Here is a 69,493-nt window from a genome sequence, read left to right on the forward strand (position 1 = left end):
ATTCATAACATGCTAAATTAATAGAAGGGCTGGTTTAAACCAGCCAACATTAGCGGGGCCCCTGGCAGCCCCATTCATTCTAGCTTTAGCATGTAGCACCAGGAAGTGGTCTCTGCACCACGGGGGAGGTGGAACCACCACCACCACCACCAAACTTTAGGCTTAATACAAAAAAGAAACTACATCACAGGGCGAGCCTAACATAGACGAAAGCTATGCTTTAATCATCCCTCTTTTTACGACCACCCGACACCGCTGCTGCTGCCGTGGTGTGTGTCTCGTCCGCTGCAGACAGGCCCAGACTGTCTCTGTGTGTGCATGTGTGTGTGCGCAAGCGAGAGGCTTTAAGTGGGTGTGTACTGATGATGGGGGCGTGACCATTAGGACCAACAGCTACAGCTGGCTCCGTTCTGATGTTTGAGCTCTTGATTGACATTGCACGCATGTTATAGTTGGCGGAAAAAACCCCGCATGTTTTGAAACTTTGATCGTCCACCCACTAACAATTTAGTCTTGTCTCGTTCTTGTCAGAGGAAAATGTATACAATTTCGTCACATTTTAGTCTTACAGGGCGATGGTGACGTTCGTCTTAGTCTCATTATTGTCATGGAAAAAAGGGGTCTGACGTCGTCATTTTCGTTTTCGTCCGGCGTGACGTGATTTATTGTCACTGTTGCTGTAAGAGTGCATTTGAAATACTGATTGCATGTTTGCACTGTAGCCAATAGGAACACATAGGATGACAGCCTCATACCTTCACACTTTGCACCACATCAATAAGGACAAAGTAGTAAAGGATCTTGGTTGCTTCATTTCACAAGTATTGAATTGTAATCAGTAATTTGCTCTTCCTTTGTATGTTAGGGTTGTCCAAGAAGATCGACAAGATCTCTAAAGACAGAGACTCGGATTTGGTGGTGAAAATATGGCACTGCAGCATCACCAACCACCTCCACTGGACAGCCACATCCTCCAAATACGGATCGGATAAGGTGTCGAAATGGTTGTCCCTGGTCAACCACTTGCAGAACATCCATGTACATCCCAACCCGGCATTCCCCAAATGCCTACATCGTCCAAAGCATGCAAGGGCCCGTGGAAAGTGGTTCAGACCAGATATGTAATTGACTCTGGAGCAGGAAATGATGCTGAACAGTAATGCACTGTAACTGTGCAAATGGCCTATATCTCAGGAATGCACGTGCTGAAGCCAACTTTGGTACATGGAGTCACGTATTAATTCTGTGGACAGTCATTATCCAAATTAACACAACCTCATTACCTTTCTCAAGGCTCGCCAGCATTCAACCGTGTGCACCGGGTCATCACAAACAAGCGACTGCTCAGCGACGTGGAGAAACTGAGCCCACAGTACCAGACCTCCACTGTGGAGTCATTTCACAGTCTCATCCTGAGATTTGCACCAAAGAATGTGGTCCGTCCCTACATGGGAATGCTGTGCAGGTATCTTCTCTTTGATACATTTACATTTAATTCATCGTAATTTGGACTGAAAGGAGCTCCTGTAGGACTTCACTGAGTCAAAGAAGCACTGGTTTTGTTGTGAATGGTCGATGGTGTCACTTCCTGTATAATGTCAAATTCATACCTGGAGTGCTGCTCTGAGCTTCATGTAGCTTTTGTCGCATTCGGTGTGTTCGCAGCATAACCTGACCTCTTTAGTAACACATGCCTCAAACATGTCTGTGTTAGATTGTACCGAGCTGCCCTGCACTTCAATGAGAACAGTGACCGTCCTCAGAAGACCTCCGCAAGAGGAAAGCCGATTTTCAAGATGTCCTTTCCCACGGCAAAAAAGGGAGGCCATGTTGTCAAGCCAGTCAAAACAGATGCAACATTTGGTGAGTGATTCACACATGTATGAAGGAAAACACAACGTATACATTTACAGTGTAAATGATGGTGTGCAACAAATTACAAATAATACAATAAAATACATGAACTGCAATCAAAAAGTTTTACATCTACAAGTTATGCCAACAATCTGATAGTGCTGGTGTTTGACTCAATTGTCCAGGATCCTCACCCATACATCAAGGAGCTACAGGGAAAACCAGTCCCACCAAATATCTGCAGCACACTTGACTGACCGACAATGGAGGATGCAGTTGCTCAGCACTTGTCGCGTTTCAGTCAAGGGGAGGTCTGAATCCGACATACTCGCCAGTGGTGTCAGGGAACTCCGTCCTTATTCGCTGCACAACACAGGATGGTATAATGACTCGTGCACTCCGGCCAAGAAATCCCCAGCACCAGGACACAAACCAGCGATAGGCCAAGAATCTGCACTGCCTGCGAGCCATAATGCACATTCATTCTTATACAGTTTGGAGTGTGGTTTATGCTGTTTGATTCTGTAAATCAGTGTTTCTCAAACTTTTCCAGACCCTGGACCCCTTTGTCCCAACATGTTTTGTTTTTTTATGGGACCACCTGCTGGGCTCACTCAAGTTTTAGGCGCCACAATCTTAGTTGTTATTTATATACATATAGAATTATATTTTTATGTGAAATTACAGTACTGCCTTATTGTAGTAGTATTGTGGTATTGTTATTGTTCTCTGACAAGTGTCTCACAGACCACTAGTGGTTCCTGGACCACATTTTGAGAACTACTGTTCTAAATAAATAAACGGCTTGTACTTCTGTTTCCCTTTTTCTTTGCATGTAGCAACCGATTGTAGATAACAGTGGTGGTGGTGGTAGAAATAGTAATAGTAGTGTAATTACATTATCAGGGGGTGATCATCTGCCATACCTTCCCCTTCCTTGGAGTGTCAAACGGCCGTGGTCGGCTCTGTAGACATTCAAGGCGTTTTGGAGCGCACATATATTGAGACAAACTGGTTCTAGGCCAGGATGGTAAGTCATGCATGTTATGTGGTTGGGTACCTGGCTCACTCGTCGTGTAACCTGCGTCGCCAAACAAGGTAATGCATTCATAACGTTATACGAGTCATTCACATGAAAAATGTGTCCTGGCTGTGTGCAGGTGGATGGAGTTCATTTGTTAGCACCTGTTCGATCTCTCTGCAGCACATGTTTTCTCTCTCCGTGGGCGTACGAACGCAGTTTCCACATAAGAACCTGGTTATTGACAAATAGGCAGTGATTGATCAGATGTCACACTTTGCTTTCACTGATGGGGTTTGCCTAAAGTGGCTGCATTGAAGGGCATACAGTTGCAATAATAGTCACCATTTCTTATGTAGTACTCTTGTTCCTGTCATTCCCCAGTCTATTTGTTAAATATTTATGATAAATATTGATCGATAAATTGTTATTAATGATAAATATTTGTTATTAAAATGATACATATTTATGATTAACATTATTATTTATGAATGCTTGATCAATACCACTTTTATGTTCCAAGACTAGTACAGCAATTCTGAACTCACACCGGACTTTTGGCTCCAAACCACAAGCAGGGAATAGCCCCAAGCCTTCATTATTGTTGACCCACCCAGCACCTTTATTTCATGAATGTTTAGCCTGATGAGTTAGACCCCAAACAAAAAGGAGGCGTGATGAACCACAAAGCCTTTAAAAATATTCTTTTATTTATTTATTTTGGCTTGAGTGTAATTTAAGCATCATAACTAGTACAATAATATAGCAACATGCTACTGCAAAAACAAACGAAGAACCTACCATTGAGAAACGTGTACTTGAAGCCTGTCTGGTTGTTGTTGTTGTTCTTCCTCCTCCTCCTCCTCCTCCTCCTCCGATTCTGGCTCGAACATAACGGCTGGATCCGCGAATGGACCGTGGCTACTTGGTATCTTATCTTACGAATGTTGTTGTATGATATGGAATGTTGTCAATTGACAGTAGCACTCACAGTTAGCACCGGCGACAGTTAGCCGAGAGAGTGGGAGTCCTTTCTTTTCAATGACAGTGAGGGCAGCCAATCACCAGGTAGTGGTTAAATGAGGTTGCCACATAAACCACGGCAACCGATCGCAGTAAACTCATGCACTTGCGAAAATAATAAGGTTGCCAGATGAGGTCAGAAACGACCACAATAGGGACAAACGACGCAGTCTAAACCCAACATGGTAACATAGCGCTTTCAGAGAGCCTTTTAGGAAGCTTCTGAGCCATTACAGACCCAACCATTTTTTGTGGGGTGACATATCACACCACAGAACAAGAATTAATACCCCGTCCAACCTCTCTATGGCACCTTTAATAGTCCACATCTAATTTTCATATTCTTTTGAGTTAATTTAGTGGTTGTGTTCATTTTGATTCAGTTTTTCTGAGTGACTCCTCTACAAGTAGAATTGGAGTGAATAAACTGACGTGGTCGGGGGACAGACACAGTCTCTATGGGGTTGTGGGTGGGTAAGTGCCCTAACGGACGCGCAGAGACGCGTGTAAGACGGCAGCTCTGCTTTCTGGTCTGAACTCTGGGTTGTGGGGATTTTGGTTCCGTTATAAACTGGGTCATATTTCTGGAAATGAGAGCAGCTCCGTCCAACGTGGGATGGATGCCGTCTCTCCGAATCAGACCAGGTCGCCCCCAGAAAGTTTTCCAATTATCTATGAAGCCCACTTGGTTTGCTGGACGCCACCTCAACTGCCAGCGGTTGAACGACGACAAACGGCTAAACATGTCGTCGCTGGTCCCCTCAGACAGGGGTCCAGAGGCACGACAGAGTCTGACATCGTCTTCGCAAATGAACACAGAACCTATTCGAGACATGAATTGGTGGTTGGTCACTGACAGCAGGCTTCTGTTCAGGACAATGCTTCCTTCGGACAGTCACCCAGCCGCCCTGGTTTCCCGGCCGCTCGGGGCTAAGCTAAAGCAGTCCACACCAGCTAACAGCTGCAGCAGCTGTAACGGCCAATTGTTTGGATCTAATTGTTAAGCTAACTGTTAAGCCTCTACTCCAACGCGACAAACAAACTACATTTAACGCACTTATCTGTACCACCAAAGGAGGCAGAGGAGTGACTGAACATGTGGCACACTGAGCAGGAGAGAGGAGAGCGAGAAGGAGAAGCCATCACCAGCTTAGAGTTGAGCTGCTCGTGGCGTTCTAGTTCTCCTTTTTTTCTTGTATTAATTTGAGTCTTTTCCTACCACAAGTCTACGAGGCTGAGAGCAAAGAACCAAGTGGAACCACGTCCATGTCAAGGACAGATATCACTAAATGTAGGTGTCACACATCCCTTCATGACCATTGAAACAGAGAGCAAAGAGTGGAAGTGACATCACCTTTCAGGAAATGGCCAATCAATCAGCAAGACACCGCAGGGAATCGAACCCCGTCCCAGTAAACCAGGAGTACCATTACCAGTGCCTTTTTGCTTTTTGATGCTACATGAAAGGGAAAGCAAAACCTGCATGAGCAACAGCATATGAGAGCCAGCATTGCATTTTGTGGCATCCTGACTACAATGAGCTTTGAAAGCCCGATTCACACTGGACCAGTAGAACCAGGAGACCTCAGGTGTTGGAGAAACCTCGGTGTCTTGATGGGCGCAGAAAAGAAACGTCTGTGTTACACCGCCTGACTTTACCCCCCCCCAAAAAAACGCAGTAGAGACCAAAGTGACAAATACTGATCTATTTCTCCTCCAAAACAGGAGAGGAAGAAATGGATCAGTAAAGTGGAATGTTGGTCTGAGCACAAAGTACAGCAGGACCTCTCCTGTACAGAGTGAGACTGGCAGCATAATTTACATTCAAACCACTAAAATACCGACGGCTACCAGACTACAATTATTATACGACGTCGACGAGTGGCAAAATATGGTGGGATTAAAATTCCAAATGATTAAAAGTATCATAAACCGATAAAACTGGTAATAATGATCACACTGGTTATACTGGTTCCATGGAATAGAGCTGAATCCTGCAAAGACTGCAGGTCACGTTCTGTAACTGAGCCAATTCATGTTCTACTTCTAAATGCTGTTGTGATGCAGGAAACGAAACCACATGAGAGAAAATGATTCCCTCCCTCTTACCTTCCCTCTCCCTGAGCTGGTAGGAGAGGATGATGCAGGAAAAGTGCGTCCATGCTTCACTCAACACAAAGGGTTTTTCACTCTGAAATGATAAGAACAGATGCTAATGCTAGGCTAATTAGCATGACCTATTTAGCCTACAATCAAACATGACAACAGCTTTACGGTCAATAGTGTCATTTAAATTTAACCACTGACAAAAGTCAAAAACAGGGAAGTTAAAATGATGTGTTTTCTTTGCCTCACATTCATTCTCAAAACATAAAACCATTGATAGACTAATCCAGTTTGCTGATTCTGCCCTGAATGGACTTGAAAATTTGACACAAAGGTATTTTAACAATATAATGCCGTAAAATAACTCTTCTTCATCCAACAAAAGCATCTTTCAAACTAAAATGTTAAGTCAAGATGGACAAAAGTTTTTATTCTATTGCTAGCAAAAGACATTTCTTTTAAATCAAGTTCTAAGCTGCATGCTAATGCTAGGCTAAACATCTTAGCCAGTTGACCCCAGGATGAAAGGTGAAAGCAGCTGAACTCACCTGGATAGACCAGGAGTCCTCCTCACCGTTGCCTGAGTGGAAGCCATTTGGTCCAAGCAGGATTCAAGCCTGAAAGACAACAGTCCAACACCTTCACATCAGCACTGATGAACACAAACCAATCAAAGTGGTGCGCTGGGCTGCTGGTGATGGGGCCTACTTGGTGGCTTCCTGTTAGAAATGGATGCTGGAGGATTTGGTCCGGCGTGATGCGGCGTTCAGGATCCACCTCCAGCATCTGACTTAGCAGGTCCAGGAAGTCTGCCAGGTCATCCAGGTCCTGGCCCTCCAAGAACATCTGTGTGGCATCAGAATCAAACATAAAGGTTAGGAACTCAGAGACGGTTGTGTTGTATGTTCTCGTGCTCTGGTGCAGCCCACCATAACCAGATCCATCAGGGTCCTCATGGGGTCAGGAACCTCCACGTGTGGCTACAGAAAAGACATTTTTCAGTTAGCACATGAGAGCTAAATGCAGGCTGACGGACTGAAGGACCTCATGGAGGGATGAAGTCCTTCTCAGTTGCTGGAATTACCTTTGCTGTCCACTGCTTGAAGACTCCTTCCTCACCCTGGGCATAAAAATAGTAGAGGGTGTAGAGGCCGAGGTGGAGGACGCTGTCGGGTGGCTGCCCCGCTGTCCTCAGGATGTACTCCATCTGAAGGAAGGACACAATGAGAGCACCAGGTTTTACCTCCATTTGTTGCTTTACACAAAAGAATACTTGAAATGAGTGACACATCTCTCGCTCACTACTCCTCTTTACATCACCATTGCTTGTTGTGAATTTCCAAGTGTAGCACTGCACCATACTGACCATTTCAGCCTCACTGTGCCCAGGGAAGAGTGGGATCCCAGTCAGCAGCTCTGCAGCAATGCACCCCAGAGACCACACATCGATGGCCTCGTTAAACGGGGCTCCAAGGAGGATCTCAGGAGCTCTGACGAGAGGAAGAGAACCACAACATGACTCCTGTTCTCACCACTGACAGAAGAAAATGGAGGTTCCAGTGTCTCTGTTACTAACCTGTACCACAGCGTCTGCAGCTCCGCTCCGATGTGGCTCGCTGAGACCTGAAACGCCAACCCAAAGTCAATGAGCTTGACTTTGAGCGGCTGCCTGACATGGTCCACCATCATGATGTTCTCTGGTTTCATGTCGGCATGGACGATTCTCTGGCTCCGCAGAAAAAGGAGCGCCATTGCGAGCTGAAACCATGAAAAATAGAAACCTTGAAGTCAGCTTCACTGCAGTGGAACGTCATCAACATGTGATGGAGGATCGTTTTTACACAGTGGAAAATGTAACATTGTGTATTTAAAACATATTTTGGCAGTTGACAACGAAGCCTGGCGTGATTGTAGTTTTTAATGAGAGAATACAAATGAAGTGATGCAGGACAACCCAACACCTGCAGTTTCACACTGCAAATAATGACTGAGTCAACTTTAGCATCTACTTCCATTGATTAGAATCCACCAATTTATTCTCTCCCTGATGGAACCACTTGGCTTCATACTCAGCAAAATACACATGAACATTTAGTTCTTAAAATGAAAACTTTTAGTCTTCTATTTTCCCACTTTCGTTGGTAAGTTAAGCTAAAAACTGTGGAAACACACCTGATGGAGGATGGGGCTGATCTCTCTGAGTGAGAGAGCCCGGCGCCGCCCCAGGAATTCAAAGAGGCTGATGTCCAGTCTCTCAAACTCCATGCAGAACGCTCCCTCGTGGATGAACGACCCGTTCCATCCAACAATGTTGAAATTATTGCCGTTGTTGCTCATCAATAATCTCAGCATCTTCTCCTGTTAAAGGTATGAGAGAGAGAGAAAACAACCTGTATTGGAATGTGGTGGATTTTCAGAGCCATGGAAGTTAAATACTGTTCAAAGAAACTTGTGTTCACCTCCTCTTTTGCCGCCAGGATGTTCTGTTTGTCCCGGATCCGTTTTATTGCGACCATTTTGTCTGTGTCGCTCCTCCAACATTCGGCGACTTCCCCAAAAGCGCCAGCCCCCAAGATTTTCTCCACAGTGTACACAGAGGATTCAGTAAAAATGATATCCCCCAGTCTGAAACCAGGGTTCAGTTCTCCCATGATGGAATATTCTGTTGAGAAAACAGAGAAAATATAACATTCGAGTCTTTATAAATCCCTGAAATGTTCATTTCTGGTTCGTCTCTCTGACTTTTCACTTTGAAGCAGCAGACGTACAACAAAGTCTTGACCGTCAGAAAGCCATGTCACTGAAAGTCCTGTGTCAGGGTCAGTCAATCAACACTTGCTTCAACCTTAAAAACCTCCAATGGAGGAACAACATGGTGGTTGTGTCAGCAAGTGGGACTGTCAATGACCTTGACTTTTGACGTCAAACATAAACAGACCTCCAGACAGAGTGACTGAAGTATTCACGTGTTTTTACACCAACAAAACCTCAAAGCAGGACAATGTTCCTTTGAAAATGGTCTGTCAGATAATTGTTGATGAAATTAAAGTGAATTATTCAGAGAAAAACCGAGAAAAAAAGCATCAGTCGGTTGCTAGCCGAGCGGCATGCTAATGCTAACAAAGCGCGCTAACGAGGAGTGCTAGCTAAATTAACAAACACACAAATAAAAATAATACACTCATATGAAGATAAAAACTGTGTTGGTACTATTCATACACCCAGATTCATGTCAGAAATGATACCACAGTATGTTTCTTTACATGCAGTTTTCCCATTTCTTGAATTTTAAAATGCAGATACATTTGATAATGACACAAACCCACAGCAGGAATAAAACACAGATCTGCGACAATTTTTTTTCAAAAGTTCACAATTCAAGTTCTCAACTTCAAAGCTACAGTTTTTAATGAAATTAAAGTAAATTATTCACAGCCAACGTGGTAAGAGAGACCGGTAGCTTGCTAGCAGTGAGGCTTGCTAACGCTAGCGGACATGCTAGTGGGCTAAACCAACAATCTATTTCCCCCCCTGAAGAAAACCCATCAGACAGTTTACTACTAGATGTTGAAGATTTACTGAACTCACCAAATGACAGCTGCTGGTAGAAGGTGTTGTGTTGATGTCTCAAGTGTTTAATGAAGCTGATTCTTGACCAAGAGACAGCAGGTTGCTGTCTGGAGTCCAGGAACCAACTAACTGATCAAGTGACTGGACGGCTTTATGCTGTCAATCACAATGACGTCACCCCTTAATATCTTTGATGTTGTGCAGCAATGGAAATTCAAATAATAGCTTCCTGTAATTTGAAAAAAGCCTCATCACCAACACACCAATTAGTTATTTTTCAATTCAAATTGAACAAATATTATAATAAAAGAAGATAAACTTTCTTCATCCTGGACTCTGGAAATTCTGTTGTTACAGCAGCATTGGGGAGAAAAACGACAGACAAAAGTGCAACATAAATCAATCTTTAATGAGATAAATCGAAAAGTTAAAACATCTGTATTTCAAAATGTATAAAAATAAAAAATAAGCAGCATAAGTATGTACACAACTGTTTTTTCAGATGTTACATATAAATATAATACAATCTAATTCTTGTATGTAACAAAAGTATTCCCACACTCTGTCCAACCTCAACAGTATCTTGACGCTTCAGTCCTAGACCTTCTTCAGGCTACCAGTTCTTGTGAATGGAAATCTGCCTGAGAGCAACGACTACAAGCCAGCAACCAATCACATCACTCTCATGTAGATGAGCCCAACAAGCTACTGGAGACATTCAGAGACAATAAAAAACAAAACATACAACAGAGTCCTATTAGTTCAAATCTAACTTTCCCAGTTCAAATCTAACTTTCCCAGTTCAAATCTAAAAGAAGGAAAAGTCAAAAAATTTTAACATCTTGGACGTTTCAACCCAGGCCTAAAAAGATTTGATGGAGTGCAGTTCTTCCTGTATGAATGGACACAAATCAGTCGGTCGCATTAATAAATGAACCTAACATGCAGACATTCATACGTATCCAGGACTGACAGGGGCCGGATAAAGACTCACTCAGAGAAGAGGAACAATCCAAAAAATTCATTTACACACTGGGAAAAATACAAATACACACATAGACGTATATACAAAGAGGTTATTTCGAGGGCAGCACGGTGGAGCAGTGGTCAGCACTGTGGCCCCCCCAGCAAGAAGGTTCTGGGTTGGAGCCCCGGCTGGAGCACAGGATCTTTATGGGTGGAGTCTGCATGTTCTCCCTGTTCCTGCGTGAGTTGTCTCTGGTACTCCAGCTTCCTCCACAGTCCAAAGACATCAAGAGGGGACCAGGTTAATCCAGACTCTAAACTGACCATAGGCGTGGCTTACAGTAAACCAGGAGTACCATTACCAGTGCCTTGTTGCTTTTTGATGCATCGGTGAAGATGCTATTACAACATCAGTCGCGATATTTGATGACATTATCCATCAACTTATGAAGTTATTGGGTTTTATGTGTGCAGGGTTGTGAGATGTAAAGTCCAGTTTGGTCACCCTGACTTCATCCCCTTTGTGTGCTTGTGTGCTTTACTGGATGACACGGCTCAACGGGACTCATTGAGGAGGGCTACATTTTGAGGAAGATGGTCAGTCATATACTCTATATAAAAACTAGCTAACTGTGTATACAGTAGTGTAAACTAGCTCGACCTCCATGTGCTCCTCCGTGGCTGCTTTAGTAATCATAAACTATTGATGTCATACGTGATTACATATCAGAGGGATCAAACCACTACTTATACAGCAGTGACAAAAGGACACTGTCCTCCAGAATGAAAGGCGTCAGTTAATATATATATATATACACATACATACACGCATATATATGTTTGTATTTCAGTTGATTGTTTGTATTAATATACATATATATACAGTATATTGTTCTCAAGTGCATTTTGCGATGGTCTGAGAAGACGCTCGGTTTCTTTTCTGGTGACGCACTGGAGACGGGACAAGGATGATGAGTGGACCATCGGACCGTCTGACAATTTACTAGTTTTGTTCCTTGAGAAGACCTCCTGCAGGTTGGAGCCCAGCCCAGGGAGAATCAGGACTGTTAAAACTTACAGATAGAACTGAATTACAGGCCTCATTAGCTTCACATAGAAGGGGGAAAAGGGGAATATTACTAGAATATTTACAAAAAATTGTTAAATTCAGAGGCGGAGCAGCCTGGAGGGACACTTAATTTGAAGCATCAGACTGCACCAATACTTCAGAGCAGATGTGTGTCTCTGGTATTGTGGTTTAACTGTCGAATTCCTCACCGACTGATTGAAAGGTCTAAACGAATATCTTTAGGCTCAAGAACATCCCATCATTAATTATAAAGACAGAACGATTAGATGGAATGAAGGCATCAGGTAACTGGTTTGTCTACATTTCTGTGACTGTGTTTTGTGTTGTCATTGGTTACTGAGAAACTGTGATTGACAGACAATGACAAACGATGATTTATTGATGCGCAAGGGTCAGGAACAGGAAGGTTTTCTTCTCCCTGCTTCTTTCCATCATTGGCTATTTAAACTCCTTGAAGCTGTACACGTTTCCTGAATTGTGTTCATTGCTTCATTAAAAAAATAAAAAGGAAAAAAAATGGGACAGGCAAAAAAGGTGTGAACAACAAACAACAATAACATTTGAGGTTTGTGTGTGTGTGTGTGTGTGTGTGTGTGTGTGTGTGTGTGTGTGTGTGTGTGTGTGTGTGTGATGCAGTCAAAATTCTGAGCTCTCAGAATTTTGTCTGGTGCTCTCAGTGTTCAAGTCAGAATGATGAATTAAACCCTCTTTGTCTCTGACAGTATAAATAAATCTGCCAGCTTGGTCACATAAAGATATTTTCAGAACAACAGTCGTGAACACATTTATCTGATAACTGATGATGGAGTACCAGCAGACAGAACTTGTCATTGATCCCCACGCCATCTACCTCACTGGATTTCCCGAGCACGTGGTGGAAAATGAAATTTGGGACTACTTTGAGACATTTGGACGCGTGAATGCCATTCGACACAAACGAGGCTACAGAGGATACGCAATTGTGCACTTCGATAAGGATGTCCCCATTCAGCCAATCCTTGAAACACGTATCTTTTACGGGGACTACAAGCTGAAACTGGCCCGTGCCAGGAAAGTTAGACGCTGTGGAGGCCAATTCTTTCAGAGGGGCAAGGCCCGTGCCTTTACCAGATACTTCCCTCTGATGAGACGCATCCCCCAGCGTCACATGGATAGATGGTGGAGGAAGAATGACGACTTTCCCGAGCATGAGGGGAGACAGGACATCTACGGACGCATCCCTGGTTATGATGGGGACATGTTGACAGATGAGCGTAGCTCCCACCACCATGCTGATGAGGCAGCCAATGAAGTTCCCCACCACAACCAAGCTAATGAGGCAGCCGATGAAGGTCCCCACCACCACCAGGCTGAAGAGGCAGTCGATGAAGGTCCCCACCACCACCAAGTTGATGAGGCAGCTGATGAAGGTCCCCACCACCACCAGGTTGACGAGGCAGTCGATGAAGGTGCCTCAAACCAGCAAGTTGATGAGGCAACCGTTGAAGGTGGCTCTCACCAGCAGGTTAACGAGGCAGCCTACGAGGGCGCCCCCCAGATCCAGGGGGGGCAGGCAACGTATGATAGTTCCCTCAACCACCAGGTGAGTGAGCCAAAAAACGAAAGGCTCATCCACCACCAGGTTGACAAGTCAACCTATGAAGGTGCCCCCCACCACCTGGTTGATGAAGCAACCACTGAGGGCATCCCATACTTCCAGGGGGCCCATGCAACTTATGAAGGGGCCCCCCACCACCTGGTTGATGAAGCAACCATTGAAGGCATCCCATACTTCCAGGGGGCCCAAGCAACTTATGAAGGGGCCCCCCATCACCTGGTTGACAAGGCAACCATTAAAGGCATCCCATACTTCCAGGGGGCCCCTGCAACTTATGAAGGGGCCCCCCACCACCTGGTTGACGAGGCAACCTTTGACGCTGTCCCCCACGATCAAGTTCAAGAGGCAACTGATGAAGGCCCCCTCCACCACCAGGTCGACAAGGAAACCATTGAAGGCACACCACACTTCCAGGGGGCCCATGCAACTCATGAAGGTGTCCCCCATCACCTGGTTGATGAAGCAACCTTTGATGGTGCCCCTCACTTCCAGGGGGCCCATGCAACTCATGAACGTGTCCCCCATCACCTGGTTGATGGAGCAACCATTGAAGGCATCCCATACTTCCAGGGGGCCTATGCAACCCATGAAATGGACCCCCATTACCAGTGGGGCAAGGGAACCTTCAACAATGCTCCCCACCACCAGGGGGGCCAGGCATACTACCAAGGCAACCTGCATCACCAGGGAGGACAACCGTCTCACCTCCCATATGATCAGCAGTACCCCCACTACAGAGGAGTCATGATGCCTCCCATCCTGCCTCCTTACCCACTACCCTACCTCTACTGCGGCGGACTCATGCTACCACAGATGCCAGTCCTCTTTGCTCCTGTTCTGTGGACCTACCAGCTTTGGTCAGGTCCCAAATGGCCACCAGGGACCAGATATTCAGATGAAGGCTTAAACTCCAGCCTGCGGCAGGGACCAGACCCCAACATGTTCCCTCTATGACTGTCAGAGCAGCAAGAGTCAGCTTTGAAACATTTTGAGCATATTTTATCATATTTATTCTATAAATGAAGTTTATATAAATATGTTTTTATGTATATACATATCAATATATGCATTTACATATAATTATGTATATATACATGTATATACCTATATCTCTACATATAGAGATATAGGTATATAACTCTATATGTAGATGATATCAGTGTATTTTGACATTAAAAAAGATACAGATAACCTTGATATGACGTGTGTGGTCACAGACAAACCACGAAGTTGTGAAACATCAATCAGAACTTCTGTGCAGGACAAAAAACAGGGATAAAATGAACATGGGTGCAAAGAATCCTGGGAAATTATTTCCTTCCAAAAGACCAAAGAGACGTGTCAGGTGGGACACCACAGATGCACCACAGAGGCTGTTTGCAAATCTCATTTTTTACTGTGACACTGACCAGGAGTGAAAGGATACGGATACGATCGCATTCATATTGATTTAAGGTTTCAGACTTTCCATCACATCCACATCAAAACACAGCAAGATGAAGAAAGGTAGGTTTGCTGTGTTCATCTCAGGGTCCATCTTCTGTTTTCTAATTCAAATGAATGCCTTCAGCACTCATTTTCAGTTTCCTGTTGTTCGTTGCCAGCAGCAAAGACCCGGCAGGAGGAGGAGGTTCAAGAGGACGAGTCTTTGAGTGAAAGTCTCGAGTTCTCTCTCCATGAAGGACTGGGATGAGCAAACCATCTCAGATTTAGAAGGTTTTATTGAAATTTGAGAAAACTCTTCTGATGGAAAAAAAAATGAATTCTTTTTATGTCATCATTTCACAATTCCTCTAAAATCAATCATTAGCAGTTCAGTTTGTGGCGGTGCTTCCAAGTTCCCACCCTGCAGCAGGTTTTTGCCCCCCCCCCCCCCCCCAGTCATAGCAAGAGAGCGAGAAGACGCCAAACTTTCACAAATGTTTGAGATAGCTACAGCAGCTTACGTCACCAGCAATCAAGAAGCAAAATAACAGCTTATGGTTTCACGACATGAATCTCAATCCATCTGTTTTGATCAAAATGTGATTTTGATTTTAATTATTGCTGTTTTTACTCTGCTTCCTTTGCATTTCCATCATTTTTTTCTGAGATTTTTGAAGCTTTTTGAGTTGCTGTGCACATGGACAGGCTTAAATAAATCTAATTGCCATGCCTCATCTTAAATCATATATTTTCAGATGAATATCTTCATATTACGTCAGTGATTTCCAAGTGGGCTACAGAGAGAAAGCAAACACTAATTAGTGATGCACCAAAACATCGTCCCATGTCCTCCTTGTTACCACCTCTCACAGATGGCAGCTGCCAATGTTGATCTGTCCATGTGAAAGCTTTTATTAAATATTGTTTCAGAAATTGTCTAATAAAGGGCTAGGTAACTTATGGATGGTTGAATTATTTTTTGAAGACTAATTTTTTTTGTGTCGCTGGGACAAAACAAATGTTTTAAAAAAACCTTTGGGGTAATTAACAGCAAAATTTAACTTTTTTTTCATCGTCCAAAAACGTCCCAATTGGCCTCAAAAATATTCACGTTGCAGTGATTTGATCGTGTTGTGATATCACTCATAATTAATGGTCTCATGATTTTTTTTTTTTAACCAATGAATACGACATGTAACTCTGCAATGCTTCCTTCATCGTATTATGTTGTTAAATATCTGACGCTTGTTTGTTCAGTCCTGCTTCACCATCTTCTGGAGCTTTAATGTCATTAGAATTCAAGACAGAACAGCTGCTGGAGTGAAATTAGATCTTTATTGTGGGAAAAAAATGAATGAAAGCAGGCCGACCTCAGGAAGCTAAGGACACAAACTAGCGATAGGCCAAGAATCTGCACTGCCTGCAAGCCATAATGCACATTCATTCTTATACAGTTTGGAGTGTGGTTTATGCTGTTTGATTCTGTAAATCAGTGTTTCTCAAACTTTTCCAGACCCTGGACCCCTTTGTCCCAACATGTTTTGTTTTTTTATGGGACCACCTGCTGGGCTCGCTCAAGTTTTAGGCGCCACAATCTTAGTTGTTATTTATATACATATAGAATTATATTTTTACGTGAAATTACAGTACTGCCTTATTGTAGTAGTATTGTGGTATTGTTATTGTTCTCTGACAAGTGTCTCGCAGACCACTAGTGGTTCCTGGACCACATTTTGAGAACTACTGTTCTAAATAAATAAACGGCTTGTACTTCTGTTTCCCTTTTTCTTTGTATGTAGCAACCGATTGTAGTTAACAGTGGTGGTGGTGGTAGAAATAGTAGTAGTAGTGTAATTACATTATCAGGGGGTGATCATCTGCCATACCTTCCCCTTCCTTGGAGTGTCAAACGGCCGTGGTCGGCTCTGTAGACATTCAAGGCGTTTTGGAGCGCACATATATTGAGACAAACTGGTTCTAGGCCAGGATGGTAAGTCATGCATGTTATGTGGTTGGGTACCTGGCTCACTCGTCGTGTAACCTGCGTCGCCAAACAAGGTAATGCATTCATAACGTTATACGAGTCATTCACATGAAAAATGTGTCCTGGCTGTGTGCAGGTGGATGGAGTTCATTTGTTAGCACCTGTTCGATCTCTCTGCAGCACATGTTTTCTCTCTCCGTGGGCGTACGAACGCAGTTTCCACATAAGAACCTGGTTATTGACAAATAGGCAGTGATTGATCAGATGTCACACTTTGCTTTCACTGATGGGGTTTGCCTAAAGTGGCTGCATTGAAGGGCATACAGTTGCAATAATATAGTAACCATTTCTTATGTAGTACTCTTGTTCCTGTCATTCCCCAGTCTATTTGTTAAATATTTATGATAAATATTGATCGATAAATTGTTATTAATGATAAATATTTGTTATTAAAATGATACATATTTATGATTAATATTATTATTTATGAATGCTTGATCAATACCACTTTTATGTTCCAAGACTAGTACAGCAATTCTGAACTCACACCGGACTTTTGGCTCCAAACCACAAGCAGGGAATAGCCCCAAGCCTTCGTTATTGTTGACCCACCCAGCACCTTTATTTCATGAATGTTTAGCCTGATGAGTTAGACCCCAAACAAAAAGGAAGCGTGATGAACCACAAAGCCTTTAAAAATATGTTTTTATTTATTTATTTTGGCTTGAGTGTAATTTAAGCATCATAACTAGTACAATAATATAGCAACATGCTACTGCAAAAACAATCAAAGAACCTACCATTGAGAAACGTGTACTTGAAGCCTGTCTGGTTGTTGTTGTTGTTCTTCCTCCTCCTCCTCCTCCTCCTCCTCCTCCTCCTCCGATTCTGGCTCGAACATATACGGCTGGATCCGCGAATGGACCGTGGCTACTTGGTATCTTATCTTACGAATGTTGTTGTATGATATGGAATGTTGTCAATTGACAGTAGCACTCACAGTTAGCACCGGCGACAGTTAGCCGAGAGAGTGGGAGTCCTTTCTTTTCAATGACAGTGAGGGCAGCCAATCACCAGGTAGTGGTTAAATGAGGTTGCCACATAAACCACGGCAACCGATCGCAGTAAACTCATGCACTTGCGAAAATAATAAGGTTGCCAGATGAGGTCAGAAACGACCACAATAGGGACAAACGACGCAGTCTAAACCCAACATGGTAACATAGCGCTTTCAGAGAGCCTTTTAGGAAGCTTCTGAGCCATTATAGACCCAACCATTTTTTGTGGGGTGACATATCACACCACAGAACAAGAATTAATACCCCGTCCAACCTCTCTATGGCACCTTTAATAGTCCACATCTAATTTTCATATTCTTTTGAGTTAATTTAGTGGTTGTGTTCATTTTGATTCAGTTTTTCTGAGTGACTCCTCTACAAGTAGAATTGGAGTGAATAAACTGACGTGGTCGGGGGACAGACACAGTCTCTATGGGGTTGTGGGTGGGTAAGTGCCCTAACGGACGCGCAGAGACGCGTGTAAGACGGCAGCTCTGCTTTCTGGTCTGAACTCTGGGTTGTGGGGGTTTTGGTTCCGTTATAAACTGGGTCATATTTCTGGAAATGAGAGCAGCTCCGTCCAACGTGGGATGGATGCCGTCTCTCCGAATCAGACCAGGTCGCCCCCAGAAAGTTTTCCAATTATCTATGAAGCCCACTTGGTTTGCTGGACGCCACCTCAACAGCCAGCGGTTGAACGACGACAAACGGCTAAACATGTCGTCGCTGGTCCCCTCAGACAGGGGTCCAGAGGCACGACAGAGTCCGACATCGTCTTCGCAAATGAACACAGAACCTATTCGAGACATGAATTGGTGGTTGGTCACTGACAGCAGGCTTCTGTTCAGGACAATGCTTCCTTCGGACAGTCACCCAGCCGCCCTGGTTTCCCGGCCGCTCGGGGCTAAGCTAAAGCAGTCCACACCAGCTAACAGCTGCAGCAGCTGTAGCGGCCAATTGTTTGGATCTAATTGTTAAGCTAACTGTTAAGCCTCTACTCCAACGCGACAAACAAACTACATTTAACGCACTTATCTGTTCCACCAAAGGAGGCAGAGGAGTGACTGAACATGTGGCACACTGAGCAGGAGAGAGGAGAGCGAGAAGGAGAAGCCATCACATGCTTAGAGTTGAGCTGCTCGTGGCATTCTAGTTCTCCTTTTTTTCTTGTATTAATTTGAGTCTTTTCCTACCACAAGTCTACGAAGCTGAGAGCAAAGAACCAAGTGGAACCACGTCCATGTCAAGGACAGATATCACTAAATGTAGGTGTCACACATCCCTTCATGACCATTGAAACAGAGAGTAAAGAGTGGAAGTGACATCACCTTTCAGGAAATGGCCAATCAATCAGCAAGACACCGCAGGGAATCGAACCCCGTCCCAGTAAACCAGGAGTACCATTACCAGTGCCTTTTTGCTTTTTGATGCTACATGAAAGGGAAAGCAAAACCTGCATGAGCAACAGCATATGAGAGCCAGCATTGCATTTTGTGGCATCCTGACTACAATGAGCTTTGAAAGCCCGATTCACACTGGACCAGTAGAACCAGGAGACCTCAGGTGTTGGAGAAACCTCGGTGTCTTGATGGGCGCAGAAAAGAAACGTCTGTGTTACACCGCCTGACTTTACCCCCCCCAAAAAAACGCAGTAGAGACCAAAGTGACAAATACTGATCTATTTCTCCTCCAAAACAGGAGAGGAAGAAATGGATCAGTAAAGTGGAATGTTGGTCTGAGCACAAAGTACAGCAGGACCTCTCCTGTACAGAGTGAGACTGGCAGCATAATTTAAATTCAAACCACTAAAATACCGACGGCTACCAGACTACAATTATTATACGACGTCGACGAGTGGCAAAATATGGTGGGATTAAAATTCCAAATGATTAAAAGTATCATAAACCGATAAAACTGGTAATAATGATCACACTGGTTATACTGGTTCCATGGAATAGAGCTGAATCCTGCAAAGACTGCAGGTCACGTTCTGTAACTGAGCCAATTCATGTTCTACTTCTAAATGCTGTTGTGATGCAGGAAACGAAACCACATGAGAGAAAATGATTCCCTCCCTCTTACCTTCCCTCTCCCTGAGCTGGTAGGAGAGGATGATGCAGGAAAAATGCGTCCATGCTTCACTAAGCACAAAGGGTTTTTCACTCTGAAATGATAAGAACAGATGCTAATGCTAAGCTAATTAGCATGACCTATTTAGCCTACAATCAAACATGACAACAGCTTTACGGTCAATAGTGTCATTTAAATTTAACCACTGACAAAAGTCAAAAACAGGGAAGTTAAAATGATGTGTTTTCTTTGCCTCACATTCATTCTCAAAACATAAAACCATAGATAGACTAATCCAGTTTGCTGATTCTGCCCTGAATGGACTTGAAAATTTGACACAAAAGTATTTTAACAATATAATGCCGTAAAATAACTCTTCTTCATCCAACAAAAGCATCTTTCAAACTAAAATGTTAAGTCAAGATGGACAAAAGTTTTTATTCTATTGCTAGCAAAAGACATTTCTTTTAAATCAAGTGCTAAGCTGCATGCTAATGCTAGGCTAAACATCTTAGCCAGTTGACCCCAGGATGAAAGGTGAAAGCGGCTGAACTCACCTGGATAGACCAGGAGTCCTCCTCACCGTTGCCTGAGTGGAAGCCATTTGGTCCAAGCAGGATTCAAGCCTGAAAGACAACAGTCCAACACCTTCACATCAGCACTGATGAACACGAACCAATCAAAGTGGTGCGCTGGGCTGCTGGTGATGGGGCCTACTTGGTGGCTTCCTGTTAGAAATGGATGCTGGAGGATTTGGTCCGGCGTGATGCGGCGTTCAGGATCCACCTCCAGCATCTGACTGAGCAGGTCCAGGAAGTCTGCCAGGTCATCCAGGTCCTGGCCCTCCAAGAACATCTGTGTGGCAACAGAATAAAACTTAAAGGTTAGGAACTCAGAGACGGTTGTGTTGTATGTTCTCGTGCTCTGGTGCAGCCCACCATAACCAGATCCATCAGGGTCCTCATGGGGTCAGGAACCTCCACGTGTGGCTACAGAAAAGACATTTTTCAGTTAGCACATGAGAGCTAAATGCAGGCTGACGGACTGAAGGACCTCATGGAGGGATGAAGTCCTTCTCAGTTGCTGGAATTACCTTTGCTGTCCACTGCTTGAAGACTCCTTCCTCACCCTGGGCATAAAAATAGTAGAGGGTGTAGAGGCCGAGGTGGAGGACGCTGTCGGGTGGCTGCCCCGCTGTCCTCAGGATGTACTCCATCTGAAGGAAGGACACAATGAGAGCACCAGGTTTACCTCCATTTGTTGCTTTACACAAAAGAATACTTGAAATAAGTGACCCATCTCTCGCTCACTACTCCTCTTTACATCACCATTGCTTGTTGTGAATTTCCAAGTGTAGCACTGCACCATACTGACCATTTCAGCCTCACTGTGCCCAGGGAAGAGTGGGATCCCAGTCAGCAGCTCTGCAGCAATGCACCACAGAGACCACACATCGATGGCCTCGTTAAACGGGGCTCCAAGGAGGATCTCAGGAGCTCTGACGAGAGGAAGAGAACCACAACATGACTCCTGTTCTCACCACTGACAGAAGAAAATGGAGGTTCCAGTGTCTCTGTTACTAACCTGTACCACAACGTCTGCAGCTCCGCTCCGATGTGGCTCGCTGAGACCTGAAACGCCAACCCAAAGTCAATGAGCTTGACTTTGAGCGGCTGCCTGACATGGTCCACCATCATGATGTTCTCTGGTTTCATGTCGGCATGGACGATTCTCTGGCTCCGCAGAAAAAGGAGCGCCGTTGCGAGCTGAAACCATAAAAAATAGAAACCTTTAAGTCAGCTTCACTGCAGTGGAACGTCATCAACATGTGATGGAGGATCGTTTTTACACAGTGGAAAATGTAACATTGTGTATTTAAAACATATTTTGGCAGTTGACAACGAAGCCTGGCGTGATTGTAGTTTTTAATGAGAGAATACAAATGAAGTGATGCAGGACCACCCAACACCTGCAGTTTCACACTGCAAATAATGACTGAGTCAACTTTAGCATCTACTTCCATTGATTAGAATCCACCAATTTATCCTCTCCCTGATGGAACCACTTGGCTTCATACTCAGCAAAATACACCTGAACATTTAGTTCTTAAAATGAAAACTTTTAGTCTTCTATTTTCCCACTTTAGTTGGTAAGTTCAGCTAAAAACTGTGGAAACACACCTGATGGAGGATGGGGCTGATCTCTCTGAGTGAGAGAGCCCGGCGCCGCCCCAGGAATTCAAAGAGGCTGATGTCCAGTATCTCAAACTCCATGCAGAACGCTCCCTCGTGGATGAACGACCCGTTCCATCCAACAATGTTGAAATTATTGCCGTTGTTGCTCATCAATAATCTCAGCATCTTCTCCTGTTAAAGGTATGAGAGAGAGAGAGGGAAAACAACCTGTATTGGAATGTGGTGGATTTTCAGAGCCATGGAAGTTAAATACTGTTCAAAGAAACTTGTGTTCACCTCCTCTTTTGCCGCCAGGATGTTCTGTTTGTCCCGGATCCGTTTTATCGCGACCATTTTGTCTGTGTCGCTCCTCCAACATTCGGCGACTTCCCCAAAAGCGCCAGCCCCCAAGATTTTCTCCACAGTGTACACAGAGGATTCAGTAAAAATGATATCCCCCAGTCTGAAACCAGGGTTCAGTTCTCCCATGATGGAATATTCTGTTGAGAAAAAAGAGAAAATATAACATTCGAGTCTTTATAAATCCCTGAAATGTTCATTTCTGGTTCGTCTCTCTGACTTTTCACTTTGAAGCAGCAGACGTACAACAAAGTCTTGACCGTCAGAAAGCCATGTCACTGAAAGTCCTGTGTCAGGGTCAGTCAATCAACACTTGCTTCAACCTTAAAAACCTCCAATGCAGGAACAACATGGTGGTTGTGTCAGCAAGTGGGACTGTCAGTGACCTTGACTTTTGACGTCAAACATAAACAGACCTCCAGACAGACTGACTGAAGTATTCACGTGTTTTTACACCAACAAAACCTCAAAGCAGGACAATGTTACATTGAAAATGGTCTGTCAGATAATTGTTGATGAAATTAAAGTGAATTATTCAGAGAAAAACCGAGAAAAAAAGCATCAGTCGGTTGCTAGCCGAGCGGCATGCTAATGCTAACAAAGCGCGCTAAGGAGGAGTGCTACCTAAATTAACAAACACACAAATAAAAATAATACACTCATATGAAGATAAAAACTGTGTTGGTACTATTGATACACCCAGATTCATGTCAGAAATGATACCACAGTATGTTTCTTTACATGCAGTTTTCCCATTTCTTGAATTTTAAAATGCAGATACATTTGATAATGACACAAACACACAGCAGGAATAAAACACAGATCTGCGACAATTTTTTTTCAAAAGTTCACAATTCAAGTTCTCAACTTCAAAGCTACAGTTTTTAATGAAATTAAAGTAAATTATTCACAGCCAACGTGGTAAGAGAGACCGGTAGCTTGCTAGCAGTGAGGCTTGCTAACGCTAGCGGACATGCTAGTGGGCTAAACCAACAATCTATTTCCCCCCCCTGAAGAAAACCCATCAGACAGTTTACTACTAGATGTTGAAGATTTACTGAACTCACCAAATGACAGCTGCTGGTAGAAGGTGTTGTGTTGATGTCTCAAGTGTTTAATGAAGCTGATTCTTGACCAAGAGACAGCAGGTTGCTGTCTGGAGTCCAGGAACCAACTAACTGATCAAGTGACTGGACGGCTTTATGCTGTCAATCACAATGACGTCACCCCTTAATATCTTTGATGTTGTGCAGCAATGGAAATTCAAATAATAGCTTCCTGTAATTTGAAAAAAGCCTCATCACCAACACACCAATTAGTTATTTTTCAATTCAAATTGAACAAATATTATAATAAAAGAAGATAAACTTTATTCATCCTGGACACTGGAAATTCTGTCCTTACAGCAGCATTGGGGGGAAAAAAGACAGAAAAAAGTGCAACACAAATCAATCTTTAATGAGATAAATCGAAAAGTTAAAACATCTGCATTTCAAAATGTATAGAAATAAAATAAGCAGCATAAGTATGTACACAACTGTTTTTTCAGATGTTACATATAAATATAATACAAAATAATTCTTGTATGTAACAAAAGTATTCCCACACTCTGTCCAACCTCAACAGTATCTTGACGCTTCAGTCCCAGACCTTCTTCAGGCTACCAGTTCTTGTGAATGGAAATCTGCCTGAGAGCAACGACTACAAGCCAGCAACCAATCACATCACTCTCATGTAGATGAGCCCAACAAGCTACTGGAGACATTCAGAGACAATAAAAAACAAACCATGCAACAGAGTCCTATTAGTTCAAATCTAACTTTCCCAGTTCAAATCTAACTTTCCCAGTTCAAATCTAACTTTCCCAGTTCAAATCTAACAGAAGGAAAAGTCAATAAATTTTAACATCTTGGACGTTTCAACCCAGGCTTAAAAAGATTTGATGGAGTGCAGTTCTTCCTGTATGAATGGACACAAATCAGTCGGTCGCATTAATAAATGAACCTAACATGCAGACATTCATACGTATCCAGGACTGACAGGGGCCGGATAAAGACTCACTCAGAGAAGAGGAACAATCCAAAAAATTCATTTACACACTGGGAAAAATACAAATACACACATAGACGTATATACAAAGAGGTTATTTCGAGGGCAGCACGGTGGAGCAGTGGTCAGCACTGTGGCCCCCCCAGCAAGAAGGTTCTGGGTTGGAGCCCCGGCTGGAGCACAGGATCTTTATGGGTGGAGTCTGCATGTTCTCCCTGTTCCTGCATGAGTTCTCTCTGGTACTCCAGCTTCCTCCACAGTCCAAAGACATCAAGAGGGGACCAGGTTAATCCAGACTCTAAACTGACCATAGGCGTGGCTTACAGTAAACCAGGAGTACCATTACCAGTGCCTTGTTGCTTTTTGATGCATCGGTGAAGATGCTATTACAACATCAGTCGCGATATTTGATGACATTATCCATCAACTTATGAAGTTATTGGGTTTTATGTGTGCAGGGTTGTGAGATGTAAAGTCCAGTTTGCTCACCCTGACTTCATCCCCTTTGTGTGCTTGTGTGCTTTACTGGATGACACGGCTCAACGGGACTCATTGAGGAGGGCTACATTTTGAGGAAGATGATCAGTCATATATTCTATATAAAAACTAGCTAACTGTGTATACAGTCGTGTAAACTAGCTCGACCTCCATGTGCTCCTCCGTGGCTGCTTTAGTAATCATAAACTATTGATGTCATACGTGATTACATATCAGAGGGATCAAACCACTACTTATACAGCAGTGACAAAAGGACACTGTCCTCCAGAATGAAAGGCGTCAGTTAATATATATATATATATATACACATACATACACGCATATATATGTTTGTATTTCAGTTGATTGTTTGTATTAATATACATATATATACAGTATATTGTTCTCAAGTGCATTTTGCGATGGTCTGAGAAGACGCTCGGTTTCTTTTCTGGTGACGCACTGGAGACGGGACAAGGATGATGAGTGGACCATCGGACCGTCTGACAATTTACTAGTTTTGTTCCTTGAGAAGACCTCCTGCAGGTTGGAGCCCAGCCCAGGGAGAATCAGGACTGTTAAAACTTACAGATAGAACTGAATTACAGGCCTCATTAGCTTCACATAGAAGGGGGAAAAGGGGAATATTACTAGAATATTTACAAAAAATTGTTAAATTCAGAGGCGGAGCAGCCTGGAGGGACACTTAATTTGAAGCATCAGACTGCACCAATACTTCAGAGCAGATGTGTGTCTCTGGTATTGTGGTTTAACTGTCGAATTCCTCACCGACTGATTGAAAGGTCTAAACGAATATCTTTAGGCTCAAGAACATCCCATCATTAATTATAAAGACAGAACGATTAGATGGAATGACGGCATCAGGTAATTGGTTTGTCTACATTTCTGTGACTGTGTTTTGTGTTGTCATTGGTTACTGAGAAACTGTGATTGACAGACAATGACAAACTATGATTTATTGATGCCCAAGGGTCAGGAACAGGAAGGTTTTCTTCTCCCTGCTTCTTTCCATCATTGGCTATTTAAACTCCTTGAAGCTGTACACGTTTCCTGAATTATGTTCATTGCTTCATTAAAAAAATAAAAAGGAAAAAAAAATGGGACAGGCAAAAAAGGTGTGAACAACAAACAACAATAACATTTGAGGTTTGTGTGTGTGTGTGTGTGTGTGTGTGTGTGTGTGTGTGTGTGTGTGTGTGTGTGTGTGTGTGTGATGCAGACAAAATTCTGAGCTCTCAGAATTTTGACAAAATTCTGAGCTCTCAGAATTTTGTCTGGTGCTCTCAGTGTTCAAGTCAGAATGATGAATTAAACCCTCTTTGTCTCTGACAGTATAAATAAATCTGCCAGCTTGGTCACATAAAGATATTTTCAGAACAACAGTCGTGAACACATTTATCTGATAACTGATGATGGAGTACCAGCAGACAGAACTTGTCATTGATCCCCACGCCATCTACCTGACTGGATTTCCCGAGCACGTGGTGGAAAATGAAATTTGGGACTACTTTGAGACATTTGGACGCGTGAATGCCATTCGACACAAACGAGGCTACAGAGGATACGCAATTGTGCACTTCGATAAGGATGTCCCCATTCAGCCAATCCTTGAAACACGTATCTTTTACGGGGACTACAAGCTGAAACTGGCCCGTGCCAGGAAAGTTAGACGCTGTGGAGGCCAATTCTTTCAGAGGGGCAAGGCCCGTGCCTTTACCAGATACTTCCCTCTGATGAGACGCATCCCCCAGCGTCACATGGATAGATGGTGGAGGAAGAATGACGACTTTCCCGAGCATGAGGGGAGACAGGACATCTACGGATGCATCCCTGGTTATGATGGGGACATGCTGACAGATGAGCGTAGCTCCCACCACCATGCTGATGAGGCAGCCAATGAAGTTCCCCACCACAACCAAGCTAATGAGGCAGCCGATGAAAGTCCCCACCACCACCAGGCTGAAGAGGCAGTCGATGAAGGTCCCCACCACCACCAAGTTGATGAGGCAGCCGATGAAGGTCCCCACCACCACCAGGTTGACGAGGCAGTCGATGAAGGTGCCTCCAACCAGCAAGTTGATGAGGCAACCGTTGAAGGTGGCTCTCACCAGCAGGTTAACGAGGCAGCCTACGAGGGCGCCCCCCAGATCCAGGGGGGGCAGGCAACGTATGATAGTTCCCTCAACCACCAGGTGAGTGAGCCAAAAAACGAAAGGCTCATCCACCACCAGGTTGACAAGTCAACCTATGAAGGTGCCCCCCACCACCTGGTTGATGAAGCAACCACTGAGGGCATCCCATACTTCCAGGGGGCCCATGCAACTTATGAAGGTGCCCCCCACCACCTGGTTGATGAAGCAACCATTGAAGGCATCCCATACTTCCAGGGGGCCCAAGCAACTTATGAAGGGGCCCCCCATCACCTGGTTGACAAGGCAACCATTAAAGGCATCCCATACTTCCAGGGGGCCCATGCAACTTATGAAGGGGCCCCCCACCACCTGGTTGACGAGGCAACCTTTGACGCTGTCCCCCACGATCAAGTTCAAGAGGCAACTGATGAAGGCCCCCTCCACCACCAGGTCGACAAGGAAACCATTGAAGGCACACCACACTTCCAGGGGGCCCATGCAACTCATGAAGGTGTCCCCCATCACCTGGTTGATGAAGCAACCTTTGATGGTGCCCCTCACTTCCAGGGGGCCCATGCAACTCATGAACGTGTCCCCCATCACCTGGTTGATGGAGCAACCATTGAAGGCATCCCATACTTCCAGGGGGCCTATGCAACCCATGAAATGGACCCCCATTACCAGTGGGGCAAGGGAACCTTCAACAATGCTCCCCACCACCAGGGGGGCCAGGCATACTACCAAGGCAACCCGCATCACCAGGGAGGACAACCGTCTCACCTCCCATATGATCAGCAGTACCCCCACTACAGAGGAGTCATGATGCCTCCCATCCTGCCTCCTTACCCACTACCCTACCTCTACTGCGGCGGACTCATGCTACCACAGATGCCAGTCCTCTTTGCTCCTGTTCTGTGGACCTACCAGCTTTGGTCAGGTCCCAAATGGCCACCAGGGACCAGATATTCAGATGAAGGCTTAAACTCCAGCCTGCGGCAGGGACCAGACCCCAACATGTTCCCTCTATGACTGTCAGAGCAGCAAGAGTCAGCTTTGAAACATTTTGAGCATATTTTATCATATTTATTCTATAAATGAAGTTTATATAAATATGTTTTTATGTATATACATATCAATATATGCATTTACATATAATTATGTATATATACATGTACATACCTATATCTCTACATATAGAGATATAGGTATATAACTCTATATGTAGATGATATCAGTGTATTTTGACATTAAAAAAGATACAGATAACCTTGATATGACGTGTGTGGTCACAGACAAACCACGAAGTTGTGAAACATCAATCAGAACTTCTGTGCAGGACAAAAAACAGGGATAAAATGAACATGGGTGCAAAGAATCCTGGGAAATTATTTCCTTCCAAAAGACCAAAGAGACGTGTCAGGTGGGACACCACAGATGCACCACAGAGGCTGTTTGCAAATCTCATTTTTTACTGTGACACTGACCAGGAGTGAAAGGATACGGATACGATCGCATTCATATTGATTTAAGGTTTCAGACTTTCCATCACATCCACATCAAAACACAGCAAGATGAAGAAAGGTAGGTTTGCTGTGTTCATCTCAGGGTCCATCTTCTGTTTTCTAATTCAAATGAATGCCTTCAGCACTCATTTTCAGTTTCCTGTTGTTCGTTGCCAGCAGCAAAGACCCGGCAGGAGGAGGAGGTTCAAGAGGACGAGTCTTTGAGTGAAAGTCTCGAGTTCTCTCTCCATGAAGGACTGGGATGAGCAAACCATCTCAGATTTAGAAGGTTTTATTGAAATTTGAGAAAACTCTTCTGATGGAAAAAAAAATGAATTCTTTTTATGTCATCATTTCACAATTCCTCTAAAATCAATCGTTAGCAGTTCAGTTTGTGGCGGTGCTTCCAAGTTCCCACCCTGCAGCAGGTTTTTGCCCCCCCCCCCCCAGTCATAGCAAGAGAGCGAGAAGACGCCAAACTTTCACAAATGTTTGAGATAGCTACAGCAGCTTACGTCACCAGCAATCAAGAAGCAAAATAACAGCTTATGGTTTCACGACATGAATCTCAATCCATCTGTTTTGATCAAAATGTGATTTTGATTTTAATTATTGCTGTTTTTACTCTGCTTCCTTTGCATTTCCATCATTTTTTTCTGAGATTTTTGCAGCTTTTTGAGTTGCTGTGCACATGGACAGGCTTAAATAAATCTAATTGCCATGCCTCATCTTAAATCATATATTTTCAGATGAATATCTTCATATTACGTCAGTGATTTCCAAGTGGGCTACAGAGAGAAAGCAAACACTAATTAGTGATGCACCAAAACATCGTCCCATGTCCTCCTTGTTACCACCTCTCACAGATGGCAGCTGCCAATGTTGATCTGTCCATGTGAAAGCTTTTATTAAATATTGTTTCAGAAATTGTCTAATAAAGGGCTAGGTAACTTATGGATGGTTGAATTATTTTTTGAAGACTAATTTTTTTTGTCTCGCTGGGACAAAAAAAATGTTTTAAAAAACCTTTGGGGTAATTAACAGCAAAATTTAACTTTTTTTTTCATCTTCCAAAAACGTCCCAATTGGCCCCAAAAATATTCACGTTGCAGTGATTTGATCGTGTTGTGATATCACTCATAATTAATGGTCTCATGATTTTTTTTTTTTAACCAATGAATACGACATGTAACTCTGCAATGCTTCCTTCATCGTATTATGTTGTTAAATATCTGACGCTTGTTTGTTCAGTCCTGCTTCACCATCTTCTGGAGCTTTAATGTCATTAGAATTCAAGACAGAACAGCTGCTGGAGTGAAATTAGATCTTTATTGTGGGAAAAAAATGAATGAAAGCAGGCAGACCTCAGGAAGCTAAGGACACAAACCAGCGATAGGCCAAGAATCTGCACTGCCTGCAAGCCATAATGCACATTCATTCTTATACAGTTTGGAGTGTGGTTTATGCTGTTTGATTCTGTAAATCAGTGTTTCTCAAACTTTTCCAGACCCTGGACCCCTTTATCCCAACATGTTTTGTTTTTTTATGGGACCACCTGCTGGGCTCGCTCAAGTTTTAGGCGCCACAATCTTAGTTGTTATTTATATACATATAGAATTATATTTTTATGTGAAATTACAGTACTGCCTTATTGTAGTAGTATTGTGGTATTGTTATTGTTCTCTGACAAGTGTCTCGCAGACCACTCGTGGTTCCTGGACCACATTTTGAGAACTACTGTTCTAAATAAATAAACGGCTTGTACTTCTGTTTCCCTTTTTCTTTGTATGTAGCAACCGATTGTAGTTAACAGTGGTGGTGGTGGTAGAAATAGTAATAGTAGTGTAATTACATTATCAGGGGGTGATCATCTGCCATACCTTCCCCTTCCTTGGAGTGTCAAACGGCCGTGGTCGGCTCTGTAGACATTCAAGGCGTTTTGGAGCGCACATATATTGAGACAAACTGGTTCTAGGCCAGGATGGTAAGTCATGCATGTTATGTGGTTGGGTACCTGGCTCACTCGTCGTGTAACCTGCGTCGCCAAACAAGGTAATGCATTCATAACGTTAGACGAGTCATTCACATGAAAAATGTGTCCTGGCTGTGTGCAGGTGGATGGAGTTCATTTGTTAGCACCTGTTCGATCTCTCTGCAGCACATGTTTTCTCTCTCCGTGGGCGTACGAACGCAGTTTCCACATAAGAACCTGGTTATTGACAAATAGGCAGTGATTGATCAGATGTCACACTTTGCTTTCACTGATGGGGTTTGCCTAAAGTGGCTGCATTGAAGGGCATACAGTTGCAATAATATAGTCACCATTTCTTATGTAGTACTCTTGTTCCTGTCATTCCCCAGTCTATTTGTGAAATATTTATGATAAATATTGATTGATAAAGTGTTATTAATGATAAATATTTGTTATTAAAATGATACATATTTATGATTAATATTATTATTTATGAATGCTTGATCAATACCACTTTTATGTTCCAAGACTAGTACAGCAATTCTGAACTCACACCGGACTTTTGGCTCCAAACCACAAGCAGGGAATAGCCCCAACCTTAAGCATCATAACTAGTACAATAATATAGCAACATGCTACTGCAAAAACAAACGAAGAACCTACCATTGAGAAACGTGTACTTGAAGCCTGTCTGGTTGTTGTTGTTGTTCTTCCTCCTCCTCCTCCTCCTCCTCCTCCTCCTCCTCCGATTCTGGCTCGAACATATACGGCTGGATCCGCGAATGGACCGTGGCTACTTGGTATCTTATCTTACGAATGTTGTTGTATGATATGGAATATTGTCAATTGACAGTAGCAGTCACAGTTAGCACCGGCGACAGTTAGCCGAGAGAGTGGGAGTCCTTTCTTTTCAATGACAGTGAGGGCAGCCAATCACCAGGTAGTGGTTAAATGAGGTTGCCACATAAACCACGGCAACCGATCGCAGTAAACTCATGCACTTGCGAAAATAATAAGGTTGCCAGATGAGGTCAGAAACGACCACAATAGGGACAAACGACGCAGTCTAAACCCAACATGGTAACATAGCGCTTTCAGAGAGCCTTTTAGGAAGCTTCTGAGCCATTACAGACCCAACCATTTTTTGTGGGGTGACATATCACACCACAGAACAAGAATTAATACCCCGTCCAACCTCTCTATGGCACCTTTAATAGTCCACATCTAATTTTCATATTCTTTTGAGTTAATTTAGTGGTTGTGTTCATTTTGATTCAGTTTTTCTGAGTGACTCCTCTACAAGTAGAATTGGAGTGAATAAACTGACGTGGTCGGGGGACAGACACAGTCTCTATGGGGTTGTGGGTGGGTAAGTGCCCTAACGGACGCGCAGAGACGCGTGTAAGACGGCAGCTCTGCTTTCTGGTCTGAACTCTGGGTTGTGGGGGTTTTGGTTCCGTTATAAACTGGGTCATATTTCTGGAAATGAGAGCAGCTCCGTCCAACGTGGGATGGATGCCGTCTCTCCGAATCAGACCAGGTCGCCCCCAGAAAGTTTTCCAATTATCTATGAAGCCCACTTGGTTTGCTGGACGCCACCTCAACAGCCAGCGGTTGAACGACGACAAACGGCTAAACATGTCGTCGCTGGTCCCCTCAGACAGGGGTCCAGAGGCACGACAGAGTCCGACATCGTCTTCGTAAATGAACACAGAACCTATTCGAGACATGAATTGGTGGTTGGTCACTGACAGCAGGCTTCTGTTCAGGACAATGCTTCCTTCGGACAGTCACCCAGCCGCCCTGGTTTCCCGGACGCTCGGGGCTAAGCTAAAGCAGTCCACACCAGCTAACAGCTGCAGCAGCTGTAGCGGCCAATTGTTTGGATCTAATTGTTAAGCTAACTGTTAAGCCTCTACTCCAACGCGACAAACAAACTACATTTAACGCACTTATCTGTACCACCAAAGGAGGCAGAGGAGTGACTGAACATGTGGCACACTGAGCAGGAGAGAGGAGAGCGAGAAGGAGAAGCCATCACCAGCTTAGAGTTGAGCTGCTCGTGGCGTTCTAGTTCTCCTTTTTTTCTTGTATTAATTTGAGTCTTTTCCTACCACAAGTCTACGAAGCTGAGAGCAAAGAACCAAGTGGAACCACGTCCATGTCAAGGACAGATATCACTAAATGTAGGTGTCACACATCCCTTCATGACCATTGAAACAGAGAGCAAAGAGTGGAAGTGACATCACCTTTCAGGAAATGGCCAATCAATCAGCAAGACACCGCAGGGAATCGAACCCCGTCCCAGTAAACCAGGAGTACCATTACCAGTGCCTTTTTGCTTTTTGATGCTACATGAAAGGGAAAGCAAAACCTGCATGAGCAACAGCATATGAGAGCCAGCATTGCATTTTGTGGCATCCTGACTACAATGAGCTTTGAAAGCCCGATTCACACTGGACCAGTAGAACCAGGAGACCTCAGGTGTTGGAGAAACCTCAGTGTCTTGATGGGCGCAGAAAAGAAACGTCTGTGTTACACCGCCTGACTTTACCCCCCCCAAAAAAACGCAGTAGAGACCAAAGTGACAAATACTGATCTATTTCTCCTCCAAAACAGGAGAGGAAGAAATGGATCAGTAAAGTGGAATGTTGGTCTGAGCACAAAGTACAGCAGGACCTCTCCTGTACAGAGTGAGACTGGCAGCATAATTTACATTCACACCACTACAATACCGACGGCTACCAGACTACAATTATTATACGACGTCGAAGGGTGGCAAAATATGGTGGGATTAAAATTCCAAATGATTAAAAGTATCATAAACCGATAAAACTGGTAATAATGATCACACTGGTTATACTGGTTCCATGGAATAGAGCTGAATCCTGCAAAGACTGCAGGTCACGTTCTGTAACTGAGCCAATTCATGTTCTACTTCTAAATGCTGTTGTGATGCAGGAAACGAAACCACATGAGAGAAAATGATTCCCTCCCTCTTACCTTCCCTCTCCCTGAGCTGGTAGGAGAGGATGATGCAGGAAAAGTGCGTCCATGCTTCACTTAACACAAAGGGTTTTTCACTCTGAAATGATAAGAAAAGATGCTAATGCTAGGCTAATTAGCATGACCTATTTAGCCTACAATCAAACATGACAACAGCTTTACGGTCAATAGTGTCATTTAAATTTAACCACTGACAAAAGTCAAAAACAGGGAAGTTAAAATGATGTGTTTTCTTTGCCTCACATTCATTCTCAAAACATAAAACCATAGATAGACTAATCCAGTTTGCTGATTCTGCCCTGAATGGACTTGAAAATTTGACACAAAGGTATTTTAACAATATAATGCCGTAAAATAACTCTTCTTCATCCAACAAAAGCATCTTTCAAACTAAAATGTTAAGTCAAGATGGACAAAAGTTTTTATTCTATTGCTAGCAAAAGACATTTCTTTTAAATCAAGTGCTAAGCTGCATGCTAATGCTAGGCTAAACATCTTAGCCAGTTGACCCCAGGATGAAAGGTGAAAGCAGCTGAACTCACCTGGATAGACCAGGAGTCCTCCTCACCGTTGCCTGAGTGGAAGCCATTTGGTCCAAGCAGGATTCAAGCCTGAAAGACAACAGTCCAACACCTTCACATCAGCACTGATGAACACGAACCAATCAAAGTGGTGCGCTGGGCTGCTGGTGATGGGGCCTACTTGGTGGCTTCCTGTTAGAAATGGATGCTGGAGGATTTGGTCCGGCGTGATGCGGCGTTCAGGATCCACCTCCAGCATCTGACTTAGCAGGTCCAGGAAGTCTGCCAGGTCATCTAGGTCCTGGCCCTCCAAGAACATCTGTGTGGCATCAGAATAAAACATAAAGGTTAGGAACTCAGAGACGGTTGTGTTGTATGTTCTCGTGCTGTGGTGCAGCCCACCATAACCAGATCCATCAGGGTCCTCATGGGGTCAGGAACCTCCACGTGTGGCTACAGAAAAGACATTTTTCAGTTAGCACATGAGAGCTAAATGCAGGCTGACGGACTGAAGGACCTCATGGAGGGATGAAGTCCTTCTCAGTTGCTGGAATTACCTTTGCTGTCCACTGCTTGAAGACTCCTTCCTCACCCTGGGCATAAAAATAGTAGAGGGTGTAGAGGCCGAGGTGGAGGACGCTGTCGGGTGGCTGCCCCGCTGTCCTCAGGATGTACTCCATCTGAAGGAAGGACACAATGAGAGCACCAGGTTTTACCTCCATTTGTTGCTTTACACAAAAGAATACTTGAAATGAGTGACACATCTCTCGCTCACTACTCCTCTTTACATCACCATTGCTTGTTGTGAATTTCCAAGTGTAGCACTGCACCATACTGACCATTTCAGCCTCACTGTGCCCAGGGAAGAGTGGGATCCCAGTCAGCAGCTCTGCAGCAATGCACCCCAGAGACCACACATCGATGGCCTCGTTAAACGGGGCTCCAAGGAGGATCTCAGGAGCTCTGACGAGAGGAAGAGAACCACAACATGACTCCTGTTCTCACCACTGACAGAAGAAAATGGAGGTTCCAGTGTCTCTGTTACTAACCTGTACCACAGCGTCTGCAGCTCCGCTCCGATGTGGCTCGCTGAGACCTGAAACGCCAACCCAAAGTCAATGAGCTTGACTTTGAGCGGCTGCCTGACATGGTCCACCATCATGATGTTCTCTGGTTTCATGTCGGCATGGACGATTCTCTGGCTCCGCAGAAAAAGGAGCGCCGTTGCGAGCTGAAACCATGAAAAATAGAAACCTTGAAGTCAGCTTCACTGCAGTGGAACGTCATCAACATGTGATGGAGGATCGTTTTTACACAGTGGAAAATGTAACATTGTGTATTTAAAACATATTTTGGCAGTTGACAACGAAGCCTGGCGTGATTGTAGTTTTTAATGAGAGAATACAAATGAAGTGATGCAGGACAACCCAACACCTGCAGTCTCACACTGCAAATAATGACTGAGTCAACTTTAGCATCTACTTCCATTGATTAGAATCCACCAATTTATCCTCTCCCTGATGGAACCACTTGGCTTCATACTCAGCAAAATACACGAGAACATTTAGTTCTTAAAATGAAAACTTTTAGTCTTCTATTTTCCCACCTTAGTTGGTAAGTTCAGCTAAAAACTGTGGAAACACACCTGATGGAGGATGGGGCTGATCTCTCTGAGTGAGAGAGCCCGGCGCCGCCCCAGGAATTCAAAGAGGCTGATGTCCAGTCTCTCAAACTCCATGCAGAACGCTCCCTCGTGGATGAACGACCCGTTCCATCCAACAATGTTGAAATTATTGCCGTTGTTGCTCATCAATAATCTCAGCATCTTCTCCTGTTAAAGGTATGAGAGAGAGAGAGAGAAAACAACCTGTATTGGAATGTGGTGGATTTTCAGAGCCATGGAAGTTAAATACTGTTCAAAGAAACTTGTGTTCACCTCCTCTTTTGCCGCCAGGATGTTCTGTTTGTCCCGGATCCGTTTTATTGCGACCATTTTGTCTGTGTCGCTCCTCCAACATTCGGCGACTTCCCCAAAAGCGCCAGCCCCCAAGATTTTCTCCACAGTGTACACAGAGGATTCAGTAAAAATGATATCCCCCAGTCTGAAACCAGGGTTCAGTTCTCCCATGATGGAATATTCTGTTGAGAAAACAGAGAAAATATAACATTCGAGTCTTTATAAATCCCTGAAATGTTCATTTCTGGTTCGTCTCTCTGACTTTTCACTTTGAAGCAGCAGACGTACAACAAAGTCTTGACCGTCAGAAAGCCATGTCACTGAAAGTCCTGTGTCAGGGTCAGTCAATCAACACTTGCTTCAACCTTAAAAACCTCCAATGGAGGAACAACATGGTGGTTGTGTCAGCAAGTGGGACTGTCAGTGACCTTGACTTTTGACGTCAAACATAAACAGACCTCCAGACAGACTGACTGAAGTATTCACGTGTTTTTACACCAACAAAACCTCAAAGCAGGACAATGTTCCTTTGAAAATGGTCTGTCAGATAATTGTTGATGAAATTAAAGTGAATTATTCAGAGAAAAACCGAGAAAAAAGCATGAGTCGGTTGCTAGCCGAGCGGCATGCTAATGCTAACAAAGCGCGCTAACGAGGAGTGCTAGCTAAATTAACAAACACACAAATAAAAATAATACACTCATATGAAGATAAAAACTGTGTTGGTACTATTCATACACCCAGATTCATGTCAGAAATGATACCACAGTATGTTTTTTTACATGCAGTTTTCCCATTTCTTGAATTTTAAAATGCAGATACATTTGATAATGACACAAACCCACAGCAGGAATAAAACACAGATCTGCGACAATTTTTTTTCAAAAGTTCACAATTCAAGTTCTCAACTTCAAAGCTACAGTTTTTAATGAAATTAAAGTAAATTATTCACAGCCAACGTGGTAAGAGAGACCGGTAGCTTGCTAGCAGTGAGGCTTGCTAACGCTAGCGGACATGCTAGTGGGCTAAACCAACAATCTATTTCCCCCCCCTGAAGAAAACCCATCAGACAGTTTACTACTAGATGTTGAAGATTTACTGAACTCACCAAATGACAGCTGCTGGTAGAAGGTGTTGTGTTGATGTCTCAAGTGTTTAATGAAGCTGATTCTTGACCAAGAGACAGCAGGTTGCTGTCTGGAGTCCAGGAACCAACTAACTGATCAAGTGACTGGACGGCTTTATGCTGTCAATCACAATGACGTCACCCCTTAATATCTTTGATGTTGTGCAGCAATGGAAATTCAAATAATAGCTTCCTGTAATTTGAAAAAAGCCTCATCACCAACACACCAATTAGTTATTTTTCAATTCAAATTGAACAAATATTATAATAAAAGAAGATTCCTTCATCCTGGACTCTGGAAATTCTGTTGTTACAGCAGCATTGGGGAGAAAAAAGACAGACAAAAGTGCAACATAAATCAATCTTTAATGAGATAAATCGAAAAGTTAAAACATCTGTATTTCAAAATGTATAAAAATAAAAAATAAGCAGCATAAGTATGTACACAACTGTTTTTTCAGATGTTACATATAAATATAATACAATCTAATTCTTGTATGTAACAAAAGTATTCCCACACTCTGTCCAACCTCAACAGTATCTTGACGCTTCAGTCCTAGACCTTCTTCAGGCTACCAGTTCTTGTGAATGGAAATCTGCCTGAGAGCAACGACTACAAGCCAGCAACCAATCACATCACTCTCATGTAGATGAGCCCAACAAGCTACTGGAGACATTCAGAGACAATAAAAAACAAAACATACAACAGAGTCCTATTAGTTCAAATCTAACTTTCCCAGTTCAAATCTAACTTTCCCAGTTCAAATCTAAAAGAAGGAAAAGTCAATAAATTTTAACATCTTGGACGTTTCAACCCAGGCCTAAAAAGATTTGATGGAGTGCAGTTCTTCCTGTATGAATGGACACAAATCAGTCGGTCGCATTAATAAATGAACCTAACATGCAGACATTCATACGTATCCAGGACTGACAGGGGCCGGATAAAGACTCACTCAGAGAAGAGGAACAATCCAAAAAATTCATTTACACACTGGGAAAAATACAAATACACACATAGACGTATATACAAAGAGGTTATTTCGAGGGCAGCACGGTGGAGCAGTGGTCAGCACTGTGGCCCCCCCAGCAAGAAGGTTCTGGGTTGGAGCCCCGGCTGGAGCACAGGATCTTTATGGGTGGAGTCTGCATGTTCTCCCTGTTCCTGCGTGAGTTCTCTCTGGTACTCCAGCTTCCTCCACAGTCCAAAGACATCAAGAGGGGACCAGGTTAATCCAGACTCTAAACTGACCATAGGCGTGGCTTACAGTAAACCAGGAGTACCATTACCAGTGCCTTGTTGCTTTTTGATGCATCGGTGAAGATGCTATTACAACATCAGTCGCGATATTTGATGACATTATCCATCAACTTATGAAGTTATTGGGTTTTATGTGTGCAGGGTTGTGAGATGTAAAGTCCAGTTTGCTCACCCTGACTTCATCCCCTTTGTGTGCTTGTGTGCTTTACTGGATGACACGGCTCAACGGGACTCATTGAGGAGGGCTACATTTTGAGGAAGATGGTCAGTCATATATTCTATATAAAAACTAGCTAACTGTGTATACAGTAGTGTAAACTAGCTCGACCTCCATGTGCTCCTCCGTGGCTGCTTTAGTAATCATAAACTATTGATGTCATACGTGATTACATATCAGAGGGATCAAACCACTACTTATACAGCAGTGACAAAAGGACACTGTCCTCCAGAATGAAAGGCGTCAGTTAATATATATATATATACACATACATACACGCATATATATGTTTGTATTTCAGTTGATTGTTTGTATTAATATACATATATATACAGTATATTGTTCTCAAGTGCATTTTGCGATGGTCTGAGAAGACGCTCGGTTTCTTTTCTGGTGACGCACTGGAGACAGGACAAGGATGATGAGTGGACCATCGGACCGTCTGACAATTTACTAGTTTTGTTCCTTGCGAAGACCTCCTGCAGGTTGGAGCCCAGCCCAGGGAGAATCAGGACTGTTAAAACTTACAGATAGAACTGAATTACAGGCCTCATTAGCTTCACATAGAAGGGGGAAAAGGGGAATATTACTAGAATATTTACAAAAAATTGTTAAATTCAGAGGCGGAGCAGCCTGGAGGGACACTTAATTTGAAGCATCAGACTGCACCAATACTTCAGAGCAGATATGTGTGTCTGGTATTGTGGTTTAACTGTCGAATTCCTCACCGACTGATTGAAAGGTCTAAACGAATATCTTTAGGCTCAAGAACATCCCATCATTAATTATAAAGACAGAACGATTAGATGGAATGAAGGCATCAGGTAACTGGTTTGTCTACATTTCTGTGACTGTGTTTTGTGTTGTCATTGGTTACTGAGAAACTGTGATTGACAGACAATGACAAACAATATTTATTGATGCCCAAGGGTCAGGAACAGGAAGGTTTTCTTCTCCCTGCTTCTTTCCATCATTGGCTATTTAAACTCCTTGAAGCTGTACACGTTTCCTGAATTGTGTTCATTGCTTCATTAAAAAAATAAAAAGGAAAAAAAAATGGGACAGGCAAAAAAGGTGTGAACAACAAACAACAATAACATTTGAGGTGTGTGTGTGTGTGTGTGTGTGTGTGTGTGTGTGTGTGTGTGTGTGTGTGTGTGTGTGTGTGTGTGTGTGTGTGTGTGTGATGCAGTCAAAATTCTTAGCTCTCAGAATTTTGTCTGGTGCTCTCAGTGTTCAAGTCAGAATGATGAATTAAACCCTCTTTGTCTCTGACAGTATAAATAAATCTGCCAGCTTGGTCACATAAAGATATTTTCAGAACAACAGTCGTGAACACATTTATCTGATAACTGATGATGGAGTACCAGCAGACAGAACTTGTCATTGATCCCCACGCCATCTACCTGACTGGATTTCCCGAGCACGTGGTGGAAAATGAAATTTGGGACTACTTTGAGACATTTGGACGCGTGAATGCCATTCGACACAAACGAGGCTACAGAGGATACGCAATTGTGCACTTCGATAAGGATGTCCCCATTCAGCCAATCCTTGAAACACTTATCTTTTACGGGGACTACAAGCTGAAACTGGCCCGTGCCAGGAAAGTTAGACGCTGTGGAGGCCAATTCTTTCAGAGGGGCAAGGCCCGTGCCTTTACCAGATACTTCCCTCTGATGAGACGCATCCCCCAGCGTCACATGGATAGATGGTGGAGGAAGAATGACGACTTTCCCGAGCATGAGGGGAGACAGGACATCTACGGACGCATCCCTGGTTATGATGGGGACATGCTGACAGATGAGCGTAGCTCCCACCACCATGCTGATGAGGCAGCCAATGAAGTTCCCCACCACAACCAAGCTAATGAGGCAGCCGATGAAGGTCCCCACCACCACCAGGCTGAAGAGGCAGTCGATGAAGGTCCCCACCACCACCAAGTTGATGAGGCAGCCGATGAAGGTCCCCACCACCACCAGGCTGAAGAGGCAGCCGATGAAGGTCCCCACCACCACCAGGTTGACGAGGCAGCCGATGAAGGTCCCCACCACCACCAGGTTGACGAGGCAGTAAATGAAGGTGCCTCCAACCAGCAAGTTGATGAGGCAACCGTTGAAGGTGGCTCTCACCAGCAGGTTAACGAGGCAGCCTACGAGGGCGCCCCCCAGATCCAGGGGGGGCAGGCAACGTATGATAGTTCCCCCAACCACCAGGTGAGTGAGCCAAAAAAAGAAAGGCTCATCAACCACCAGGTTGACAAGTCAACCTATGAAGGTGCCCCCCACCACCTGGTTGATGAAGCAACCATTGAAGGCATCCCATACTTCCAGGGGGCCCAAGCAACTTATGAAGGGGCCCCCCACCACCTGGTTGATGAAGCAACCATTGAAGGCATCCCATACTTCCAGGGGGCCCAAGCAACTTATGAAGGGGCCCCCCATCACCTGGTTGACAAGGCAACCATTAAAGGCATCCCATACTTCCAGGGGGCCCAAGCAACTTATGAAGGGGCCCCCCATCACCTGGTTGAAAAGGCAACCATTAAAGGCATCCCATACTTCCAGGGGGCCCATGCAACTTATGAAGGGGCCCCCCACCACCTGGTTGACAAGGCAACCATTAAAGGCATCCCATACTTCCAGGGGGCCCATGCAACTTATGAAGGGGCCCCCCACCACCTGGTTGACAAGGCAACCATTAAAGGCATCCCATACTTCCAGGGGGCCCATGCAACTTATGAAGGGGCCCCCCACCACCTGGTTGACGAGGCAACCTTTGACGCTGTCCCCCACGATCAAGTTCAAGAGGCAACTGATGAAGGCCCCCTCCACCACCAGGTCGACAAGGAAACCATTGAAGGCACACCACACTTCCAGGGGGCCCATGCAACTCATGAAGGTGTCCCCCATCACCTGGTTGATGAAGCAACCTTTGATGGTGCCCCTCACTTCCAGGGGGCCCATGCAACTCATGAACGTGTCCCCCATCACCTGGTTGATGGAGCAACCATTGAAGGCATCCCATACTTCCAGGGGGCCTATGCAACCCATGGAATGGACCCCCATTACCAGTGGGGCAAGGGAACCTTCAACAATGCTCCCCACCACCAGGGGGGCCAGGCATACTACCAAGGCAACCTGCATCACCAGGGAGGACAACCGTCTCACCTCCCATATGATCAGCAGTACCCCCACTACAGAGGAGTCATGATGCCTCCCATCCTGCCTCCTTACCCACTACCCTACCTCTACTGCGGCGGACTCATGCTACCACAGATGCCAGTCCTCTTTGCTCCTGTTCTGTGGACCTACCAACTTTGGTCAGGTCCCAAATGGCCACCAGGGACCAGATATTCAGATGAAGGCTTAAACTCCAGCCTGCGGCAGGGACCAGACCCCAACATGTTCCCTCTATGACTGTCAGAGCAGCAAGAGTCAGCTTTGAAACATTTTGAGCATATTTTATCATATTTATTCTATAAATGAAGTTTATATAAATATGTTTTTATGTATATACATATCAATATATGCATTTACATATAATTATGTATATATACATGTATATACCTATATCTCTACATATAGAGATATAGGTATATAACTCTATATGTAGATGATATCAGTGTATTTTGACATTAAAAAAGATACAGATAACCTTGATATGACGTGTGTGGTCACAGACAAACCACAAAGTTGTGAAACATCAATCAGAACTTCTGTGCAGGACAAAAAACAGGGATAAAATGAACATGGGTGCAAAGAATCCTGGGAAATTATTTCCTTCCAAAAGACCAAAGAGACGTGTCAGGTGGGACACCACAGATGCACCACAGAGGCTGTTTGCAAATCTCATTTTTTACTGTGACACTGACCAGGAGTGAAAGGATACGGATACGATCGCATTCATATTGATTTAAGGTTTCAGACTTTCCATCACATCCACATCAAAACACAGCAAGATGAAGAAAGGTAGGTTTGCTGTGTTCATCTCAGGGTCCATCTTCTGTTTTCTAATTCAAATGAATGCCTTCAGCACTCATTTTCAGTTTCCTGTTGTTCGTTGCCAGCAGCAAAGACCCGGCAGGAGGAGGAGGTTCAAGAGGACGAGTCTTTGAGTGAAAGTCTCGAGTTCTCTCTCCATGAAGGACTGGGATGAGCAAACCATCTCAGATTTAGAAGGTTTTATTGAAATTTGAGAAAACTCTTCTGATGGAAAAAAAAATGAATTCTTTTTATGTCATCATTTCACAATTCCTCTAAAATGAATCGTTAGCAGTTCAGTTTGTGGCGGTGCTTCCAAGTTCCCACCCTGCAGCAGGTTTTTGCCCCCCCCCCCACCCCCCAGTCATAGCAAGAGAGCGAGAAGACGCCAAACTTTCACAAATGTTTGAGATAGCTACAGCAGCTTACGTCACCAGCAATCAAGAAGCAAAATAACAGCTTATGGTTTCACGACATGAATCTCAATCCATCTGTTTTGATCAAAATGTGATTTTGATTTTAATTATTGCTGTTTTTACTCTGCTTCCTTTGCATTTCCATCATTTTTTTCTGAGATTTTTGCAGCTTTTTGAGTTGCTGTGCACATGGACAGGCTTAAATAAATCTAATTGCCATGCCTCATCTTAAATCATATATTTTCAGATGAATATCTTCATATTACGTCAGTGATTTCCAAGTGGGCTACAGAGAGAAAGCAAACACTAATTAGTGATGCACCAAAACATCGTCCCATGTCCTCCTTGTTACCACCTCTCACAGATGGCAGCTGCCAATGTTGATCTGTCCATGTGAAAGCTTTTATTAAATATTGTTTCAGAAATTGTCTAATAAAGGGCTAGGTAACTTATGGATGGTTGAATTATTTTTTGAAGACTAATTTTTTTTGTCTCGCTGGGACAAAAAAAATGTTTTAAAAAAACCTTTGGGGTAATTAACAGCAACATTTAACTTTTTTTTCATCTTCCAAAAACGTCCCAATTGGCCTCAAAAATATTCACGTTGCAGTGATTTGATCGTGTTGTGATATCACTCATAATTAATGGTCTCATGATTTTTTTTTTTTAACCAATGAATACGACATGTAACTCTGCAATGCTTCCTTCATCGTATTATGTTGTTAAATATCTGACGCTTGTTTGTTCAGTCCTGCTTCACCATCTTCTGGAGCTTTAATGTCATTAGAATTCAAGACAGAACGGCTGCTGGAGTGAAATTAGATCTTTATTGTGGGAAAAAAATGAATGAAAGCAGGCAGACCTCAGGAAGCTAAGGACACAAACCAGCGATAGGCCAAGAATCTGCACTGCCTGCGAGCCATAATGCACATTCATTCTTATACAGTTTGGAGTGTGGTTTATGCTGTTTGATTCTGTAAATCAGTGTTTCTCAAACTTTTCCAGACCCTGGACCCCTTTGTCCCAACATGTTTTGTTTTTTTATGGGACCACCTGCTGGGCTCGCTCAAGTTTAAGGCGCCACAATCTTAGTTGTTATTTATATACATATAGAATTATATTTTTATGTGAAATTACAGTACTGCCTTATTGTAGTAGTATTGTGGTATTGTTATTGTTCTCTGACAAGTGTCTCACAGACCACTAGTGGTTCCTGGACCACATTTTGAGAACTACTGTTCTAAATAAATAAACGGCTTGTACTTCTGTTTCCCTTTTTCTTTGCATGTAGCAACCGATTGTAGATAACAGTGGTGGTGGTGGTAGAAATAGTAGTAGTAGTGTAATTACATTATCAGGGGGTGATCATCTGCCATACCTTCCCCTTCCTTGGAGTGTCAAACGGCCGTGGTCGGCTCTGTAGACATTCAAGGCGTTTTGGAGCGCACATATATTGAGACAAACTGGTTCTAGGCCAGGATGGTAAGTCATGCATGTTATGTGGTTGGGTACCTGGCTCACTCGTCGTGTAACCTGCGTCGCCAAACAAGGTAATGCATTCATAACGTTATACGAGTCATTCACATGAAAAATGTGTCCTGGCTGTGTGCAGGTGGATGGAGTTCATTTGTTAGCACCTGTTCGATCTCTCTGCAGCACATGTTTTCTCTCTCCGTGGGCGTACGAACGCAGTTTCCACATAAGAACCTGGTTATTGACAAATAGGCAGTGATTGATCAGATGTCACACTTTGCTTTCACTGATGGGGTTTGCCTAAAGTGGCTGCATTGAAGGGCATACAGTTGCAATAATATAGTCACCATTTCTTATGTAGTACTCTTGTTCCTGTCATTCCCCAGTCTATTTGTGAAATATTTATGATAAATATTGATTGATAAAGTGTTATTAATGATAAATATTTGTTATTAAAATGATACATATTTATGATTAATATTATTATTTATGAATGCTTGATCAATACCACTTTTATGTTCCAAGACTAGTACAGCAATTCTGAACTCACACCGGACTTTTGGCTCCAAACCACAAGCAGGGAATAGCCCCAAGCCTTCATTATTGTTGACCCACCCAGCACCTTTATTTCATGAATGTTTAGCCTGATGAGTTAGACCCCAAACAAAAAGGAAGCGTGATGAACCACAAAGCCTTTAAAAATATTTTTTTATTTATTTATTTTGGCTTGAGTGTAATTTAAGCATCATAACTAGTACAATAATATAGCAACATGCTACTGCAAAAACAAACGAAGAACCTACCATTGAGAAACGTGTACTTGAAGCCTGTCTGGTTGTTGTTGTTGTTCTTCCTCCTCCTCCTCCTCCTCCTCCTCCTCCTCCTCTTCCTCCTCCTCCTCCTCCTCCTCCTCCTCCGATTCTGGCTCGAACATATACGGCTGGATCCGCGAATGGACCGTGGCTACTTGGTATCTTATCTTACGAATGTTGTTGTATGATATGGAATGTTGTCAATTGACAGTAGCAGTCACAGTTAGCACCGGCGACAGTTAGCCGAGAGAGTGGGAGTCCTTTCTTTTCAATGACAGTGAGGGCAGCCAATCACCAGGTAGTGGTTAAATGAGGTTGCCACATAAACCACGGCAACCGATCGCAGTAAACTCATGCACTTGCGAAAATAATAAGGTTGCCAGATGAGGTCAGAAACGACCACAATAGGGACAAACGACGCAGTCTAAACCCAACATGGTAACATAGCGCTTTCAGAGAGCCTTTTAGGAAGCTTCTGAGCCATTACAGACCCAACCATTTTTTGTGGGGTGACATATCACACCACAGAACAAGAATTAATACCCCGTCCAACCTCTCTATGGCACCTTTAATAGTCCACATCTAATTTTCATATTCTTTTGAGTTAATTTAGTGGTTGTGTTCATTTTGATTCAGTTTTTCTGAGTGACTCCTCTACAAGTAGAATTGGAGTGAATAAACTGACGTGGTCGGGGGACAGACACAGTCTCTATGGGGTTGTGGGTGGGTAAGTGCCCTAACGGACGCGCAGAGGCGCGTGTAAGACGGCAGCTCTGCTTTCTGGTCTGAACTCTGGGTTGTGGGGGTTTTGGTTCCGTTATAAACTGGGTCATATTTCTGGAAATGAGAGCAGCTCCGTCCAACGTGGGATGGATGCCGTCTCTCCGAATCAGACCACCACCTCAACAGCCAGCGGTTGAACGACGACAAACGGCTAAACATGTTGTCGCTGGTCCCCTCAGACAGGGGTCCAGAGGCACGACAGAGTCCGACATCGTCTTCGTAAATGAACACAGAACCTATTCGAGACATGAATTGGTGGTTGGTCACTGACAGCAGGCTTCTGTTCAGGACAATGCTTCCTTCGGACAGTCACCCAGCCGCCCTGGTTTCCCGGCCGCTCGGGGTTAAGCTAAAGCAGTCCACACCAGCTAACAGCTGCAGCAGCTGTAGCGGCCAATTGTTTGGATCTAATTGTTAAGCTAACTGTTAAGCCTCTACTCCAACGCGACAAACAAACTACATTTAACGCACTTATCTGTACCACCAAAGGAGGCAGAGGAGTGACTGAACATGTGGCACACTGAGCAGGAGAGAGGAGAGCGAGAAGGAGAAGCCATCACCAGCTTAGAGTTGAGCTGCTCGTGGCGTTCTAGTTCTCCTTTTTTTCTTGTATTAATTTGAGTCTTTTCCTACCACAAGTCTACGAAGCTGAGAGCAAAGAACCAAGTGGAACCACGTCCATGTCAAGGACAGATATCACTAAATGTAGGTGTCACACATCCCTTCATGACCATTGAAACAGAGAGCAAAGAGTGGAAGTGACATCACCTTTCAGGAAATGGCCAATCAATCAGCAAGACACCGCAGGGAATCGAACCCCGTCCCAGTAAACCAGGAGTACCATTACCAGTGCCTTTTTGCTTTTTGATGCTACATGAAAGGGAAAGCAAAACCTGCATGAGCAACAGCATATGAGAGCCAGCATTGCATTTTGTGGCATCCTGACTACAATGAGCTTTGAAAGCCCGATTCACACTGGACCAGTAGAACCAGGAGACCTCAGGTGTTGGAGAAACCTCAGTGTCTTGATGGGCGCAGAAAAGAAACGTCTGTGTTACACCGCCTGACTTTACCCCCCCAAAAAACGCAGTAGAGACCAAAGTGACAAATACTGATCTATTTCTCCTCCAAAACAGGAGAGGAAGAAATGGATCAGTAAAGTGGAATGTTGGTCTGAGCACAAAGTACAGCAGGACCTCTCCTGTACAGAGTGAGACTGGCAGCATAATTTACATTCAAACCACTAAAATACCGACGGCTACCAGACTACAATTATTATACGACGTCGACGAGTGGCAAAATATGGTGGGATTAAAATTCCAAATGATTAAAAGTATCATAAACCGATAAAACTGGTAATAATGATCACACTGGTTATACTGGTTCCATGGAATAGAGCTGAATCCTGCAAAGACTGCAGGTCACGTTCTGTAACTGAGCCAATTCATGTTCTACTTCTAAATGCTGTTGTGATGCAGGAAACGAAACCACATGAGAGAAAATGATTCCCTCCCTCTTACCTTCCCTCTCCCTGAGCTGGTAGGAGAGGATGATGCAGGAAAAGTGCGTCCATGCTTCACTTAACACAAAGGGTTTTTCACTCTGAAATGATAAGAACAGATGCTAATGCTAAGCTAATTAGCATGACCTATTTAGCCTACAATCAAACATGACAACAGCTTTACGGTCAATAGTGTCATTTAAATTTAACCACTGACAAAAGTCAAAAACAGGGAAGTTAAAATGATGTGTTTTCTTTGCCTCACATTCATTCTCAAAACATAAAACCATAGATAGACTAATCCAGTTTGCTGATTCTGCCCTGAATGGACTTGAAAATTTGACACAAAAGTATTTTAACAATATAATGCCGTAAAATAACTCTTCTTCATCCAACAAAAGCATCTTTCAAACTAAAATGTTAAGTCAAGATGGACAAAAGTTTTTATTCTATTGCTAGCAAAAGACATTTCTTTTAAATCAAGTGCTAAGCTGCATGCTAATGCTAGGCTAAACATCTTAGCCAGTTGACCCCAGGATGAAAGGTGAAAGCAGCTGAACTCACCTGGATAGACCAGGAGTCCTCCTCACCGTTGCCTGAGTGGAAGCCATTTGGTCCAAGCAGGATTCAAGCCTGAAAGACAACAGTCCAACACCTTCACATCAGCACTGATGAACACGAACCAATCAAAGTGGTGCGCTGGGCTGCTGGTGATGGGGCCTACTTGGTGGCTTCCTGTTAGAAATGGATGCTGGAGGATTTGGTCCGGCGTGATGCGGCGTTCAGGATCCACCTCCAGCATCTGACTGAGCAGGTCCAGGAAGTCTGCCAGGTCATCCAGGTCCTGGCCCTCCAAGAACATCTGTGTGGCAACAGAATAAAACTTAAAGGTTAGGAACTCAGAGACGGTTGTGTTGTATGTTCTCGTGCTCTGGTGCAGCCCACCATAACCAGATCCATCAGGGTCCTCATGGGGTCAGGAACCTCCACGTGTGGCTACAGAAAAGACATTTTTCAGTTAGCACATGAGAGCTAAATGCAGGCTGACGGACTGAAGGACCTCATGGAGGGATGAAGTCCTTCTCAGTTGCTAGAATTACCTTTGCTGTCCACTGCTTGAAGACTCCTTCCTCACCCTGGGCATAAAAATAGTAGAGGGTGTAGAGGCCAAGGTGGAGGACGCTGTCGGGTGGCTGCCCCGCTGTCCTCAGGATGTTCTCCATCTGAAGGAAGGACACAATGAGAGCACCAGGTTTTACCTCCATTTGTTGCTTTACACAAAAGAATACTTGAAATGAGTGACACATCTCTCGCTCACTACTCCTCTTTACATCACCATTGCTTGTTGTGAATTTCCAAGTGAAGCACTGCACCATACTGACCATTTCAGCCTCACTGTGCCCAGGGAAGAGTGGGATCCCAGTCAGCAGCTCTGCAGCAATGCACCCCAGAGACCACACATCGATGGCCTCGTTAAACGGGGCTCCAAGGAGGATCTCAGGAGCTCTGACGAGAGGAAGAGAACCACAACATGACTCCTGTTCTCACCACTGACAGAAGAAAATGGAGGTTCCAGTGTCTCTGTTACTAACCTGTACCACAGCGTCTGCAGCTCCGCTCCGATGTGGCTCGCTGAGACCTGAAACGCCAACCCAAAGTCAATGAGCTTGACTTTGAGCGGCTGCCTGACATGGTCCACCATCATGATGTTCTCTGGTTTCATGTCGGCATGGACGATTCTCTGGCTCCGCAGAAAAAGGAGCGCCGTTGCGAGCTGAAACCATGAAAAATAGAAACCTTTAAGTCAGCTTCACTGCAGTGGAACGTCATCAACATGTGATGGAGGATCGTTTTTACACAGTGGAAAATGTAACATTGTGTATTTAAAACATATTTTGGCAGTTGACAACGAAGCCTGGCGTGATTGTAGTTTTTAATGAGAGAATACAAATGAAGTGATGCAGGACAACCCAACACCTGCAGTTTCACACTGCAAATAATGACTGAGTCACCTTTAGCATCTACTTCCATTGATTAGAATCCACCAATTTATCCTCTCCCTGATGGAACCACTTGGCTTCATACTCAGCAAAATACACGTGAACATTTAGTTCTTAAAATGAAAACTTTTAGTCTTCTATTTTCCCACTTTAGTTGGTAAATTAAGCTAAAAACTGTGGAAACACACCTGATGGAGGATGGGGCTGATCTCTCTGAGTGAGAGAGCCCGGCGCCGCCCCAGGAATTCAAAGAGGCTGATGTCCAGTCTCTCAAACTCCATGCAGAACGCTCCCTCGTGGATGAACGACCCGTTCCATCCAACAATGTTGAAATTATTGCCGTTGTTGCTCATCAATAATCTCAGCATCTTCTCCTGTTAAAGGTATGAGAGAGAGAGAAAACAACCTGTATTGGAATGTGGTGGATTTTCAGAGCCCTGGAAGTTAAATACTGTTCAAAGGAACTTGTGTTCACCTCCTCTTTTGCCGCCAGGATGTTCTGTTTGTCCCGGATCCGTTTTATTGCGACCATTTTGTCTGTGTCGCTCCTCCAACATTCGGCGACTTCCCCAAAAGCGCCAGCCCCCAAGATTTTCTCCACAGTGTACACAGAGGATTCAGTAAAAATGATATCCCCCAGTCTGAAACCAGGGTTCAGTTCTCCCATGATGGAATATTCTGTTGAGAGAACAGAGAAAATATAACATTCGAGTCTTTATAAATCCCTGAAATGTTCATTTCTGGATCGTCTCTCTGACTTTTCACTTTAAGCAGCAGACGTACAACAAAGTCTTGACCGTCAGAAAGCCATGTTACTGAAAGTCCTGTGTCAGGGTCAGTCAATCAACACTTGCTTCAACCTTAAAAACCTCCAATGCAGGAACAACATGGTGGTTGTGTCAGCAAGTGGGACTGTCAGTGACCTTGACTTTTGAAGTCAAACATAAACAGACCTCCAGACAGACTGACTGTAGCATTCACGTGTTTTTACACCAACAAAACCTCAAAGCAGGACAATGTTACATTGAAAATGGTCTGTCAGATAATTGTTGATGAAATTAAAGTGAATTATTCAGAGAAAAACCGAGAAAAAAAGCATCAGTCGGTTGCTAGCCGAGCGGCATGCTAATGCTAACAAAGCGCGCTAACGAGGAGTGCTAGCTAAATTAACAAACACACAAATAAAAATAATACACTCATATGAAGATAAAAACTGTGTTGGTACTATTGATACACCCAGATTCATGTCAGAAATGATACCACAGTATGTTTTTTACATGCAGTTTTCCCATTTCTTGAATTTTAAAATGCAGATACATTTGATAATGACACAAACCCACAGCAGGAATAAAACACAGATCTGCGACAATTTTTTTTCAAAAGTTCACAATTCAAGTTCTCAACTTCAAAGCTACAGTTTTTAATGAAATTAAAGTAAATTATTCACAGCCAACGTGGTAAGAGAGACCGGTAGCTTGCTAGCAGTGAGGCTTGCTAACGCTAGCGGACATGCTAGTGGGGGTGCTGCTAAACCAACAATCTATTTCCCCCCCCTGAAGAAAACCCATCAGACAGTTTACTACTAGATGTTGAAGATTTACTGAACTCACCAAATGACAGCTGCTGGTAGAAGGTGTTGTGTTGATGTCTCAAGTGTTTAATGAAGCTGATTCTTGACCAAGAGACAGCAGGTTGCTGTCTGGAGTCCAGGAACCAACTAACTGATCAAGTGACTGGACGGCTTTATGCTGTCAATCACAATGACGTCACCCCTTAATATCTTTGATGTTGTGCAGCAATGGAAATTCAAATAATAGCTTCCTGTAATTTGAAAAAAGCCTCATCACCAACACACCAATTAGTTATTTTTCAATTCAAATTGAACAAATATTATAATAAAAGAAGATAAACTTTCTTCATCCTGGACTCTGGAAATTCTGTTGTTACAGCAGCATTGGGGAGAAAAAAGACAGACAAAAGTGCAACATCAATCAATCTTTAATGAGATAAATCGAAAAGTTAAAACATCTGTATTTCAAAATGTATAAAAATAAAAAATAAGCAGCATAAGTATGTACACAACTGTTTTTTCCGATGTTACATATAAATATAATACAATCTAATTCTTGTATGTAACAAAAGTATTCCCACACTCTGTCCAACCTCAACAGTATCTTGACGCTTCAGTCCTAGACCTTCTTCAGGCTACCAGTTCTTGTGAATGGAAATCTGCCTGAGAGCAACGACTACAAGCCAGCAACCAATCACATCACTCTCATGTAGATGAGCCCAACAAGCTACTGGAGACATTCAGAGACAATAAAAAACAAACCATACAACAGAGTCCTATTAGTTCAAATCTAACTTTCCCAGTTCAAATCTAAAAGAAGGAAAAGTCAATAAATTTTAACATCTTGGACGTTTCAACCCAGGCCTAAAAAGATTTGATGGAGTGCAGTTCTTCCTGTATGAATGGACACAAATCAGTCGGTCGCATTAATAAATGAACCTAACATGCAGACATTCATACGTATCCAGGACTGACAGGGGCCGGATAAAGACTCACTCAGAGAAGAGGAACAATCCAAAAAATTCATTTACACACTGGGAAAAATACAAATACACACATAGACGTATATACAAAGAGGTTATTTCGAGGGCAGCACGGTGGAGCAGTGGTCAGCACTGTGGCCCCCCCAGCAAGAAGGTTCTAGGTTGGAGCCCCGGCTGGAGCACAGGATCTTTATGGGTGGAGTCTGCATGTTCTCCCTGTTCCTGCGTGAGTTGTCTCTGGTACTCCAGCTTCCTCCACAGTCCAAAGACATCAAGAGGGGACCAGGTTAATCCAGACTCTAAACTGACCATAGGCGTGGCTTACAGTAAACCAGGAGTACCATTACCAGTTCCTTTGTTGCTTTTTGATGCATCGGTGAAGATGCTATTACAACATCAGTCGCGATATTTGATGACATTATCCATCAACTTATGAAGTTATTGGGTTTTATGTGTGCAGGGTTGTGAGATGTAAAGTCCAGTTTGCTCACCCTGACTTCATCCCCTTTGTGTGCTTGTGTGCTTTACTGGATGACACGGCTCAACGGGACTCATTGAGGAGGGCTACATTTTGAGGAAGATGGTCAGTCATATATTCTATATAAAAACTAGCTAACTGTGTATACAGTCGTGTAAACTAGCTCGACCTCCATGTGCTCCTCCGTGGCTGCTTTAGTAATCATAAACTATTGATGTCATACGTGATTACATATCAGAGGGATCAAACCACTACTTATACAGCAGTGACAAAAGGACACTGTCCTCCAGAATGAAAGGCGTCAGTTAATATATATATATATATATATATACATACATACACGCATATATATGTTTGTATTTCAGTTGATTGTTTGTATTAATATACATATATATACAGTATATTGTTCTCAAGTGCATTTTGCGATGGTCTGAGAAGACGCTCGGTTTCTTTTCTGGTGACGCACTGGAGACGGGACAAGGATGATGAGTGGACCATCGGACCGTCTGACAATTTACTAGTTTTGTTCCTTGAGAAGACCTCCTGCAGGTTGGAGCCCAGCCCAGGGAGAATCAGGACTGTTAAAACTTACAGATAGAACTGAATTACAGGCCTCATTAGCTTCACATAGAAGGGGGAAAAGGGGAATATTACTAGAAAATTTACAAAAAATTGTTAAATTCAGAGGCGGAGCAGCCTGGAGGGACACTTAATTTGAAGCATCAGACTGCACCAATACTTCAGAGCAGATGTGTGTCTCTGGTATTGTGGTTTAACTGTCGAATTCCTCACCGACTGATTGAAAGGTCTAAACGAATATCTTTAGGCTCAAGAACATCCCATCATTAATTATAAAGACAGAACGATTAGATGGAATGAAGGCATCAGGTAACTGGTTTGTCTACATTTCTGTGACTGTGTTTTGTGTTGTCATTGGTTACTGAGAAACTGTGATTGACAGACAATGACAACCTATGATTTATTGATGCCCAAGGGTCAGGAACAGGAAGGTTTTCTTCTCCCTGCTTCTTTCCATCATTGGCTATTTAAACTCCTTGAAGCTGTACACGTTTCCTGAATTGTGTTCATTGCTTCATTAAAAAAATAAAAAGGAAAAAAAAATGGGACAGGCAAAAAAGGTGTGAACAACAAACAACAATAACATTTGAGGTTTGTGTGTGTGTGTGTGTGTGTGTGTGTGTGTGTGTGTGTGTGTGTGTGTGTGTGTGTGTGATGCAGTCAAAATTCTGAGCTCTCAGAATTTTGTCTGGTGCTCTCAGTGTTCAAGTCAGAATGATGAATTAAACCCTCTTTGTCTCTGACAGTATAAATAAATCTGCCAGCTTGGTCACATAAAGATATTTTCAGAACAACAGTCGTGAACACATTTATCTGATAACTGATGATGGAGTACCAGCAGACAGAACTTGTCATTGATCCCCACGCCATCTACCTGACTGGATTTCCCGAGCACGTGGTGGAAAATGAAATTTGGGACTACTTTGAGACATTTGGACGCGTGAATGCCATTCGACACAAACGAGGCTACAGAGGATACGCAATTGTGCACTTCGATAAGGATGTCCCCATTCAGCCAATCCTTGAAACACGTATCTTTTACGGGGACTACAAGCTGAAACTGGCCCGTGCCAGGAAAGTTAGACGCTGTGGAGGCCAATTCTTTCAGAGGGGCAAGGCCCGTGCCTTTACCAGATACTTCCCTCTGATGAGACGCATCCCCCAGCGTCACATGGATAGATGGTGGAGGAAGAATGACGACTTTCCCGAGCATGAGGGGAGACAGGACATCTACGGACGCATCCCTGGTTATGATGGGGACATGCTGACAGATGAGCGTAGCTCCCACCACCATGCTGATGAGGCAGCCAATGAAGTTCCCCACCACAACCAAGCTAATGAGGCAGCCGATGAAGGTCCCCACCACCACCAGGCTGAAGAGGCAGTCGATGAAGGTCCCCACCACCACCAAGTTGATGAGGCAGCCGATGAAGGTCCCCACCACCACCAGGTTGACGAGGCAGTCGATGAAGGTGCCTCCAACCAGCAAGTTGATGAGGCAACCGTTGAAGGTGGCTCTCACCAGCAGGTTAACGAGGCAGCCTACGAGGGCGCCCCCCAGATCCAGGGGGGGCAGGCAACGTATGATAGTTCCCTCAACCACCAGGTGAGTGAGCCAAAAAACGAAAGGCTCATCCACCACCAGGTTGACAAGTCAACCTATGAAGGTGCCCCCCACCACCTGGTTGATGAAGCAACCACTGAGGGAATCCCATACTTCCAGGGGGCCCATGCAACTTATGAAGGGGCCCCCCACCACCTGGTTGATGAAGCAACCATTGAAGGCATCCCATACTTCCAGGGGGCCCAAGCAACTTATGAAGGGGCCCCCCATCACCTGGTTGACAAGGCAACCATTAAAGGCATCCCATACTTCCAGGGGGCCCATGCAACTTATGAAGGGGCCCCCCACCACCTGGTTGACGAGGCAACCTTTGACGCTGTCCCCCACGATCAAGTTCAAGAGGCAACTGATGAAGGCCCCCTCCACCACCAGGTCGACAAGGAAACCATTGAAGGCACACCACACTTCCAGGGGGCCCATGCAACTCATGAAGGTGTCCCCCACCACCTGGTTGATGAAGCAACCTTTGATGGTGCCCCTCACTTCCAGGGGGCCCATGCAACTCATGAACGTGTCCCCCATCACCTGGTTGATGGAGCAACCATTGAAGGCATCCCATACTTCCAGGGGGCCTATGCAACCCATGAAATGGACCCCCATTACCAGTGGGGCAAGGGAACCTTCAACAATGCTCCCCACCACCAGGGGGGCCAGGCATACTACCAAGGCAACCTGCATCACCAGGGAGGACAACCGTCTCACCTCCCATATGATCAGCAGTACCCCCACTACAGAGGAGTCATGATGCCTCCCATCCTGCCTCCTTACCCACTACCCTACCTCTACTGCGGCGGACTCATGCTACCACAGATGCCAGTCCTCTTTGCTCCTGTTCTGTGGACCTACCAGCTTTGGTCAGGTCCCAAATGGCCACCAGGGACCAGATATTCAGATGAAGGCTTAAACTCCAGCCTGCGGCAGGGACCAGACCCCAACATGTTCCCTCTATGACTGTCAGAGCAGCAAGAGTCAGCTTTGAAACATTTTGAGCATATTTTATCATATTTATTCTATAAATGAAGTTTATATAAATATGTTTTTATGTATATACATATCAATATATGCATTTACATATAATTATGTATATATACATGTATATACCTATATCTCTACATATAGAGATATAGGTATATAACTCTATATGTAGATGATATCAGTGTATTTTGACATTAAAAAAGATACAGATAACCTTGATATGACGTGTGTGGTCACAGACAAACCACGAAGTTGTGAAACATCAATCAGAACTTCTGTGCAGGACAAAAAACAGGGATAAAATGAACATGGGTGCAAAGAATCCTGGGAAATTATTTCCTTCCAAAAGACCAAAGAGACGTGTCAGGTGGGACACCACAGATGCACCACAGAGGCTGTTTGCAAATCTCATTTTTTACTGTGACACTGACCAGGAGTGAAAGGATACGGATACGATCGCATTCATATTGATTTAAGGTTTCAGACTTTCCATCACATCCACATCAAAACACAGCAAGATGAAGAAAGGTAGGTTTGCTGTGTTCATCTCAGGGTCCATCTTCTGTTTTCTAATTCAAATGAATGCCTTCAGCACTCATTTTCAGTTTCCTGTTGTTCGTTGCCAGCAGCAAAGACCCGGCAGGAGGAGGAGGTTCAAGAGGACGAGTCTTTGAGTGAAAGTCTCGAGTTCTCTCTCCATGAAGGACTGGGATGAGCAAACCATCTCAGATTTAGAAGGTTTTATTGAAATTTGAGAAAACTCTTCTGATGGAAAAAAAAATGAATTCTTTTTATGTCATCATTTCACAATTCCTCTAAAATCAATCGTTAGCAGTTCAGTTTGTGGCGGTGCTTCCAAGTTCCCACCCTGCAGCAGGTTTTTGCCCCCCCCCCCCAGTCATAGCAAGAGAGCGAGAAGACGGCAAACTTTCACAAATGTTTGAGATAGCTACAGCAGCTTACGTCACCAGCAATCAAGAAGCAAAATAACAGCTTATGGTTTCACGACATGAATCTCAATCCATCTGTTTTGATCAAAATGTGATTTTGATTTTAATTATTGCTGTTTTTACTCTGCTTCCTTTGCATTTCCATCATTTATTTCTGAGATTTTTGAAGCTTTTTGAGTTGCTGTGCACATGGACAAGCTTAAATAAATCTAATTGCCATGCCTCATCTTAAATCATATATTTTCAGATGAATATCTTCATATTACGTCAGTGATTTCCAAGTGGGCTACAGAGAGAAAGCAAACACTAATTAGTGATGCACCAAAACATCGTCCCATGTCCTCCTTGTTACCACCTCTCACAGATGGCAGCTGCCAATGTTGATCTGTCCATGTGAAAGCTTTTATTAAATATTGTTTCAGAAATTGTCTAATAAAGGGCTAGGTAACTTATGGATGGTTGAATTATTTTTTGAAGACTAATTTTTTTTGTCTCGCTGGGACAAAAAAAATGTTTTAAAAAAACCTTTGGGGTAATTAACAGCAAAATTTAACTTTTTTTCATCTTCCAAAAACGTCCCAATTGGCCTCAAAAATATTCACGTTGCAGTGATTTGATCGTGTTGTGATATCACTCATAATTAATGGTCTCATGATTTTTTTTTTTTAACCAATGAATACGACATGTAACTCTGCAATGCTTCCTTCATCGTATTATGTTGTTAAATATCTGACGCTTGTTTGTTCAGTCCTGCTTCACCATCTTCTGGAGCTTTAATGTCATTAGAATTCAAGACAGAACGGCTGCTGGAGTGAAATTAGATCTTTATTGTGGGAAAAAAATGAATGAAAGCAGGCCGACCTCAGGAAGCTAAGGACACAAACCAGCGATAGGCCAAGAATCTGCACTGCCTGCGAGCCATAATGCACATTCATTCTTATACAGTTTGGAGTGTGGTTTATGCTGTTTGATTCTGTGAATCAGTGTTTCTCAAACTTTTCCAGACCCTGGACCCCTTTGTCCCAACATGTTTTGTTTTTTTATGGGACCACCTGCTGGGCTCGCTCAAGTTTTAGGCGCCACAATCTTAGTTGTTATTTATATACATATAGAATTATATTTTTATGTGAAATTACAGTACTGCCTTATTGTAGTAGTATTGTGGTATTGTTATTGTTCTCTGACAAGTGTCTCGCAGACCACTAGTGGTTCCTGGACCACATTTTGAGAACTACTGTTCTAAATAAATAAACGGCTTGTACTTCTGTTTCCCTTTTTCTTTGCATGTAGCAACCGATTGTAGTTAACAGTGGTGGTGGTGGTAGAAATAGTAGTAGTAGTGTAATTACATTATCAGGGGGTGATCATCTGCCATACCTTCCCCTTCCTTGGAGTGTCAAACGGCCGTGGTCGGCTCTGTAGACATTCAAGGCGTTTTGGAGCGCACATATATTGAGACAAACTGGTTCTAGGCCAGGATGGTAAGTCATGCATGTTATGTGGTTGGGTACCTGGCTCACTCGTCGTGTAACCTGCGTCGCCAAACAAGGTAATGCATTCATAACGTTATACGAGTCATTCACATGAAAAATGTGTCCTGGCTGTGTGCAGGTGGATGGAGTTCATTTGTTAGCACCTGTTCGATCTCTCTGCAGCACATGTTTTCTCTCTCCGTGGGCGTACGAACGCAGTTTCCACATAAGAACCTGGTTATTGACAAATAGGCAGTGATTGATCAGATGTCACACTTTGCTTTCACTGATGGGGTTTGCCTAAAGTGGCTGCATTGAAGGGCATACAGTTGCAATAATATAGTCACCATTTCTTATGTAGTACTCTTGTTCCTGTCATTCCCCAGTCTATTTGTTAAATATTTATGATAAATATTGATCGATAAATTGTTATTAATGATAAATATTTGTTATTAAAATGATACATATTTATGATTAATATTATTATTTATGAATGCTTGATCAATACCACTTTTATGTTCCAAGACTAGTACAGCAATTCTGAACTCACACCGGACTTTTGGCTCCAAACCACAAGCAGGGAATAGCCCCAAGCCTTCATTATTGTTGACCCACCCAGCACCTTTATTTCATGAATGTTTAGCCTGATGAGTTAGACCCCAAACAAAAAGGAAGTGTGATGAACCACAAAGCCTTTAAAAATATGTTTTTATTTATTTATTTTGGCTTGAGTGTAATTTAAGCATCATAACTAGTACAATAATATAGCAACATGCTACTGCAAAAACAAACAAAGAACCTACCATTGAGAAACGTGTACTTGAAGCCTGTCTGGTTGTTGTTGTTGTTCTTCCTCCTCCTCCTCCTCCTCCTCCTCCTCCTCCTCCTCCTCCGATTCTGGCTCGAACATATACGGCTGGATCCGCGAATGGACCGTGGCTACTTGGTATCTTATCTTACGAATGTTGTTGTATGATATGGAATGTTGTCAATTGACAGTAGCGGTCACAGTTAGCACCGGCGACAGTTAGCCGAGAGAGTGGGAGTCCTTTCTTTTCAATGACAGTGAGGGCAGCCAATCACCAGGTAGTGGTTAAATGAGGTTGCCACATAAACCACGGCAACCGATCGCAGTAAACTCATGCACTTGCGAAAATAATAAGGTTGCCAGATGAGGTCAGAAACGACCACAATAGGGACAAACGACGCAGTCTAAACCCAACATGGTAACATAGCGCTTTCAGAGAGCCTTTTAGGAAGCTTCTGAGCCATTACAGACCCAACCATTTTTTGTGGGGTGACATATCACACCACAGAACAAGAATTAATACCCCGTCCAACCTCTCTATGGCACCTTTAATAGTCCACATCTAATTTTCATATTCTTTTGAGTTAATTTAGTGGTTGTGTTCATTTTGATTCAGTTTTTCTGAGTGACTCCTCTACAAGTAGAATTGGAGTGAATAAACTGACGTGGTCGGGGGACAGACACAGTCTCTATGGGGTTGTGGGTGGGTAAGTGCCCTAACGGACGCGCAGAGACGCGTGTAAGACGGCAGCTCTGCTTTCTGGTCTGAACTCTGGGTTGTGGGGGTTTTGGTTCCGTTATAAACTGGGTCATATTTCTGGAAATGAGAGCAGCTCCGTCCAACGTGGGATGGATGCCGTCTCTCCGAATCAGACCAGGTCGCCCCCAGAAAGTTTTCCAATTATCTATGAAGCCCACTTGGTTTGCTGGACGCCACCTCAACAGCCAGCGGTTGAACGACGACAAACGGCTAAACATGTCGTCGCTGGTCCCCTCAGACAGGGGTCCAGAGGCACGACAGAGTCCGACATCGTCTTCGCAAATGAACACAGAACCTATTCGAGACATGAATTGGTGGTTGGTCACTGACAGCAGGCTTCTGTTCAGGACAATGTTTCCTTCGGACAGTCACCCAGCCGCCCTGGTTTCCCGGCCGCTCGGGGCTAAGCTAAAGCAGTCCACACCAGCTAACAGCTGCAGCAGCTGTAGCGGCCAATTGTTTGGATCTAATTGTTAAGCTAACTGTTAAGCCTCTACTCCAACGCGACAAACAAACTACATTTAACGCACTTATCTGTTCCACCAAAGGAGGCAGAGGAGTGACTGAACATGTGGCACACTGAGCAGGAGAGAGGAGAGCGAGAAGGAGAAGCCATCACATGCTTAGAGTTGAGCTGCTCGTGGCGTTCTAGTTCTCCTTTTTTTCTTGTATTAATTTGAGTCTTTTCCTACCACAAGTCTACGAAGCTGAGAGCAAAGAACCAAGTGGAACCACGTCCATGTCAAGGACAGATATCACTAAATGTAGGTGTCACACATCCCTTCATGACCATTGAAACAGAGAGTAAAGAGTGGAAGTGACATCACCTTTCAGGAAATGGCCAATCAATCAGCAAGACACCGCAGGGAATCGAACCCCGTCCCAGTAAACCAGGAGTACCATTACCAGTGCCTTTTTGCTTTTTGATGCTACATGAAAGGGAAAGCAAAACCTGCATGAGCAACAGCATATGAGAGCCAGCATTGCATTTTGTGGCATCCTGACTACAATGAGCTTTGAAAGCCCGATTCACACTGGACCAGTAGAACCAGGAGACCTCAGGTGTTGGAGAAACCTCGGTGTCTTGATGGGCGCAGAAAAGAAACGTCTGTGTTACACCGCCTGACTTTACCCCCCCCAAAAAAACGCAGTAGAGACCAAAGTGACAAATACTGATCTATTTCTCCTCCAAAACAGGAGAGGAAGAAATGGATCAGTAAAGTGGAATGTTGGTCTGAGCACAAAGTACAGCAGGACCTCTCCTGTACAGAGTGAGACTGGCAGCATAATTTACATTCAAACCACTAAAATACCGACGGCTACCAGACTACAATTATTATACGACGTCGACGAGTGGCAAAATATGGTGGGATTAAAATTCCAAATGATTAAAAGTATCATAAACCGATAAAACTGGTAATAATGATCACACTGGTTATACTGGTTCCATGGAATAGAGCTGAATCCTGCAAAGACTGCAGGTCACGTTCTGTAACTGAGCCAATTCATGTTCTACTTCTAAATGCTGTTGTGATGCAGGAAACGAAACCACATGAGAGAAAATGATTCCCTCCCTCTTACCTTCCCTCTCCCTGAGCTGGTAGGAGAGGATGATGCAGGAAAAGTGCGTCCATGCTTCACTAAACACAAAGGGTTTTTCACTCTGAAATGATAAGAACAGATGCTAATGCTAAGCTAATTAGCATGACCTATTTAGCCTACAATCAAACATGACAACAGCTTTACGGTCAATAGTGTCATTTAAATTTAACCACTGACAAAAGTCAAAAACAGGGAAGTTAAAATGATGTGTTTTCTTTGCCTCACATTCATTCTCAAAACATAAAACCATAGATAGACTAATCCAGTTTGCTGATTCTGCCCTGAATGGACTTGAAAATTTGACACAAAAGTATTTTAACAATATAATGCCGTAAAATAACTCTTCTTCATCCAACAAAAGCATCTTTCAAACTAAAATGTTAAGTCAAGATGGACAAAAGTTTTTATTCTATTGCTAGCAAAAGACATTTCTTTTAAATCAAGTGCTAAGCTGCATGCTAATGCTAGGCTAAACATCTTAGCCAGTTGACCCCAGGATGAAAGGTGAAAGCGGCTGAACTCACCTGGATAGACCAGGAGTCCTCCTCACCGTTGCCTGAGTGGAAGCCATTTGGTCCAAGCAGGATTCAAGCCTGAAAGACAACAGTCCAACACCTTCACATCAGCACTGATGAACACGAACCAATCAAAGTGGTGCGCTGGGCTGCTGGTGATGGGGCCTACTTGGTGGCTTCCTGTTAGAAATGGATGCTGGAGGATTTGGTCCGGCGTGATGCGGCGTTCAGGATCCACCTCCAGCATCTGACTGAGCAGGTCCAGGAAGTCTGCCAGGTCATCCAGGTCCTGGCCCTCCAAGAACATCTGTGTGGCAACAGAATAAAACTTAAAGGTTAGGAACTCAGAGACGGTTGTGTTGTATGTTCTCGTGCTCTGGTGCAGCCCACCATAACCAGATCCATCAGGGTCCTCATGGGGTCAGGAACCTCCACGTGTGGCTACAGAAAAGACATTTTTCAGTTAGCACATGAGAGCTAAATGCAGGCTGACGGACTGAAGGACCTCATGGAGGGATGAAGTCCTTCTCAGTTGCTGGAATTACCTTTGCTGTCCACTGCTTGAAGACTCCTTCCTCACCCTGGGCATAAAAATAGTAGAGGGTGTAGAGGCCGAGGTGGAGGACGCTGTCGGGTGGCTGCCCCGCTGTCCTCAGGATGTACTCCATCTGAAGGAAGGACACAATGAGAGCACCAGGTTTACCTCCATTTGTTGCTTTACACAAAAGAATACTTGAAATAAGTGACCCATCTCTCGCTCACTACTCCTCTTTACATCACCATTGCTTGTTGTGAATTTCCAAGTGTAGCACTGCACCATACTGACCATTTCAGCCTCACTGTGCCCAGGGAAGAGTGGGATCCCAGTCAGCAGCTCTGCAGCAATGCACCCCAGAGACCACACATCGATGGCCTCGTTAAACGGGGCTCCAAGGAGGATCTCAGGAGCTCTGACGAGAGGAAGAGAACCACAACATGACTCCTGTTCTCACCACTGACAGAAGAAAATGGAGGTTCCAGTGTCTCTGTTACTAACCTGTACCACAACGTCTGCAGCTCCGCTCCGATGTGGCTCGCTGAGACCTGAAACGCCAACCCAAAGTCAATGAGCTTGACTTTGAGCGGCTGCCTGACATGGTCCACCATCATGATGTTCTCTGGTTTCATGTCGGCATGGACGATTCTCTGGCTCCGCAGAAAAAGGAGCGCCGTTGCGAGCTGAAACCATAAAAAATAGAAACCTTTAAGTCAGCTTCACTGCAGTGGAACGTCATCAACATGTGATGGAGGATCGTTTTTACACAGTGGAAAATGTAACATTGTGTATTTAAAACATATTTTGGCAGTTGACAACGAAGCCTGGCGTGATTGTAGTTTTTAATGAGAGAATACAAATGAAGTGATGCAGGACCACCCAACACCTGCAGTTTCACACTGCAAATAATGACTGAGTCAACTTTAGCATCTACTTCCATTGATTAGAATCCACCAATTTATCCTCTCCCTGATGGAACCACTTGGCTTCATACTCAGCAAAATACACCTGAACATTTAGTTCTTAAAATGAAAACTTTTAGTCTTCTATTTTCCCACTTTAGTTGGTAAGTTCAGCTAAAAACTGTGGAAACACACCTGATGGAGGATGGGGCTGATCTCTCTGAGTGAGAGAGCCCGGCGCCGCCCCAGGAATTCAAAGAGGCTGATGTCCAGTCTCTCAAACTCCATGCAGAACGCTCCCTCGTTGATGAACGACCCGTTCCATCCAACAATGTTGAAATTATTGCCGTTGTTGCTCATCAATAATCTCAGCATCTTCTCCTGTTAAAGGTATGAGAGAGAGAGAGGGAAAACAACCTGTATTGGAATGTGGTGGATTTTCAGAGCCATGGAAGTTAAATACTGTTCAAAGAAACTTGTGTTCACCTCCTCTTTTGCCGCCAGGATGTTCTGTTTGTCCCGGATCCGTTTTATCGCGACCATTTTGTCTGTGTCGCTCCTCCAACATTCGGCGACTTCCCCAAAAGCGCCAGCCCCCAAGATTTTCTCCACAGTGTACACAGAGGATTCAGTAAAAATGATATCCCCCAGTCTGAAACCAGGGTTCAGTTCTCCCATGATGGAATATTCTGTTGAGAAAAAAGAGAAAATATAACATTCGAGTCTTTATAAATCCCTGAAATGTTCATTTCTGGATCGTCTCTCTGACTTTTCACTTTGAAGCAGCAGACGTACAACAAAGTCTTGACCGTCAGAAAGCCATGTCACTGAAAGTCCTGTGTCAGGGTCAGTCAATCAACACTTGCTTCAACCTTAAAAACCTCCAATGCAGGAACAACATGGTGGTTGTGTCAGCAAGTGGGACTGTCAGTGACCTTGACTTTTGACGTCAAACATAAACAGACCTCCAGACAGACTGACTGAAGTATTCACGTGTTTTTACACCAACAAAACCTCAAAGCAGGACAATGTTACATTGAAAATGGTCTGTCAGATAATTGTTGATGAAATTAAAGTGAATTATTCAGAGAAAAACCGAGAAAAAAAGCATCAGTCGGTTGCTAGCCGAGCGGCATGCTAATGCTAACAAAGCGCGCTAACGAGGAGTGCTAGCTAAATTAACAAACACACAAATAAAAATAATACACTCATATGAAGATAAAAACTGTGTTGGTACTATTGATACACCCAGATTCATGTCAGAAATGATACCACAGTATGTTTCTTGACATGCAGTTTTCCCATTTCTTGAATTTTAAAATGCAGATACATTTGATAATGACACAAACCCACAGCAGGAATAAAACACAGATCTGCGACAATTTTTTTTCAAAAGTTCACAATTCAAGTTCTCAACTTCAAAGCTACAGTTTTTAATGAAATTAAAGTAAATTATTCACAGCCAACGTGGTAAGAGAGACCGGTAGCTTGCTAGCAGTGAGGCTTGCTAACGCTAGCGGACATGCTAGTGGGGGTGCTGCTAAACCAACAATCTATTTCCCCCCCCTGAAGAAAACCCATCAGACAGTTTACTACTAGATGTTGAAGATTTACTGAACTCACCAAATGACAGCTGCTGGTAGAAGGTGTTGTGTTGATGTCTCAAGTGTTTAATGAAGCTGATTCTTGACCAAGAGACAGCAGGTTGCTGTCTGGAGTCCAGGAACCAACTAACTGATCAAGTGACTGGACGGCTTTATGCTGTCAATCACAATGACGTCACCCCTTAATATCTTTGATGTTGTGCAGCAATGGAAATTCAAATAATAGCTTCCTGTAATTTGAAAAAAGCCTCATCACCAACACACCAATTAGTTATTTTTCAATTCAAATTGAACAAATATTATAATAAAAGAAGATAAACTTTCTTCATCCTGGACTCTGGAAATTCTGTTGTTACAGCAGCATTGGGGAGAAAAAAGACAGACAAAAGTGCAACATCAATCAATCTTTAATGAGATAAATCGAAAAGTTAAAACATCTGTATTTCAAAATGTATAAAAATAAAAAATAAGCAGCATAAGTATGTACACAACTGTTTTTCAGATGTTACATATAAATATAATACAATCTAATTCTTGTATGTAACAAAAGTATTCCCACACTCTGTCCAACCTCAACAGTATCTTGACGCTTCAGTCCTAGACCTTCTTCAGGCTACCAGTTCTTGTGAATGGAAATCTGCCTGAGAGCAACGACTACAAGCCAGCAACCAATCACATCACTCTCATGTAGATGAGCCCAACAAGCTACTGGAGACATTCAGAGACAATAAAAAACAAACCATACAACAGAGTCCTATTAGTTCAAATCTAACTTTCCCAGTTCAAATCTAACTTTCCCAGTTCAAATCTAAAAGAAGGAAAAGTCAATAAATTTTAACATCTTGGACGTTTCAACCCAGGCCTAAAAAGATTTGATGGAGTGCAGTTCTTCCTGTATGAATGGACACAAATCAGTCGGTCGCATTAATAAATGAACCTAACATGCAGACATTCATACGTATCCAGGACTGACAGGGGCCGGATAAAGACTCACTCAGAGAAGAGGAACAATCCAAAAAATTCATTTACACACTGGGAAAAATACAAATACACACATAGACGTATATACAAAGAGGTTATTTCGAGGGCAGCACGGTGGAGCAGTGGTCAGCACTGTGGCCCCCCCAGCAAGAAGGTTCTAGGTTGGAGCCCCGGCTGGAGCACAGGATCTTTATGGGTGGAGTCTGCATGTTCTCCCTGTTCCTGCGTGAGTTGTCTCTGGTACTCCAGCTTCCTCCACAGTCCAAAGACATCAAGAGGGGACCAGGTTAATCCAGACTCTAAACTGACCATAGGCGTGGCTTACAGTAAACCAGGAGTACCATTACCAGTGCCTTGTTGCTTTTTGATGCATCGGTGAAGATGCTATTACAACATCAGTCGCGATATTTGATGACATTATCCATCAACTTATGAAGTTATTGGGTTTTATGTGTGCAGGGTTGTGAGATGTAAAGTCCAGTTTGCTCACCCTGACTTCATCCCCTTTGTGTGCTTGTGTGCTTTACTGGATGACACGGCTCAACGGGACTCATTGAGGAGGGCTACATTTTGAGGAAGATGGTCAGTCATATATTCTATATAAAAACTAGCTAACTGTGTATACAGTCGTGTAAACTAGCTCGACCTCCATGTGCTCCTCCGTGGCTGCTTTAGTAATCATAAACTATTGATGTCATACGTGATTACATATCAGAGGGATCAAACCACTACTTATACAGCAGTGACAAAAGGACACTGTCCTCCAGAATGAAAGGCGTCAGTTAATATATATATATATACACATACATACACGCATATATATGTTTGTATTTCAGTTGATTGTTTGTATTAATATACATATATATACAGTATATTGTTCTCAAGTGCATTTTGCGATGGTCTGAGAAGACGCTCGGTTTCTTTTCTGGTGACGCACTGGAGACGGGACAAGGATGATGAGTGGACCATCGGACCGTCTGACAATTTACTAGTTTTGTTCCTTGAGAAGACCTCCTGCAGGTTGGAGCCCAGCCCAGGGAGAATCAGGACTGTTAAAACTTACAGATAGAACTGAATTACAGGCCTCATTAGCTTCACATAGAAGGGGGAAAAGGGGAATATTACTAGAATATTTACAAAAAATTGTTAAATTCAGAGGCGGAGCAGCCTGGAGGGACACTTAATTTGAAGCATCAGACTGCACCAATACTTCAGAGCAGATGTGTGTCTCTGGTATTGTGGTTTAACTGTCGAATTCCTCACCGACTGATTGAAAGGTCTAAACGAATATCTTTAGGCTCAAGAACATCCCATCATTAATTATAAAGACAGAACGATTAGATGGAATGAAGGCATCAGGTAACTGGTTTGTCTACATTTCTGTGACTGTGTTTTGTGTTGTCATTGGTTACTGAGAAACTGTGATTGACAGACAATGACAACCTATGATTTATTGATGCCCAAGGGTCAGGAACAGGAAGGTTTTCTTCTCCCTGCTTCTTTCCATCATTGGCTATTTAAACTCCTTGAAGCTGTACACGTTTCCTGAATTGTGTTCATTGCTTCATTAAAAAAATAAAAAGGAAAAAAAAATGGGACAGGCAAAAAAGGTGTGAACAACAAACAACAATAACATTTGAGGTTTGTGTGTGTGTGTGTGTGTGTGTGTGTGTGTGTGTGTGTGTGTGTGTGTGTGTGTGTGTGTGTGTGTGTGTGTGTGTGTGTGATGCAGACAAAATTCTGAGCTCTCAGAATTTTGACTGCTCTCAGTGTTCAAGTCAGAATGATGAATTAAACCCTCTTTGTCTCTGACAGTATAAATAAATCTGCCAGCTTGGTCACATAAAGATATTTTCAGAACAACAGTCGTGAACACATTTATCTGATAACTGATGATGGAGTACCAGCAGACAGAACTTGTCATTGATCCCCACGCCATCTACCTGACTGGATTTCCCGAGCACGTGGTGGAAAATGAAATTTGGGACTACTTTGAGACATTTGGACGCGTGAATGCCGTTCGACACAAACGAGGCTACAGAGGATACGCAATTGTGCACTTCGATAAGGATGTCCCCATTCAGCCAATCCTTGAAACACGTATCTTTTACGGGGACTACAAGCTGAAACTGGCCCGTGCCAGGAAAATTAGACGCTGTGGAGGCCAATTCTTTCAGAGGGGCAAGGCCCGTGCCTTTACTAGATACTTCCCTCTGATGAGACGCATCCCCCAGCGTCACATGGATAGATGGTGGAGGAAGAATGACGACTTTCCCGAGCATGAGGGGAGACAGGACATCTACGGACGCATCCCTGGTTATGATGGGGACATGCTGACAGATGAGCGTAGCTCCCACCACCATGCTGATGAGGCAGCCAATGAAGTTCCCCACCACAACCAAGCTAATGAGGCAGCCGATGAAGGTCCCCACCACCACCAGGCTGAAGAGGCAGTCGATGAAGGTCCCCACCACCACCAAGTTGATGAGGCAGTCGATGAAGGTCCCCACCACCACCAAGTTGATGAGGCAGCCGATGAAGGTCCCCACCACCACCAGGTTGACGAGGCAGCCGATGAAGGTGCCTCCAACCAGCAAGTTGATGAGGCAACCGTTGAAGGTGGCTCTCACCAGCAGGTTAACGAGGCAGCCTACGAGGGCGCCCCCCAGATCCAGGGGGGGCAGGCAACGTATGATAGTTCCCTCAACCACCAGGTGAGTGAGCCAAAAAACGAAAGGCTCATCCACCACCAGGTTGACAAGTCAACCTATGAAGGTGCCCCCCACCACCAGGTTGATGAAGCAACCACTGAGGGCATCCCATACTTCCAGGGGGCCCATGCAACTTATGAAGGTGCCCCCCACCACCTGGTTGATGAAGCAACCATTGAAGGCATCCCATACTTCCAGGGGGCCCAAGCAACTTATGAAGGGGCCCCCCATCACCTGGTTGACAAGGCAACCATTAAAGGCATCCCATACTTCCAGGGGGCCCATGCAACTTTTGAAGGGGCCCCCCACCACCTGGTTGACGAGGCAACCTTTGACGCTGTCCCCCACGATCAAGTTCAAGAGGCAACTGATGAAGGCCCCCTCCACCACCAGGTCGACAAGGAAACCATTGAAGGCACACCACACTTCCAGGGGGCCCATGCAACTCATGAAGGTGTCCCCCATCACCTGGTTGATGAAGCAACCTTTGATGGTGCCCCTCACTTCCAGGGGGCCCATGCAACTCATGAACGTGTCCCCCATCACCTGGTTGATGGAGCAACCATTGAAGGCATCCCATACTTCCAGGGGGCCTATGCAACCCATGAAATGGACCCCCATTACCAGTGGGGCAAGGGAACCTTCAACAATGCTCCCCACCACCAGGGGGGCCAGGCATACTACCAAGGCAACCTGCATCACCAGGGAGGACAACCGTCTCACCTCCCATATGATCAGCAGTACCCCCACTACAGAGGAGTCATGATGCCTCCCATCCTGCCTCCTTACCCACTACCCTACCTCTACTGCGGCGGACTCATGCTACCACAGATGCCAGTCCTCTTTGCTCCTGTTCTGTGGACCTACCAGCTTTGGTCAGGTCCCAAATGGCCACCAGGGACCAGATATTCAGATGAAGGCTTCAACTCCAGCCTGTGGC

General features: G+C 43.9%; 8 protein-coding genes across 13 annotated transcripts in view; 3 read left to right on the forward strand and 5 right to left on the reverse strand.

Moving 5' to 3' along the window:
• Positions 1–6,615: 6,615 nt before the first annotated feature.
• Positions 6,616–8,520, reverse strand: LOC147246073 (homeodomain-interacting protein kinase 2-like). The gene is made up of 8 exons (XM_086183434.1): positions 8,464–8,520; positions 8,177–8,362; positions 7,581–7,762; positions 7,371–7,494; positions 7,089–7,211; positions 6,934–6,984; positions 6,713–6,850; positions 6,616–6,621 (listed from the first exon to the last, which is right to left on the reverse strand). The coding sequence occupies exons 1-8, from the start codon at positions 8,518–8,520 to the stop codon at positions 6,616–6,618; spliced, it is 867 nt and encodes a 288-aa protein (XP_086039560.1).
• Positions 8,521–20,384: 11,864 nt separating this feature from the next.
• LOC147246074 (homeodomain-interacting protein kinase 2-like) lies at positions 20,385–21,479 on the reverse strand. Its single transcript, XM_086183435.1, has 6 exons — positions 21,349–21,479; positions 21,139–21,262; positions 20,858–20,980; positions 20,703–20,753; positions 20,482–20,619; positions 20,385–20,390 (listed from the first exon to the last, which is right to left on the reverse strand). Exons 1-6 carry the CDS (start codon positions 21,477–21,479, stop codon positions 20,385–20,387), a joined length of 573 nt encoding a protein of 190 aa, XP_086039561.1.
• Positions 21,480–26,220: 4,741 nt separating this feature from the next.
• On the forward strand, positions 26,221–28,876 carry LOC147246075 (uncharacterized). Of its 2 annotated transcripts, none has more exons than XM_086182616.1 (2): positions 26,221–27,502; positions 27,581–28,876. In XM_086182616.1, the coding sequence occupies exons 1-2, from the start codon at positions 26,255–26,257 to the stop codon at positions 28,004–28,006; spliced, it is 1,674 nt and encodes a 557-aa protein (XP_086038742.1). In that variant the 5' UTR covers positions 26,221–26,254; the 3' UTR covers positions 28,007–28,876. The 2 variants fall into 2 exon arrangements, with proteins under 2 accessions (XP_086038742.1, XP_086038741.1); XM_086182615.1 differs by having other exon boundaries at positions 26,221–27,176; positions 27,255–28,876.
• Positions 28,877–34,062: 5,186 nt separating this feature from the next.
• LOC147246076 (homeodomain-interacting protein kinase 1-like) lies at positions 34,063–36,106 on the reverse strand. The gene is made up of 8 exons (XM_086183436.1): positions 35,915–36,106; positions 35,624–35,809; positions 35,028–35,209; positions 34,818–34,941; positions 34,536–34,658; positions 34,381–34,431; positions 34,160–34,297; positions 34,063–34,068 (listed from the first exon to the last, which is right to left on the reverse strand). Exons 1-8 carry the CDS (start codon positions 36,104–36,106, stop codon positions 34,063–34,065), a joined length of 1,002 nt encoding a protein of 333 aa, XP_086039562.1.
• A 3,751-nt stretch (positions 36,107–39,857) lies between these two features.
• LOC147246077 (uncharacterized) lies at positions 39,858–42,183 on the forward strand. 2 transcript variants are annotated; one of them, XM_086182756.1, is made up of 2 exons: positions 39,858–40,540; positions 40,580–42,183. In XM_086182756.1, exons 1-2 carry the CDS (start codon positions 39,892–39,894, stop codon positions 41,953–41,955), a joined length of 2,025 nt encoding a protein of 674 aa, XP_086038882.1. In that variant the 5' UTR covers positions 39,858–39,891; the 3' UTR covers positions 41,956–42,183. The 2 variants fall into 2 exon arrangements, with proteins under 2 accessions (XP_086038882.1, XP_086038883.1); XM_086182757.1 differs by having other exon boundaries at positions 39,858–40,501; positions 40,541–42,183.
• A 5,948-nt stretch (positions 42,184–48,131) lies between these two features.
• On the reverse strand, positions 48,132–50,171 carry LOC147246078 (homeodomain-interacting protein kinase 1-like). Its single transcript, XM_086183437.1, has 8 exons — positions 49,980–50,171; positions 49,693–49,878; positions 49,097–49,278; positions 48,887–49,010; positions 48,605–48,727; positions 48,450–48,500; positions 48,229–48,366; positions 48,132–48,137 (listed from the first exon to the last, which is right to left on the reverse strand). The coding sequence occupies exons 1-8, from the start codon at positions 50,169–50,171 to the stop codon at positions 48,132–48,134; spliced, it is 1,002 nt and encodes a 333-aa protein (XP_086039563.1).
• An 11,721-nt stretch (positions 50,172–61,892) lies between these two features.
• LOC147246079 (homeodomain-interacting protein kinase 2-like) lies at positions 61,893–63,800 on the reverse strand. Its single transcript, XM_086183438.1, has 8 exons — positions 63,744–63,800; positions 63,453–63,638; positions 62,857–63,038; positions 62,647–62,770; positions 62,366–62,488; positions 62,211–62,261; positions 61,990–62,127; positions 61,893–61,898 (listed from the first exon to the last, which is right to left on the reverse strand). The coding sequence occupies exons 1-8, from the start codon at positions 63,798–63,800 to the stop codon at positions 61,893–61,895; spliced, it is 867 nt and encodes a 288-aa protein (XP_086039564.1).
• A 3,881-nt stretch (positions 63,801–67,681) lies between these two features.
• The window catches only part of LOC147246080 (uncharacterized), a 2,445-nt gene continuing 633 nt past the window's right edge, over positions 67,682–69,493 (forward strand). Inside the window, exons 1-2 of one of the 4 annotated variants that reach the window (XM_086182372.1) lie at positions 67,682–69,021; positions 69,100–69,493. The exon at positions 69,100–69,493 is cut by the window's right edge and continues 633 nt beyond it. In XM_086182372.1, coding sequence (XP_086038498.1) covers positions 67,735–69,021; positions 69,100–69,493 — 1,681 coding nt within the window. In that variant the 5' untranslated portion in view covers positions 67,682–67,734. The other 3 variants (XM_086182371.1, XM_086182369.1, XM_086182368.1) reach the window with 3 other exon arrangements.

Source organism: Aulostomus chinensis, chromosome 17 (assembly GCF_037954235.1).
Source record: "Aulostomus chinensis isolate RoL2024-O1b breed Wild chromosome 17, RoL_Achi_v1.0, whole genome shotgun sequence".
Lineage (NCBI taxonomy): Eukaryota > Metazoa > Chordata > Actinopteri > Syngnathiformes > Aulostomidae > Aulostomus > Aulostomus chinensis.

Bases quoted from the DNA above. Each gene is read 5' to 3' on its own strand.
- LOC147246073 (XM_086183434.1), bottom strand. From the start codon at position 8,520: ATGGTCGCAATAAAACGGATCCGGGACAAACAGAACATCCTGGCGGCA. The intron at 7,763-8,176 runs GTGTGTTTCCAC...TCATGGTTTCAG, and splicing joins TCAGCCCCATCCTCCATCAG to CTCGCAATGGCGCTCCTTTT. The intron at 7,495-7,580 runs GTTAGTAACAGA...TCCTCTCGTCAG, and splicing joins CTGCAGACGCTGTGGTACAG to AGCTCCTGAGATCCTCCTTG.
- LOC147246074 (XM_086183435.1), bottom strand. From the start codon at position 21,479: ATGAAACCAGAGAACATCATGATGGTGGACCATGTCAGGCAGCCGCTC. The intron at 21,263-21,348 runs GTTAGTAACAGA...TCCTCTCGTCAG, and splicing joins CTGCAGACGTTGTGGTACAG to AGCTCCTGAGATCCTCCTTG. The intron at 20,981-21,138 runs GTCAGTATGGTG...TCCTTCCTTCAG, and splicing joins GGCACAGTGAGGCTGAAATG to ATGGAGTACATCCTGAGGAC.
- LOC147246075 (XM_086182616.1), top strand. From the start codon at position 26,255: ATGATGGAGTACCAGCAGACAGAACTTGTCATTGATCCCCACGCCATC. The intron at 27,503-27,580 runs CTGGTTGATGAA...GTCCCCCATCAC, and splicing joins ATGAAGGTGTCCCCCATCAC to CTGGTTGATGGAGCAACCAT.
- LOC147246076 (XM_086183436.1), bottom strand. From the start codon at position 36,106: ATGGGAGAACTGAACCCTGGTTTCAGACTGGGGGATATCATTTTTACT. The intron at 35,810-35,914 runs GTGAACACAAGT...TACCTTTAACAG, and splicing joins TCCTGGCGGCAAAAGAGGAG to GAGAAGATGCTGAGATTATT. The intron at 34,659-34,817 runs GTCAGTATGGTG...TCCTTCCTTCAG, and splicing joins GGCACAGTGAGGCTGAAATG to ATGGAGTACATCCTGAGGAC.
- LOC147246077 (XM_086182756.1), top strand. From the start codon at position 39,892: ATGATGGAGTACCAGCAGACAGAACTTGTCATTGATCCCCACGCCATC. The intron at 40,541-40,579 runs GTCCCCACCACC...CAGCCGATGAAG, and splicing joins TGAAGAGGCAGCCGATGAAG to GTCCCCACCACCACCAGGTT.
- LOC147246078 (XM_086183437.1), bottom strand. From the start codon at position 50,171: ATGGGAGAACTGAACCCTGGTTTCAGACTGGGGGATATCATTTTTACT. The intron at 49,011-49,096 runs GTTAGTAACAGA...TCCTCTCGTCAG, and splicing joins CTGCAGACGCTGTGGTACAG to AGCTCCTGAGATCCTCCTTG. The intron at 48,501-48,604 runs GTAATTCTAGCA...TCTTTTCTGTAG, and splicing joins TCAAGCAGTGGACAGCAAAG to CCACACGTGGAGGTTCCTGA.
- LOC147246079 (XM_086183438.1), bottom strand. From the start codon at position 63,800: ATGGTCGCGATAAAACGGATCCGGGACAAACAGAACATCCTGGCGGCA. The intron at 63,639-63,743 runs GTGAACACAAGT...TACCTTTAACAG, and splicing joins TCCTGGCGGCAAAAGAGGAG to GAGAAGATGCTGAGATTATT. The intron at 62,262-62,365 runs GTAATTCCAGCA...TCTTTTCTGTAG, and splicing joins TCAAGCAGTGGACAGCAAAG to CCACACGTGGAGGTTCCTGA.